This window comes from Humulus lupulus, chromosome 5, assembly GCF_963169125.1.
Source record: "Humulus lupulus chromosome 5, drHumLupu1.1, whole genome shotgun sequence".
In the NCBI taxonomy this organism is placed as follows: domain Eukaryota; kingdom Viridiplantae; phylum Streptophyta; class Magnoliopsida; order Rosales; family Cannabaceae; genus Humulus; species Humulus lupulus.
In genome coordinates, this window is record NC_084797.1 from 14260090 (window position 1) to 14332178 (window position 72089).

A 72089-nucleotide genomic window follows, 5' to 3' on the forward strand; every position below is an offset into this window, starting at 1 on the left:
GAGCACATGTGAGCTGGGGCCTTACTACCCCTAAGGGACTATTTCTGGAGCTTCATGGACTATGCTGGCATCCCCCCATTCTAGCTCTAGACCAATTCATACAAAGTATTGGCCACTCTGAGATCATTATACCACGAGATGAAGTGGGACAGGCCTTCGGCACAAAAGATTCTATATCTCTTCTGCCTCAAGAGCAACCCCTCTCGAGCCCATCGTGGAGACATGTTTTATTATCTGTCGAGCTACCCAAAAGAGAGACGGTTGTTCAAGGATATCCCTAACCATCCTCCCAACTTCAAGACCATCTTCTTCTGGACAGACAGTCTCGCTCCCTCCCAATTCTACTCGTTTCAATGGATTCGTAAGTATCATGCCATGGTTCTTTGATTTCTTTTTTCATTTCGAGCTCGAAAGGCTCATCCAATCTTTTATTATAGCCAATTGTCACCACCTGCAGCCTATAGAGGCCATGAAGGACCACAAGGAAGCAATCTTCAAACTCCCTTACGGTCAGTGATCCCTCAACTACCTCTTTCATGAGGATAAGCTCCTAATTTGTGGCCTTCTTGGTGAGGGCGAGTCCACAGATGACTCGAGAATTCACAAGTACTCGAGGTGGGAAGACGTCCCAGTCCCAACGACCAAGCTTCCGGCTAGAGGTACACATGTGGGTTTGAGCTCACGTGACCCTATACTTCGCCCCGTCGAACCCTCGTGCTTGGGTAATGAAGAATAAGACGAGGCCTCAATGAGCTCGTTTGAAGGAGGTAAAGTCGTGCTCGACCTATCCAAATGGTCCCCCACTCTGCTTAGACAGGAACCCAACGTCATAGTCCTATTTAACAACCCCCAAAACAATTTTATGATCTGGTCAGGGGTAGATCTTAAGGTACCTAGGTTTGATAGTTGGTTGGGGAAATACTAAACGATATATAGTCTAAACGAAGTTTGGGATGGGATAGCTATCCAATACGGGACCAATGACTATAGGGACCTTTCGAGGATGTCCCATACTTTTAGCGAGGGGACTCCCTTAGCCTCGTCAGAAGATAAGAGGATTTCCTGGTCCCCGAGCTCGAGCTCAAAGGATTCCTCCAGTTAGGTTCCTAATACTTAATTGTTTTCAATGTTAGACTTATGTAGCTTATCTTTTCTCAACATAATCGATCTTTTTTCTCTTTTTCAGGCGAGATGGATTCCGATCTGGACAACATCCTTGGGATGCCTCCCAAGGCCTGAGGCAACAAGCAGGGACGCGCCACCTCGAAGAAGGGCGCCCTTCCTTCAAAGGCCACGAGGGCTACTGAGGACCCTTTCTCGGAGACCTCAAAGGCTGCCCCCAACGAGCCCAAGGCCCAGAATCCTGTCGCTACGAAGGTGGCCAAGGAGGCCTCTCTCGGAACTTGAAAGGTAGCCACAGACGAGCCTCAAACTGTCGTGCCTTCTCCTCAGAGAAAGAAGACCCCTCCTCCTTCTCCCCGCCTAGTCCCCGTTGGGGACAAAGGCAAGAAGGACATAGACCTTTCGCCCCCAAAACCTGCGGGTGTCCCGACTCCGATCGTGGTCCATAAGTTTTGTGTCGTGTCGCATGCCGAAGTACCCCTTAGAAAATGTGGCTGGGAGCCTAGGGGCCGACCTATGCTTAGACTTTGTATCACGGGCAGGCCAATCATGCAGCAACCTTGATGTTAACATGTGGAGGTTTCTGAGGGGAGATAACACCACAGTTCTCTTTGACCAAACTATGGAGCTCAAGGTCTCTATAAGTCTACTTTACCTGATTTTTTATTTTCATGGTTGTTTCTTTATTCTCTAACTATTATTATTTTGTCTTTCAGACACTCCTTGGTTTCATACGCCAGTGCTCCCTCCTCTCCTCGAAAATAGTTGCTACTGAGACTTTGGTCAATGACGCCCACCAGGCTCGAATCTGAGCTGAGGATGACCTAAAGGAGGCCAAGGGAGTCAGGACCAAGGCCGAAGATTTTCTCAAAGAGGCCAAGGAGGCCCAAGCTAAAGCTGAAACCTCACTCCGAGAGACTAGGGAGGCCCAAGCCAAAGCTGAGGATGCCCTCAAAGCTTCCCAAGCTAAGTTCGCTTCTTTCGAGGTCGATGTTAATCATTTGAAGGTCGGGCTCGACACAAGGACGGCTGACTTCGACGCCGCTAAGGGTGAGATCGATCACCTAAAGGAGGAGAAGAGCGCCGCTTATGAGATCCTCGAGGATGAGAAGAAACGCATGCTCGAGGAATTCAAGGCTGAGAAGGAGTGGGCCACCAACCGAGCCATGTATAGGATGTGGTCGCTGAACCCTGAGATGGACACCTCATTCCTTTTGGACAAGGAAGAGGAGTTCTTAACGAAGTGGAAGGCTCGGTTGGCCGAGGAAGAGGTAAATGGCACTACCTTGGATGGTGGCAGTGAAGAAGAGAAGGGCGAAGAAGCTGCATCTGCTCTTGCTAGCCTGAAATGATCCATGTTTCTACAAGGGTTGTGTCCCTTATATTTTATTTTGTAATTAACTATTTTTTATGCCCCTTGGGCAAAGACAATTATAACTTGAAGTTTGAGTTATTTATATTTTAATGGTAGTTTATATTTTATGCTTAAATCTCTTTCTCGAAATCTTTATGCATACTATCTACCTTTATCATTTTTTCCTTTATCGCATACTTCATATTTCTAGCCTCGAAAAATTTCGAGCATATCATAAAGTACTTTTTATATTTGTTTATCTATACAAATAATGTTATGCTTAAGTTCAAATTTCCATATATTCATACATAGTTCATTCGATTGCACATTTTTGACTTCGTTATCTTCAAGTTCGAATATTACTTTTACCACGTATTTTCATTATGAAATACTTATTGGCATGTAACCTCGTTAGTCTAGTTATCCCTTGCTTAATTATAGCCACTTTTCATCATCCTTGAGTATGGTCTTCGAGGTTGCAAGGTCGAAACTTATTTGCAAAAAATTTCAACTCTGTCTCGACTTATAAATTTGGCTGGTTTATCTAGAATTCCAACTTATAATCATGTCAATTAGAGATTGTTGGTTCATTTCAGACTTGTTTAGTTTGTGTTTGGTTAATAATCCATACATTGTTATTATTTAATTCGTGCATGGTTCATAATCCATACACTTTGACTAATTTTATTTCATTTTTATTGATGCTATATTTTCCAAGCCTCTGGTATGGTTGTATACCACTTATGCCCCCTTAATATCTTATGATTGCAATCTTAGGTTATTGAATTTTGGGAGCTTGCAAAAAGTACAACAATAAAAATATACAAAATTTGAATAAAAATCATTGCTTTATTGATGAAAAGCATGAATTAAGTTCATGCTTGGTTACAACTGAATAAATATCATTCCTACATTACTGATAATAAGGCCATAGATGTTCACCATTCCAAGCTCGTGGTACCAATTATCCATTTAATATCACAAGTATACAGGCGAGACCTACTATTTTAAAAGAATAATGATATGTGCACCAAAATCATGCACAAAAACATTATACTAATTGGCATGCACTGTTTTTTAAAACAATGGTGTTGTCTGAAATAAAAATTGATTGGTTAAATAAAACTGTCACGTCAATTAGTGTAATATTTTAATGCATAATTTTGGTGCACAGATCGTTATTTGTTTTAAAAAAAATATCACATCAGTTAGTGTAGTATTTTAATCCACATGTCATTATTCTTTAAAAAAAAATCTCTTTCTTTTTTGTTAAGGGCTTTTCTATAAAGAGGCTAATAAATTAATTTGCATATACGTTTGCTAGACAATAACCAAATTAGATGGATTTGATCTCTCCATTTTTCTAATATCTCTACTTCATTTTATTTTACGGTGATTCAATTGCTTTTTTTTTTTTTTTTGCTTACAGTTCCTATGATTGATGTGTGAAAGTCTTGTCCTTTGACATGGTTTGCTAGTGGTCGTTTTTTTCTTCCTTTGGTTATTCTGATCGTGGTTACAAGTGTTAACATGGCGTCATCAAGTTCGAATATGGATTCCTTGGAGGCGAGATGGGACGAGTTGCAGATAGATGATGAAAACGAAAGGGGATTGGCTTTTGATGGAACAGTGGATAATGAAGAGGATATTGATACGAGGTGGTGTTTGGTGGGAAAGATACTGTATGAACGCTCAACAGATTATGACTCCTTCAGGAATGTCATGGCGTCTCCCTGGCGCCCCGTCAAAGGAATGTTCATAAAGGAACTTGAGCCTAACAAATATCTGTTCCAGTTTTTTTCACGAACTGGACGTCAAAAGGGTCATGGCAGGGTCGCCATGGACTTTCAATAGGACCCCTTTGATTTTGGAAAGGCTGAGTTTAGGAGGAAATCCCTGTATGGTGACGCTGAACATGCTGGAGATTTGGGTGCAAGTTTACGATCTTAAGCCAGGTTTTATGTCGGACCGAATGCTTAAGGCCTGTGGGACTTATGTGGGGCAGTTTGTGGAATCATGCCCAAAAAACTATACAGGTATTTGGTGAGAATACCTTAGAGTTCGGGTGAGGATTAATGTTGAGCTCCCGTTGAAGCGCTGAATGAAGATCTTCACTTCAAAGACCGACTATTTCTGGGCCACTTTTAAATATGAACGTCTCCCCACGTTTTGTTTTATTTGTGGCATTTTGGGACATTCTGAGAATTTTTGCCATAAGATGTTTGATGAAGGTGATGAGAACATGGGCAGACCATATGGTTTGTTTATGCGTGCCCCTGAGCGCAGGAATCACAAACATATCGGAGCCAGATGGCTGCGGGACAATATGGCAAGACCCCTAGAACAGTCGCCGGTGGTGAATAATCCAGTTAGAAACGATCATCAAGGTGGTGCGGCGAAAGGAGCAGGGGCTGAGATGGTGTCGCGTGATTTGAGGAAGGATGGAGGAAATCGTGGTCTGACTATGGAAAGGGATACGATAATAATGGGAGGAGATCGTGGATTGAATTCTGGAAGGGGTATGGGTTTAATGAGAGGAGATCGTGGTTATGAGGTGGTTGGGGATATGCACGTACTTAATGAATTTAATGCTGGAGATAGAGAAAATCGAGGTGTAATTGGGGATCTGGATCCGTTGACCACGGGATACCAGTATGTCGATCCCAAGCGTCGCAGGACCACTGAGCTGGAGGATATGGGCCACGATAATAACATTTCATTGGGCCAGGGAGTTTCGGGTTAGAAAAGCCGAGTGAATCAAGTGGATATAGGCCAGAAGGAGCTGTTTACTGGGGGCCTTACAGAGGAATTACCACTGGGCCGTGATAATGATATGCAGAGGGATTATAATATGGCAGAAAGTTCAGATGTGGGCCTCACTGATGCTCACAATTTGGGCCTTGTTAATTCAGTACCTGACTAGGAAGATGATGGTGTACATGCTAAGGTTCAAGAAAAGAATCTGACTGCTGAAATATCTCCAAAAAACGTTCATGGGGCGGGCTCCACCAGCTGGACCCGCCGAGCATTATGAGTATTATCTGCTGGAATTGCCGAGGGCTTGGGAACCCGCGGGTAATTCAATTCCTAAAAGACATGATTGGTCAAAAGCAGCCCAAAGTTGTGTTTCTTTGCGAAACGTTGTGTAAAAGGGAGAAAGTGGAAGCATTTAAAAGAGCTATTGGTTTTGAGGGGTGTTTTGTGGTGGATTGTATTGGGCATAGTGGCGGTGTGGCAATGTTATGGAAGCTTCAGGATGAGGCCTCGTTGATTAGTTTTGATAATAATCTTGTTGACATGGAGGTTCAGTTAGGAGGGCATCCCAAATTTCGTTTAACAGGTTTTTATGGGGAACCAAGTCGCAATTTAAGAAGAACCACTTGGGAGAAGATTCGTCACTTGGCTAGCACATCTACCCTACCGTGGTGCTTAATGGGGGACCTGAATAACGTCCTTTCTAATCGAGATAAGAGAGGGGGGCGCCCCTATCCTTCTTGGTTAATTAATGGTTTTCAGGAGGTGGTAGAGGATTGTAATCTGGTGGACATGGGCCTGGTTGGTCACCAATTTACCTGGGAGAGAGGGCGTGGGATAGATAATTGGGTCGAGGTCAGGTTGGACAGAGCGTTGGTCACTCATGGTTGGCTCTCTTTATTTGACAAGGCCCGTTTGCATAATCTAGGGGTCTCGGCGTCGGATCATAGTCCGCTATGGTTGGAGTTGGGTGTTAGGAGGAGCACTCCTTATACGTACCATTTTAGATATGAGAATGCTTGGGCCCAGGATCCATATTGTCGACAGATAGTGCAAGATTCTTGGGGAGCTCCTCACGCGAACTCACTTCTTCAGAAGATTAAATGTTGCAGTACTTTGCTGGCAGAATGGGGGCGAGACATTACAGGTCGGTTTAAGAATAGGATATCTCGTTGCAAAGCTATCCTAAAATACACTCAAGGGCGAAGCGATCCTAGCTCAGTTCACACACACAAAGATACCCAAGAGATGCTTTTCGAAGTGCTTTCCCAACAGGAAATTTACTGGCGTCAAAGGTCTAAGCAATTGTGGCTTAGAGCGGGAGACTTGAACACCAAATACTTTCATGCGGCGGCTAATACCAGGAAAAGGGGAAATCAGATTATAGCCTTGAAGGATGAGGACGGCATCCTTCGTGATTGGGATAATGGGTTGGGCTCGGTTATGCTAGATTATTTTAGGAGGCTCTTCTCAGCCTCTCAGACGAATTGGAGTGTTGTCGTAGAGTGTATACCGAGATCTATCTCTGAGGAGATCAATAGCGAACTTGTGGCCATCGTGGATGATGAAGAAGTTAAGCAAGCTCTATTCCAGATGCACCCAGACAAGGCGCCAGGTCCAGATGGATTCTCACCAGGTTTCTATCAAAGGTTCTGGGACATTGTTGGTGCCGATATTGTTCGCATGGTCCAGGATTTCTTCACAAATGGTGTGCTTCCAGATTATCTGTCTGAAACCAACATAGTGTTAATTCCGAAGAAGACTTCGCCAGAGTCTATGGGGGATTTAAGACCCATTGCGCTATGTAACGTGGCATACAAGGTTATCTCAAAAGTTATGGAAAACAGACTAAAGAAGGTACTTGATTTGGTCATTTCAGAAACTCAGAGCGCTTTTGTTCCTGGGAGACTCATCACTGACAATATTATGGTTGCTTTTGAGGTAATGCACTATTTGAAAAGAAAGAGTTCGGGAAGGGATGGGTTCATGGCTATAAAGTTAGATATGAGCAAGGCCTACGATAGAATTGAATGGAGTTTTCTTGAAGCAATGATGAGACAAATGGGTTTTGGGGAACGCTGGATATCTTTGGTTATGCAATGTGTCCGAAATGTCTCATACAAAATTACTATTGCAGGTCACCATTTGGAGCCGTTTGGCCCGTCAAGAGGGTTGAGGCAAGGGGACCCATTATCCCTTTATCTTTTTATTCTTTGTGCAGAAGGTTTTTCGGCGTTAATCTCGAAATTTGTCCATGAAGGGAGGCTCACTGGTTGCAGTGTTGCGAGAGGTGCTCCCGTGATATCTCATATGCTTTTCGCCGACGATAGTTATTTGTTCTGCAAAGCAACTAGGGAGGAAGCGTTTCAGATCAGAGAACTACTTCATTGCTATGAGTAGGCTTCGGGACAACAGATTAACCATTCTAAATCCTCAGTATTTTTTAGCACAAACACCCAAAGGGAGATGCGAGACACGGTTTGCTCCACTCTTGATATTCCAGAAGCTGGGTCATCTAGCCTTTATTTGGGCTTGCCGAACACCTTGGGGAGAAATAAATCTATTCTGCTTGGGTACATCAAGGATAAAATGAGGAAGAAAATCCAACAATGGGAGGGTCGTTTTCTGTCTAAGGCAGGCAAGGAAATTTTGCTAAAAACTGTGGCGCAGTCCTTACCATCCTACGCTATGAATGTTTTCCTGCTTCCTCTTAACATCTGTAATGATATGGAGAAACTTATGGCAAAGTACTGGTGGCACTCCTCTGCGAGTAAAGGCAGGGGCGTTCGTTGGAAAAAATGGGAGAAGTTGACTATGCATAAGGTTCAGGGAGGTATGGGATTTAGAGATTTACATGATTTTAACTTATCAATGCTATGTAAACAGGGGTGGAGGTTAATGAGCAATCCAAGTTCCCTGGTGGCCCGTGTGTTTAAAGCACGGTATTATAGGAATGGAAATTTCTTGGATGCCAGTCTGGGCTCAAATCCAAGCTTCATATGGCGAAGTATCATGGAGACGCAACTCATTATTAAATCGGGGATTAGATGCTGTGTGGGTAATGGGTGTAACATCAACATATGTTCTGAGCCATGGTTGCCCGACAACAACAATCCATGGATTACTACATCCCACCCATCGTTACAGTCGGCAAAGGTTACATCTTTGATGCATGTTGATTCTCTCAACTGGGATACAGATTTGGTGACCGACCTATTCAATGAGAGAGATGCAGGCTGTATTCTCAGCATTCCACTTAGTCCCAATCGTCTTCTTGATAGCTGGTTTTGGTCTTTTGAGGCATCGGGGCGCTTCACAGTCAAGAGTTGCTATAGGGCTATGCAGAAGCTCAAACATGGGGAGGCGTCTGAGTTAGAAAAGGAGTTCTGGAGTAGTCTGTGGAAGGTTCGTGTCCCTCCAAAAGTAAAGGACCTCATGTGGAGAGCTTTATCAGGTTGCCTACCCACAAATGTCCAACTCCGTACGCGTCATATCCCCATTGACATGGTTTGCCCTTTGTGCCAAGAAGAAAGTGAATCGGTTACCCACTGTCTTGCTGGGTGCCGACTTGTCTGGCCTGTTTGGGTGAGAATGGGTTTCGGCTTAAATTCCCCCAGGTCAGAAACCTTCTCGACTTGGGTTAGGAGCAGCTTATTCGGCCTGGATGTTGATCAGAAATGTAAGTTCTTCATGCTTTGCTGGGCAATATGGAGAAGGCGGAATGACTGGGTTTGGAGGAGGAAAAATGGGTCAACTCAAGGGATTCTCTATCTTGCTGAATCTACTCTCCAAAGTTGGTCCCAAGCTCAAGATAAGGAACTCGCCCCTCTGCCTTCGTTCCTCTCAAGCGAAGATGGCCTTTTGTCTTGGACGAAGCCTCCTATGGGAACGCTAAAGATCAATATAGATGCGGCAATTTTCCCAAACAATCACACATATAGCTGCGCCGGTTTAGCCAGGGATCACGAAGGGAATTTTTTCGAGGCTTTCTCCTGCTGTCGAGTTGGAGTTGTCACGCCTGAGCTAGCTGAAGCTTTCGGGATCCGTGAGGTTTTGAGCTGGGTGAAGAGGAAACAATGGGTGAACATAGTGATTGAAACTGATAGTCTCCTGGCTGTGCAAGCTTTGAGGAGCAATATTTCTATGGAATCCTATTTTGGGTGCCTCATTGATGAATGTAAACTTCTCTGGAAGGAGTTGGCTTCTGCTTCTATTTACTTTGTAAAACGCTCTGCCAATGGGGCAGCTCATGCTATTGCACGGGCTTCTTCTACAGTGGCTGATCGTGTCTTATTCATAGAGGATCTACCCTCTAATGTATTGGATGTACTATTTCAAGAAAGTTATTAATAAAGTCCAATACTTTATCTCAAAAAAAATTACTTTTTTTTTTAATATTCATTAAAAAGGTAACTCTAAAAACATAAAACGACATACAATTTTAGATTTACAAGACAAACGACAACTATATTCTTTTCATCAAGAGAACGACAAAAAGGGTATCGTTTTTTGTACTTAGTTGACAGAAAAACAAGCTCTAAAAAATGTCGTTTTTCTTGTCATAATTTTTTTTCGTCTTGTTATTTGTGCACTGAAACCAAATATCTACAAAAAAATCGAGTCTTCGTCTTCTTCCCCAAATCCAATTTATTTTCTTAAAAATTCTCTTAACCATACATGTAATATGATATTGTAGAAAAATCTAGGGCAAAATCAACCTTTAAATTTAACATCAAAATTTCTGCAAGCCAAAAAAAAAACAAAAAACCCTCTTTACATTTCCAAATTTTTACTCTATGAATTTAGAAATTATCCACTTTGGTTCCCTAAATTAACTTCTTTTTGCACTCCACTTCACCGCAAAGTATCAACAACCAAACCCATTTCAATGGCTGCCGTCCTCCGATCGAAAGCATCCAAGGAAACGGCGTCATTCACAGTCTCTCAGTTCCGATACTTTCTCTTCAACAACATGCATGCAGGAAGAATGGCGAGCTCTCACTGTACGCACCGTACCAAATTGGATGACCTGTATATGAATACTCCTTATAGCTTCACTTCTTTCAAACCCGTTTCGCTTCGCGGCGACTTTGTCGATAAGGGTACTCGATTATCCAATAATCTGAGAGTTTCCCATGAAGCTAGCAGGACTTGTGATGGGAGTTGGGACGAGAAGGTAGGCAGAAATAATGGGCGCCGATGTATTTCGAGCTCTTATGGGGACCCACCCGAGGTCTGGTCTGGAGATGGGCTCGTGGTTAGGTCCGGTTCGACCCCGAATTCGGTCCGCGGGGGCGGTGGTGGTGGTTCGAACTCTGGTTCGGCTGGTGGGTTTGGTGCCAATTCGAATGATGATTGTTGGGGAGGATCCAATTTGGGGAGTAATTTTCCAACGCCGAAGGAAATTTGCAAAGGGCTGGATAAGTTTGTAATTGGGCAAGAAAAGGCCAAGAAGGTGAACTTCATGTATTAAGTATTTTATATCATAATATTGGTTAAATTCAAGCGTGGTTTAGCATTGAAATTTTGGAACTTTTTTTCTTTTATAGGATGGTAATGTTTGGTTTTGCCAAGCAGTTTTAATGTTAGGAAGCTTGTGCAAATTAGTTCAGGATTTTTTTTAAAATAAGCTGCATTGTGAACTGATAGCAACTTGTACCACGAATCGTAATCTATAGTAACTTGGGTGATTGGTGTCCTTTGGTTTAGACTTCAGTTAAACTATCATGGCAGTGTTGTTATTCTGGTGTATGCCATAGTTTTAACTTTTAACTCTTTGCAATCTAATTGTATTGTAATTTCAGGTGCTTTCTGTGGCTGTTTACAATCATTATAAGAGGATTCATCATGAGTCCCAACAGAAATGGTCAGCGCCATACACAATATGTATACATATGATGAATCTATATGCTTCCGTCTTCTATTCACACACACACAATTATATATTTATATTATGTTTTAAGAAGAAATCTTTCGTTTATATTTGTTTATCAATGATGGGGAACTTAGGTCAGCTGGAGATTCAGCTAACCAAAAACCTGAAGGGATTGATGAAGATAGAGTGGAACTAGAGAAAAGTAACATTCTCCTGATGGGTCCAACAGGCTCAGGTAATATATTCCTTGGTTTAAACAATTGCGTAGCACTCTAATATCTCATCTTATATTAGTATGCTTCGCATTGTGCTTAAGAATGTTAAGTTCGTGTTAGATTTTCACTACGTATAAAGTTTTAGACACCCTTATATGAGTTGTTATGCTACTAAGATCCTAATCTTTTTTTTTGTTTTATATGTTTCCCTGGTAATTTTCTTGTTGTATTTAGTTACACTTCTCACTTCTTCTCCTTAATGCCGTTCAAGGACAGGGAAGACATTACTTGCCAAAACCTTGGCACGATTTGTGAATGTCCCCTTTGTTATTGCAGATGCGACAACACTGACTCAGGCAAGCCTCTTACTTGTCACTCTTTTCTTGTTATAGAAGTCCAATTTTTTCATGAGATTGCTTACCCCTTTTCTGAGTTTTTTTTTTGCAGGCAGGATATGTGGGGGAAGATGTAGAGTCTATATTGTACAAACTCCTTACGGTAAATTTTACAAGCATAAAAGAAGTTATAAGTTGTTTGCACAATATTCATCTACCTTTTTTGTGTTAGAAACTTGATTCATTTTTAACTTTTTTTTCTTTACCTCTAGAAGTGCATAAGATAATGGACTTTGTATGTCTACTTAAATTTATGATAGTTAGCACTAAAGCTTCTTCACTTCTTCACTCTTTTCTGGGAAAGTACTTGTTCCTGTTTATCATAAGTTGGTATGAATGTGAGACGATGACTATTATTTCCCTATTGGTTTGATTGCCGCAATGATGTAATTAGCTATTTAATAAGTTGGTATGAATGACACATGGCTGCTTACTCATTAATCTATAAATTAAATTTTTCTTTTTACATTTGAATGTATATCACAGGTTGCTGACTACAATGTGACAGCTGCACAGCAGGGTATTGTTTATATTGACGAAGTTGACAAGATAACAAAAAAGGTTCCATTTATTTTCCAATCTTGTTGCTATGTTTGTCTCTTTAGTCCTTGCACCCTGTTTCTCTCCATGGAGAAGAGTGCATGCTGCTAGTAATTTATTTTCTCAACTTGTACTTTTTCGCATTCCAGGCTGAAAGCCTCAATATTAGTAGAGATGTATCAGGAGAGGGTGTTCAACAGGCATTACTGAAGATGTTGGAAGGAACAGTAAGTGTTCCGTACTCTTTTACTGGAACAGATATAAATTAAGTAAGAGATTTAGTTGCAAACTTGTCTGGCAAAAAGTATTATGGCTGCTTGCTGCAGATGAGGTTTCCTCACTTCTTCATGGCTATTCCAGCCTTTTGTTATATATATATATATATGTATACGTATATATATATATGTATATGTATATATATATATGTATATATATATATCTAGATTAATTACTCATATATCTTTACTAATATATTTGGTTGGATGAATAGATTATTAACTTTATTCTGATATATGGACTTGTTATTGATCTAGGTAGTAAATGTTCCTGAGAAGGGAGCACGAAAGCACCCCAGAGGTGAAAATATACAGGTAGACATCCATTGATTTATGATATATCTATGCTTTGTTTAATACATCTGAGTCTGACTACTACTTTTATCCAAATGAGTTTATGATATGACGTGGATGCCCTCATAATTAGGTTTTAGATAAATTTGTCTGATGTTTGGTCAAGGCTTGTTAGTGTTTAAGTAAGACCATGGCTTCATGTGTGCTCTTGTTGGCTGTGGATCCTGCAAACCTTGCATTATTTTCCTGTTTTATTTGCAGATTGACACAAAAGATATTCTGTTTATTTGTGGGGGTGCCTTCATTGATCTAGAGAAAACAATTTCAGAAAGGTTATCCCAACACATATGTTGTTATTTTTCCCTATATTTTTTGTTGTCTCTTTTTTTCTCATCTAAACCTTGCAAGTTTTTTTGTTCCTTTCCAGACGTCAAGACTCTTCTATTGGATTTGGTGCTCCAGTACGTGCAAATATGAGGTCTGGTGTTGTTACTGATTCTGCAATTACTTCAACTTTATTAGAAACTGTAAGTGCACCCCAGTTATGATAAGCAAATAACATTCTTTCTTCATATGAATATTGTGGCATATCGCTTACTCACATCACATGGTTGTTGATTGTCTCAGGTTGAAAGTAGCGATCTCATTTCATATGGCTTAATACCTGAATTTGTTGGGCGATTTCCCGTTCTTGTCAGTCTGTCGGCACTTACAGAAGATCAACTTGTCCAGGTGAGTACTTTCTTTTGCAGTTTGGAACAACCATTTTGCATCCAGGAATGCCACTTTTACTAGCTCCCAGTCTAATTAGTATCTTTTAATTGATATCCATATGCAATTATATATACAGTAAGTTTTGGTTTATTTTTCCGGACAACTGAATGCCTACACAACCCTTTACTTTTAGTTGAAATGTGTCCAGAATCCGGACATGTGCTTGGAAATATGATTCATCCCATTTCTGCCCTTCTCAATCAATTTTACTCCTTAAAAATGCATTATTCTAAGCCAAACTGTTTATACTCTATGTTTTCCTGTGTTCTTAGTAACAAATCTGTTTTACAGGTTCTAACAGAGCCTAAGAATGCATTGGGAAAGCAATACAGGAAAATGTTTCAGATGAATGGTGTAAGTAATAAATCTTCTAACCCTCCTCTTTTTGCTTCACCAAATCAAGAAAGATTTTGATAGTTTCTTATAATGTATCTCATGCATGTTTAATTGTAGCACCTCTTATCCAAGGGGGCTTCTTGCATTTCTCATCCTCACTAAAGTATTCTTGGTCTGTATCTGTGATCCTCTCAGGTCAAATTGCATTTCACGGAAAGAGCCTTGAGATTAATTTCTAAAAAAGCAATATCCAAAAACACCGGTGCTCGGGGCCTGAGGTCAATACTAGAGAATATATTGATGGACGCCATGTATGAGGTTTGCTATTTCTTCTTTTCTGTCTATCTAACTTCCATTCATAAACTGAGCTTGTATATCCCAGAAAATCAAAATTGATAGAAAGGGGTCATTTGATCTTATTGCTCTCCGATGTCCCCCGTACAGTTTATGAACACATTTGAAACTGGAATGTCATGGATGATCACGATCGTTAGTTACTGGTGTTAGAGGAGTCATTATCTAATAATCTTTCTTTGCAACAAAAATTTACAGATACCCGATGTTAGAACTGGCAATGACATAATCGATGCAGTTGTGGTTGATGAAGAGGCAGTTGAGTTGGCGGGCCAAGGTTGTGGGGCTAAAATCCTGTATGGAAAGGGTGCATTGGACAGTTATCTTTCACAACAAAAATTAAAGGTTGTAGAGGTTAGTGTTTGTAATTACTTGGATTAGCAGCAGTTAATATGGAATATGTAAATAATAATAATTATAATAATAAGGCTTTTGTTCATTCATGTGTGTTTTGCAGTCTGTATCTACAACAGAGGGGTCAGATGTAGAACCTGAAGAGCTTCCATCTGTTGTTGCCAGCATGTGATTCTATGCCATATTTGTTTGTTTTCTTCACTAATAGATTTGTACATAATAAATTTTTATATTATTTCATAGTAATGTGCATGTATCATAATTTAATATACAAATCTCATAATAGATTTGGACTTGATTTACTTACACTTGAGCTATAGCAGCTGCATTCATTTATGGTTTTATCAAGACCAAATAAAAAATAAAAGAAGTTTTTTAGTGGAGTTCCAAATCTTGGATTTTGAGTTTAATTTTGTTCAAAGGGATCTTTTTTTTTTCTTCTGTTGATTTTGTTCAAAGCTAACCCGGAAGAAAAAGTGTTAAAGGTAAATGTAATTTTATGTGGGACCTATATATGATTACAGTAGTTTTTTTTTTTGTTTTTTGTTTTTGTTTTTAAGGATGACAACTCAAATCTCCACTTTGTTTTTTTGATTAATGTATTGAAAATGACAAAAATTCCTATTCAGATCTAGTTTATACCTACATCAGCATACGTCAAAATTAAACTCAAACAATCAAATGACAAATGTCATAGATTCTTATATGAAACTTTGGGATTTTTTTTTCAAGTCTTAATGGATTTTATTTAATTAATATTTTTAAAATATCATAAAAAAATTTAGGTTGCGAATTTACTGTTTTTATGATAAAGTAGATACATTTTTAATTAGGGGTAGACAATTTCATAATTTTCAAAAACCAAGGTTGATTGTGTTTTTGGTCAAAATTAGTAAGTTTTTGAAAGTATTCATTCATCCTAAAGCCACTGTAATCATGTAAAGCAAACAACCACGTGGCGTCACTAGTGGTGTCCATTTGGGTTTATAATTGGCTTTTTTTTATTTTTATATTTATTCTTTAATAATATGATATACATGTTTAACTGCCTTAAAACCTGATAATACACTCCTGCTTATCATAATTAGTTCTCTCCCACTTTATTTTTGGGATATGGTATGCCTTAAACAGAAAGGGACAACACTAAAAATCATTATGGAAGTAGCAGCAGAAAAAAAAAAAAAGCATTATGGAAAACCCATCTTGGGTCTAAAGAGATCTAATAGATAAAGCTTGATTACAACTTCATTGGCAATACATTTAAAGGCCACAAAAGAATTTCATCAACACATTTCACAATCTAATTCATTGATCCGATACATTTTGGTTCAATTTTTTTTTTATTAATCGATCTGTGGATCCATTCATTTAATTCCAACTTGGTCAAAATGTCTGAGAATACAGTGTCTAAGCACCAAAAGCTGTAGAATAATATAGTGAATTTCAGCAATAGATTATTCCACAACTAAGAAAGACGAAGAAGAGACAGGAGCTTTGACGACCAGCCATCTCCAAAGCCTCCTAAATATTATTATTGGGAGGGACACAACAAGACAAAGACAAATGAAATAAAGAAATTCATGGGTTTAGAGTTTTTAGATAACCAGAAAACGTGAAATTATCGTTTTCCACTCTTTAGGCAGAAGATTAAGATTGTAATTGAGATTTTGCCTTAAAAAGAACAAGTCAATCACTTATTCTTGTGGGTCATCAGCTTTTTAGTTTTTGAATTTATAAAATTGGATTAAAATAAGAAACCATTCATGCCCTAAATTATTCTTCAAATTAGGAATTTAACAAAATTGTGTTATATTGAAGAGCTATTTAGGATTTTTGTCCCCTGAACGATGACATATACATTATCATGTCTCCTGATTTTTTTGCGACGTTAAAAATTCTCCATGAACTATTCACCGTATTGTAAAGTGGGACTTCCGTCCAATTTCGTCCCATGTGGCTAACAGAATGTCATCGTGGCTTTTTACTCGATGATGTGTATTGGCCACACCAATACCACGTGTGTAATTTAAAATTTGAAAATCTATTTTCTTATTAAAAATTAATAAATTAATTAAAAAAATAATAATTTAAAGCTTTTAAAAAAATTGAAAATATATTTCAATTAAAAATAAAAAAATATATTATCTTAATCTTTCGTATTATTATCTTAATTTAAACCTTTAGTAAAAATTTAGAAATAATTTAGAAATGTGAATGATTTAATAAGGAAGATTAAGATAATAATTTTTTATTATTTTTAATTGAAATTTAAATATATTTCCAAATTTTTTTAAAAGGTTTAAATGTTTTTTTTGAATTAATTTATTAATTTTTAATTAAAAAAAATAGATTTTTCAATTATTTTTAATTTTGAATTACACACGTGGTGTTGATGTGAAGAATACACATTAGCGAGTAGAAAGTCATGCCAGTATTCTGTTAGCTACATATGATGAAATTAGACGGAAGTCAAACTTTACAACACGATGAATAAGTCATAGGGAATTTTTAACAGCCCGAAAAAATTAGGAGGCATAATAATGTATAAGTCATAATTCGGGGGCAAAAATCCTAAATAACCTAATTTAGATAACCCTTTTTTAGTTAAATTTATTCCATGGATTATAAAACAAATAAAATAAAAAAAAGGACGTTATTATCTTCAAAGAATAAAGTACTTGTGAGGATTTATCTACTATAGTACTCATAAGTGGCTTCATATTTATCATATAATACTATTGCTTTAATACTATGATATTCCTTACAAGCACATTATTTATTATTATAATCTTTTAATAAATTTTTAACTGTAAATGGTTAAGTAAAGAGATCCCACAATAATTTTTTTTGTAAAAAAATCCCAATACTGTGTTGTAATTATTAATATCAGAATGGAATTTGTATGCTTTTCCTAGGCACTAAACAAGTAGGTAAGTAATTTTAATAAAAAAAATTATTACAAAATCTAATAAAAAATATTAATAACAAGATGAGAGTTAGGATACCAAAAAAAAATGATAAAACTTGGGGATTAACCACGTGGCTAGTTAGAAGTCAAAAAAAAAAATCGGTCATTGTTTTTTAATTTATTAAAAATTAGAATGATAAAATTAAATATTATTTATTATCTAAAATATTATTCTTACAATCAAATCAAAATATGTTATTTTATCTATTATGATAATGGGATTGTAAAAATTCCCACTTGGGCCTGAAATAATTTAAATCTAGACTTCATGTCATAAGTTTTATTTTTTTTTGGAAAAACAAAAGCTTTTTTTTTTTTTGTCTTCAAAACAAATTAACAAAAAATGATCTAACCAAAATCAATATTAAAAAACAGTTTTTTTTTAATCCGAATATTAAACAAACAGTTGAAAGTTTCAACCGTTAGATCTTAATCTTCCTCCTTAAACCAACGGTCATCCTAATCTCTCTCTCTCTGTCTTTCGCAACTGGCACAACCGAGAGAGAGAGAGAGAGAGAGGAGAGAGAAGAAGAAGAGGAGGAGGAGAGAGAAAGGGCCAAGAAAAGAACCTCTTTTTTGTAGGAGAAGAGGGGGTTGGTTCGGTTCCTGGGAATCCGATCATACCATCTTCTCCTTCCTTCGTTTTTTTGTTCATCTGAAGTTCTCGTTAGCAAAGGAAGATATAGAAGGCAATTTTCCGAGAAACCCAGGAAAAAACTTTATTTTTTCTGATTTGGGTTTTGGTTTTTTATTAGGAATTTTTTAGAAAGAGTTTTAGTTTTGGGCGGTGGGTGGGTTGGGTTTGATTTCTTTTGGAAATGATGGACATGGATAGCATTGAATGTGTTTCATCCTCAGATGGTCTTGACGAGGATGAGATCCATCAACACCATACTACCCTGCATCCCCATCCTCATCCCCATCCCCATCCTCATCAGCATCATCCTGAGTTTTCTTCCTCAAAATCTCGGAACAATGGCACTAACAATACCTCTATTGCTGGTCCAAACGCCATTGCCCCGGCCACCAGCGTCCACGAGTTGCTCGAGTGCCCGGTCTGCACCAATTCAATGTACCCGCCAATTCATCAGGTTTATATTCTCTCTCTCTCTCTCTCTCTGGGAAAAAGTCCATTACTTTGCACTCGATTGGGTCTCGTTTTGTTTGAGTATGATTTGGGTGTTTAGGTTTGATTATGGGTAATTTACATTTTTTGCTCTTTCAGTTCCAATTTAGATGAGTTTGCGTTGTTTTGAGTGGATTTGCCAAATTGTGTTTTTGAAGAATTTGATGACTTCGACACGTTTGGGGCTTGCTTTTTTTTTTTTTGCAATTTATCCTCTTCAGTTGCCTTAATTTGTGGAACTGGGTTTATTTTAAGTTAAAGGATTTGAGGAATTTTGGTTGTATGGTTGGTTTGGTCACCTGCTGAATATGTTCATGTGATTTATGGGTGAGCATTGCTTGATTAGTCACAAATCTATATGGGTCTGAGGTGAATAAAAAATATGATACAAGCAATGCTGATGTAAGGGTAATGCTTCTCTTTGTAAAAATTTACTTTCTTTTGTGTGATGATAGCCACGTGATCACTTTTGTCGTTGGATGTGTAGCTTCTCCATTCTATATAGATTTGATTTGAATCTTATTTTGAATTTTAGTTCTATCCTAGGTTACTTATGTGGACTTATCTGTCATGTGTCTTTTTTTGAACTAAAGTTGTGTTTTGGTTGTTATGGATATGAATTTCTTATCTTTCATAGTTTTATGATTTTTGTTTTTGCTCAAAGTTGGCATCATGGATCGACAAAAGCTCTGACCATTATATTGCCCCCAAGAAACTTAGACTGTATCAGGAGCCTCTATTGGTTGTTTGCGTCTACCTCTGTTGGTACAGATGTTGTGTTTTGTATTCAAATATCCGATCCCTTTGTTCACAGCCTTTTGAATTAGAGTGAGGTTGTGGTAAATTCAATGTGGATTTGATTTCAAGTGTGAACATTGCACCATTGTATGTGCTGGTTTAAAAAATTATGCAATATCTTGTCTTCAAAGTAATAATATTTTGCAAGATTCACAACAGCATTTATAAATCTTAATTTGTTTCCTTCTAAGATAGTAATTTGATTTTGCAGTGCCACAATGGACATACATTGTGTTCCACCTGTAAAACAAGGGTACACAACCGATGCCCAACATGTAGACAAGAGCTTGGAGATATTAGGTGTTTAGCCCTCGAGAAGGTAGCTGAGTCACTTGAATTGCCCTGCAAGTATTACAACCTTGGATGCCCTGAAATATTTCCCTACTACAGCAAACTTAAACACGAATCTGTGTGCGACTTTAGACCGTATAATTGCCCGTATGCTGGCTCAGAGTGTGCTATTGTTGGGGACATTCCTTTCCTAGTTGCCCATCTGAGAGATGATCACAAGGTAGACATGCATACAGGTTGCACATTCAACCATCGATATGTCAAGTCAAATCCCCGGGAAGTAGAGAATGCCACATGGATGCTAACAGTAAGTTTTTCATTGGATACTTTGCAAGAAGCTATATTGATGTGTGATGTGTCTAGTCTTGATATTGATCCATCGTATTCGTAGAGTTTGTGCTAAGTTGTTATCAGCTCTGATATGTGTTTAGATAAATAATGATTTTGGGCTCACTGAAACTGTCAGTGTAGGTAAACAAGAAATTTGATAAAACGCCTAGTTACTATATAACAAAAGCAGATTTTTTATCCTATAAATAAAGACTTCAGTCTGGTGTTTAGCTATCCTTTTCTGAACTACCTGATGTCCTCCATTTGCATTCCTCTTCACCCAGTTTACTGATGCAAGTTTGTGCTTTTTGCCAAATACCTGATACCAAATCCCAACGTTAGTTAACCCTTGATAGTGTTTAGTTGTTTTCTCCTTGTCTCTATCACTTGGGAATCAATTCAGCTTTACATATGCATGCTCATGCACTTACACATACTACTTGACTGTTAACATATGTACACATACACATCTACTCCATATATTGGTCAAAGTGAAATGCCCATATGTTGGTTTTCTTAAATGGTTGCTATTGGAAAGTTTTGTATTCAGTTGATAATCATCCCTTGATCGTTTGTGGCCAATTGAAGATAAGGCTGGATCTATTATAACCCAGTTCTGATTGAAACAATGTCGTTTATTCAAGAGATACTGTTTTCTGGATGAGCCAAAAGTCTGGTTCCTGGATGTCTGTTATAATCCTGAATTTGTTGTATTTCCCATGTCAGGTTTTCAACTGTTTTGGACAATACTTTTGCCTCCATTTTGAAGCCTTCCAGCTGGGAATGGCCCCTGTTTACATGGCCTTTCTACGATTCATGGGTGACGAGAATGAAGCACGAAACTACAGCTATAGCCTAGAGGTTGGAGCAAATGGCAGGAAACTTATATGGGAGGGTACCCCGCGAAGTATTCGTGATAGCCACCGAAAGGTGAGAGATAGCCATGATGGTCTGATTATCCAGCGAAATATGGCTCTTTTCTTCTCTGGCGGTGATAGGAAGGAGTTAAAGTTACGAGTTACTGGCAGAATATGGAAGGAACAACAGAATCCAGATGGAGTGTGCATACCAAACCTATGTAGCTGAGATGATATGATTTTTGAAGGCATTTTTACAGTTTGTGTGATAAGGACACTGCTGTGTGTGTTCTATACCTCTGTTCCTAGCTTTTTTCTGGATTGTAGCGAAAGAACCAAACTGTTGAGGCTTGGAAGTCTAATGATTAATAAATTGTATAATAAGCAGGCTTTCTTCCTTCATCATTTGCCGCTAGGTAACCGAACAACTAACATACTTACATGCCACACCATCTCGAGTTGAGACTTTTTTGTCTTAAAAATGGAATCTTTTAAGTCACGATGAAGCGCCTATCTTTAGGTGTCATGCTTTGTCAAATGGCAGCCTTGACAAGTTATTCCATTAGGTAATAAAGATGGCTTTGCAAGAAATTATTTAGGCTTGGAAACATCAAGAATCAATCAGCTCTGGACTATCACCCTTGTTTGTCTTTTATTACCATGTCAATTCATACTAGAATTAAGTCAAAATCAAACCATATGAATCTATCATCAATTGCTAAATGCCATCGTTTTTATACGTGCATCCATATAAGGTAAAAAATATGGTTTCTTTGAGGTACGAATATCGTCTTAATAAAAACGAATCAAACTTTATATCTTGAAGGAAATATATATTGATTGTAACACAGATTCTCGGGTGCCTCACAGGTTGAGTTCAATAAAAGAGAGAAACCTGCCTAGTCTCGTTGACTCTCAAACCCAAAAAACTCACTAATATTAAGGGGATACAAAATCAGCTAACCATCATTTTTCCAAACAACTTTTACGTACTCGTTCTTGACTATGGAGGAGATGACATCAGGTTCATGCTTCGCATTTCAATTCAAGGTAACATTTTGACCCAGCAAGTTATCATTTTGACATCAGGTTCTTGGCTGGATGCACCATCATGTCTGGCTTCTGTGTCCACCGTATCACCTTTCTTCTCCCGAGTCTGAAGTAGAGTCTGAAGTAGAATCTGAAGAAGAAGCTTCTTTGGTGCTCTCTTCATGATCAGCCTGAGTTTCTCCATTTACTACGGAAGCCTCAGCTGTATTTCCATTGGCCTCCGAAGATTCCAACTCAGATTCTTTATTTCCAAACAACTTAGATGGAAGTAAAGAGGACACAGCAATTCTCGCACTTCTCTTTGCTGCTTCAGCTGCTTCTGCTTCCTTGGCCTTAGCTTCAGCTTTTTGCCTTTCCTTCTCTTCCATAAGCTTCGCTAAGTCATCCTCTCTCCCTTCCTTCCTAAGCTCCCCCTTCACGAACTCCTGCAACTCCTCGCTAAATTCAACTCCATCATCGTCCAGCATTGTATCAACCACATTAAGCACCTCATCCAATTTCCCTGACTCACTCAACGCCTTCATTATAAACTCATAGCTCGGAATGTCCATCTTGAGTTTATTCACCATCAGATCAAAAAACGATTTTGCTTCATCAACCTTCCCCACCATAACCAACCCACCAACCAACTTATTATAAACGGCTAAATTTGGCCTCAACTTGGAATCAACCATCTTCCTGAAATACTCAGCTGCATCATCAGGCCTGTTCTCCTTTAAACAAGTATCCATCAACATAACAAATGTAAACTCATCTGGGTTCACTCCCTTGTCTCCCATTTCTCCATAAAGTTCCTCAGCTTCTGTCAACATTCCATTATTACACAATTGCTCGATCAAAACATTGAATGATAAGGTATCCGGACTACATCTATAATCACCCATCTTCCTAAAGACCTCAATGGCATCCTTATATCTTCCCTGCAAACAATAACCTTCTGCCATCACATTAAAGCTACCCAAATTCACTGCTAGACGCATTGGAGGATTATGCTCCTCTATCATTCTATCAAATAACTTCAAGGCCTCATCAAACTTACCATTCTTGCTCAAAGAATCCAATACAGAATTATAGGCTGCAGCATTCATCTTCACTTTTGAATTCGCTCCAATAGCCTCTTCATAACACTCCATGGCCTCCTTCTCCATTCCCCTCATGAAATACCCTTTCATCAAGCTCCCATACACAATCCCATCTTCCAAAACCCCTCCCAACTTCTCCTTCAACTCTTCATATAACTTAAAAACCCCATCCACATCCGAGTTCCTAACACAACCCACCATCAAATGGTTGTAAACAATGGGATCAGGCTCGAACCCTTTGACATCCATTTCCATTTTCAACTCCAAAGCCCGCTCCAACCTGTTATTATCCACCAACCCTTTGACAAGAATCCGATACGTAGTAGGGGAAGGGTTGAAAGGCGCATCATTAATCAACTGCTTGTAATGTTCCATGGCGGTATCGGGCTTCCGACAATCCAAATAAGTCTGAAAAATCAAATTATGGGTTATGATATTCGGGGCAACACCGGCCTGTGTGATGAACCGGTGAAGAGAAAGAAGGTCCGCGTATTTGGACTGACGTAACAGAGCATTGAGCACCGAGTTGACAGTAAAAATGGTGGGACGACAGTTAGAATAAATAGAGTGTCGAGTGTATAGAGCAGCTTCCTCGAGATCATTCTGGCGAATAAGAGTGAGAATTCGATTATGAAGATTAAGGCGATTACCTGTGAGCGCAGAAACGTGTTCTGGGAGTTTTGGGGCATTGGGGTTTTGAGATTTTTGTGGCTGAGATTGTTGCTGTTGCTGTTGTTGCTGGGAGCGTCGGAGGGAAGAGAGAGGTGGTTCGATACGGAGGCGGCGCTTACGGCGGCGGCGCTCAGCGGAAGCTTCTTCCGGGGTGGCGAAGGAGAGGAATCGAATGGAGAGAAATGAGGGCTGGGGAGAAAGGCGGTGGTGGTGGTGGGGTTTAGCTAGGGTTTTAAGGTGGGTTAAGAATGTGGATTTGGACAGAGCCATTTTGATAGATTTAGGGGATTTCGGGATTGAATTTGGGAATGGGATTTAGAAGAAGAAGAAGAAAGAAATTTTGTTTAGGGTTTGGATTTGAATGAGTAGAGATTGAAGGATTGCGTTCTAGAAAGATAGGGTTCTGAGAGGGTTTACAAAGATAGCCATTGACACAGAAGAGAGAGAGGGACTTGGTTTGGTTTAGAATGATATGAAAAGTGGATAATCCTCTGCTCTTTCCTAGCCCAATTAACAATGAGCCGAAAGATTGTCCATTTGGGCTTGGACCTGGGCCTTTAGCTATCTCAGACGGAATTAGAGGAAATTACCATATTTTTCGTAAAAAAGTACAAGATTTGACATCAATCTTCTTCTCTTTTTTTTGTTTTTTTAAAAAATATGGTTGGAAGAAACAAGTGTGTTTGGTTGAAATAAACTGACATGTGACCGTGTCTAATGCACCAAAACATTACACACAATGACCGATGTGACACTGATTTTTATAATAGTAGGTCTCATCTGAAACAAATGTGACTGGTTAGAAGAAACTGACATTTCACTATGTGTAATATTTTTATGCATAATTTAGGTGCATAGATCATTACCCTTTTCCTAAGACATCAACTATTTCCTGATAAAATGCAACATCAAATGTTTTTTTTTACTTGAAAAATTGAAACTCTAAATATGTTGAAGAGAAAACTTTATTTTTTGAGATAAAACAATGGTGGATGACATAATTTTGAAAAAAAAAAGTTGATATCACAAAAAATATATATCTAAATTTGATATATTAAAAAATAACCCAAATATGGGTAGATGTGAAAAAATCCCATCAAATTATTCTTCATGATTGATATCACTACCTTGAACCTTCTAGTAGATTTATATAATTTTATTTTGATGGTTTACTGGTAAATTATAAAACAGTTGTTATTAGTATGTACAAATTTATACATACCAATAATTCTAATAGTGTGTTACAATAGTAGAGTAGTAAATCACATAAAGTTGTAAATATTTGTAATTCTAAATATGGTTCTATAGTTCATTACTCACACACAAAAAAAAAAGGTGGCATTTGTGAAGTTCTCTTATATCTAATCCATTCTTATACAAATAAGCTATTTTTGGTTGTTTAATGAAAATATAAAATATAAACCCAAGATTTTCCATTGAATTATTTTGATTAGGTTCAATAAACTAAAATATAATTAAAAATCAAATAAAAGTTATCTAATGTTTAAAATGTTTGGTTAATGTTCATTCATGGTCTTAAAAGTATATTTGACAATTTTGAGAGCGCAGTGAAATTTGAAATATTTATTTGTTTGTGTTGGGATGGCAGTTGAAATTTTGGGCTGCAGGCCAACTATTTCAATCAATTAAAGTATTTCAATTAGAGTTAAAACCCATATGTTTAGACTAATTTTTCTTTATCTCTATTCTCTAACCCGATTAAGTATATGAAATTGATTATTTACTACTTAATAATTTCCTCTCATAAAATAATCTTTTTTGGACATTAGATCTTTATTTAATAATCTTTGTTAGGGTATCAAGGGTTAATTGAAATGTTTTTAATTAAGTTTTCCTACTCATGTTTTTTTATTAATTTTTAGTTCACATATATTAACATATTTTTACGAAATACAAAATTACACTTGTGCATGAAGCATGAGTAATTAGAAAACAGGCCATATTATTTAAGACAATTTTCATGTGTGAATATTTTTAATTACATTTAAAAGAAAATATTTTTTTTTTCTAATTTCTTTTGTTGTGATCCACGTGCTAGTCAAAACCACCCAAAGAAACCCTAGTATGCTTGTTTTCAAACAAAAAAGATATATGATTGACAACATCTTATATTTGATAGGGAAATTTGCGGCATTAATCTTTATAGGGTTATTACCGGCGAAAATACCCAATGTTTACATGTTGTTCCACTTATACACCCAATATTTATTTTTCGCGGTGAATATACTCAAACCCACATGAACTGTGTCTCAGTCACTACTTTACCCCTAACAGCGTTAAAAACGCTTACGTGGCCAATTGCGTGTACAAAACCAGACACATCATTTAGCCCAGGTAAGTTTTTAATTATTGATTGAAAAAAAAAAGCTTTAAATCCTTAAATACCATATGCACGAGAGATCTCCATTGTAGAAGAAGAAGAAGAAGAGAGAAGAGATGAAAGGGGAAGACCCAAGTGTGTCTTGGGGCGAATCAATAAACCGAGGTGGAGCCAAAATGAGGTCGTCGAGATCTAGGGCACAAGGTGTATATCAAGCTTGTCGTAAGCATTGTGATTGTGGGGCAGAAACAGTGGAGAGGACATCATGGACCGATGATAATCCAGGGAGACGGTTCAAATCTTGCTATAGGATGAAAGTGAGCCTATTTATATTTTTTGTCTTCTTTTTCCTTTATATATTATTAGCTTGGAAATAAATTAATTCAAGAAAACTATTTGTGAACAGTGGAATGGGGGTTGTAACTATTTCCAATGGATTGACCCCCCTATGTGTGAAAGGTCAAAGATGGTGATACCTGATTTGCTAAGAAGAGTACGTGAGTTTGATGGTGATCTGGGCAGATATTATGAATATGAAGATAGATATGAGTCTTGCTTTGAACCTAGTGTGGAGTCTTTTCAATGTCAAAATTGTGGCTATATGAATGGGAGTTTGGATGGAAGAGTTCATGCAAGTTCCTGGTTGGTAAAGGGAAATGTGAGGAAGATGATGTTGTTTTTTTTTTTTTTTGTAATTGTGTATTGGCTGAAAAAAATTATGTAATGTTCGACTTCCCTGTTTATTGTATTTAGTGTTGCTTTCAAGCATAATAAAAATTATGTATTTTATTTAGTGTTCGACCCTTCTCTGAAAAAAAAATCACGGCTTCATTGAATGTAAAAGAAATATATTTATTTAGTGTTGCTTTCAAGCATAATAGAATGATGCACCAAACCAGATATTTTGTCATTGATTAATATTTTCAACTTTACAGAGCAAACATATGACATATTAAGTAGCATAATGTCTACATGTCAAAAGTATTCCTAATGGCCAAGATGTCCCAAAATATTGATAAAGTCAGACTGAATATGTACATGTCAAAAGTATGGTAATGCCTATATTGTATGGCGACTACACCAAAAAGAAAACAAGTTTTCTACATCAAAAGGGTTTAAGATTAAAGAGCAGCTTCTTAGTTGGTCTGAGATGTGGAACCACCATTCCTTTGCTTCTGTCTCTTAGCTCGCTCCTTCCTTTTAATAGTTTCAGTAGTAGGATTCTGAGATGGTGGTCTTCCTCTCTTTTTTTGCCTTGCAGGCTGTAATTAAACCAAAAACATAACTCATCATACTTAAGCAAATCACATTCATTTTAACTACAAATGAATACAAGTCTGGCATACCGTGTACCAAGATTACCTCCATAGTTGCATTCTTGCATGTTACTCGTGAATGGCCTGTTTGCTTACAATTGCTGCAGTGATTAACTTGGCCAACTCTCCTAGCCTTTGTTGCAGTAGTAGGTGGTGGTTCATCTGCCTCTTTGTTTCTAGACTTTTTAGGCCTTCCAGGTAAAATTGTCTCTGTTGGAGGATGTATCGGATTCAGACCAGTGTCAGGCCACTTATCTGGGCTAGGCATTGGTTCGATTGGTGTCGCATAAGTTTCTTCATATGCTTGCCTCTTGTAGTAGTCATCTATGAATCCCACTGGATCTAGGTTTGAAAACCAGATAGCAGCTAAAGCATGCCCACATGGTATGCCAGACAATTGGAATAGCCTACATGTGCATGTTTTCGTTTCCAAGTTCACAACAAATGACTGAGCATTGATGCTTTGCAATAAATTTACCTGGAACTTACCACCTCCAGCAAGCATAGGGAAACAATGCTTAGCAACATTCTTGTTTTTCTCAATGATGTCCATAATTCTTTTGGAAACAGGATGCACCCACTTAGAGACACTCATTCTTCTATTGCAAAACAAACTCATCATCTGGCATCAAGGATGGCATTGTTGATAATAGACACTCATTAATGCCTAATATTTTCTAGCAAAGTGATAATAGATTTATCTCTGGCATCAAGGATGGCATTGTTGAAACTTTCACAGAGGTTATTAATAAGAAGGTTACATTTCACATGCTCCCTGAAATGAGACTTGGTCCATTCTTCTGGGTTTTTTTTCATCAGCCATTCATACGCCTTGAAATTCTCTTGCTTAATTTCATTCATCCTATTTTTCCATTCCACTTTAGTTGTTGCCCTTGCAGCGGCCCACATCATTTGCTTAAGTAAGAGTCCAGGGAATTGCTTCTTGAAATTGGCATGCATATGTCTCACACAGAATCTCACTTCCGAACCTTGAAATACAATACTTAATGCTATTTCTAAGCCCTTTTGCCTATCTGAAATCATTGTTAATCTCTCTGGTTCATCAATCTTCAAATCCTCCTTCAATAAATTTAAAAACCATGTCCAGCTACCTGTGTACTCCTTCTCCACTACAGCATAAGCCACTGGAAACATGGCATTTGCTGCATCAATGCCAATTGCAGCTAATAACATTCCTTTGCAATATCCTTTTAAAAAACAACCATCCAAGCAGATAAGGGGCCTACAACCATTGACGAATCCATCTTTACAAGCTTTAAGACATATATACACCCTTTCAAATAACCTCTTTCCATCCTGCATTCTGGTTTTCAATATTGATGTGCTCCCAGGATTTGTCTCTAACAGTTGCTTGCAATAATCTTCCTGTATGGCATATTGTTCCCTTATAGTTCCTTCTAACATCACTCTTGCACAATTCTTTGCTCTGTAGAAAGTTGACATTGTTGTTCTTGAAAACTGAGTACGTGTTGTTAGCTGCATGAAACCAGAGTAAGTTAAGTTTGGGTTTATTTTGAACTGTTCAAGATAATGCTTTGCAAGCCAATTGGAGGTTGCATGTTTGTTGTTGAAAACCAATCCACACGTGTGCCTATCCACCAATGTATTTACCCTGAATGAGCGCTTGTCTGACAGTTGGACTCTTGCATAAATGACCCAATTGCAGCCTGCACTCTTGCATTTTGCCCTTACCCGACTTTGGTCATTGGCCAGCCAAACATACTCCCTGTTAATCTTAATAAAATGCTCCTTCAATGCAGTTCTGAATTGGTCCACGGTAGCAAAAAGCATGCCTAATTTAAATCTGAAGTTATCCATGTTTGTTGCATGATTGAATTGGTTGTTGGATCTTTTTCTCCTCCTGGCATTACCATCCTCATCTGAACTAGACAAACTTTGTAGGTCTTCCTCACTAACATAAGCACCTTCATCATCATTTGGATCAGCTTGGCTACAACCGTCTGTAACTGAATGCCACCATGTTGCAGGATTAGCATTAGCAAACATCTCTTCAGCCTCACCCTCATCCTGCATGTACTCCTCCTCCTCCATAACAAATTCAGACTCTTCATTACCTTCACCTTCATTTTGCCCATTCTCATTAACAGCAGCTTCACCTTCATTTTGCCCATTCTCATTAACAGCAGCTTCATCATGCTGACTCTCTAGACCCCTTTCACCAACATCACTTTCACTCTGAATATTCTCACCAACATCAGCTTCATCATTTTGACTTGGGCCAAAATCATTATACTCATACTCATATTCGACCTCTTCTCCAACTTGGGCCTCTTCTGCAGCACAATTGAGTTTTGGATTGACAACCACATCGACAACTACATCTGCATCATCAGGCAAGTCTTCAATGACACAACTAGATTGTGTCCATTCCTCTGGCATATTGACAACAAAAAATGGGTCCTCATCTTCAGAGTTCACAGAGTCAATGTCTACAACTTCAGGACCATCCTCATATCTAATTTCATTGTGATCAAACCAAGGATCTTCATCATCTGATAATGGGTTGACCACTACATCTGCTGGGATAGTTGTATCATCAGGCAACTCTTCTATAGTGCACACCGTCTTCTTAGAAAGTTCTGGGATATAAGGAATTGCATCTTTCTCCTTACTCCATTCCAACTCCAAAGTTCTTTCTGGTTGGACCACAAAAATATCCACTTGTCTATACTTTCTCCTCATCATATCTTCAACCATTTCAATAACTTGTTTATCACCAATTACCATTTCAGCCAAATTCAAATGCTTCTCCTTAGGCTTCCACAAAAAACCCACAGGCAATTTATACCCTAAGCATTGCACCATCCAATCCAACTCATATCTACTGAAGTAATCAGTGTGATTCCAGTCAAAAAAAGAAACTTGACCTCCATGATACCTTTTGTTGCCAAATGGAGTGAAGAAATTTCCTCCATGGTGCATTGCCACAGTAAAATGGCCCCCACACAGATCTAGCATATCAGATAATAAAAAAATACAAAGAAAGTTAGTGGGAAAATGGACAAACTCATGTGATATACGACAAAGCACATTATCCAAACAAAACAAAGAATATCCCACAAAAGTACATGCACAACACAGTCAGGGGCTTACCATATCCAGGGGGTTCTTCGTCCTCAGTCCGAAGTATGGGCATTTTGTTCCAGTTCCTCCTCCTGCTTCGTCGTCGTCCTCAATCCGAAACGGTAAAAAGCAGGGGGTTCTTCGTCCTCAGTCTTCGTCGTCCTCCTCAATTCGAAATGGTAAAAAGCAGGGGGTTCTTTGTCCTCAGTCTTCGTCGTCGTCCTCTGTGATCTTTGTAGTCTCAAGAAATTAGTTTCAGAAAAAACTTTGAATGTGGGTTTGCCTTTTCTACATGAAATGTGGGTATAAAGAAATCATTCCCTGTTCAAGCCGTTGGAAATTTTTTTTTTGATTTGCAGTTAATATTTTAAAGCACATGTGTCTGGTTTTGTACACGCAATTGGCCACGTAAGCGTTTTTAACGCTGTTAGGGGTAAAGTAGTGACGGAGACACAGTTCATGTGGGTTTGAGTATATTCACCGCGAAAAATAAAGATTGGGTGTATAAGTGGAACAACATGTAAACATTGGGTATTTTCGCCGGTAATAACCCATCTTTATATATAGTTTATTTTGTTGCACTTAAATTATTATGTAAATTTTTTGGCGGCAAAAATCTATGTTGTTACGCATTTGGTGCGGACGTTAGTCCCTCAATCATTAAGTATGTCAAGCGCTACACGTGGCAGCACTCGATTAGTGGCAAAATTTTCTTTTGAGAAATTTATAGTATAAATATCTATGTATCTCATTTTGTTACACTTTAGTGCTTATGTAACAATTTATTCACCTCAAACAATTATTTAAATATAATTAACAACTTATTGAAATGTTAATTAAAACAATAAACAATTGTTCTAAACAAAACTAAGAATTTAATAACTTTTTAAGATGAAATTTTTATTATTATTTTTAATTAACATTTCAATAATTTGATAATTAGATTTTAGTAATTTTCTAAATGTTATATTTTAATTAACAACTTATTGAAATGTAGTTAAAACAAAAATAATAAAAATATTATCTTAAAAAATTAAGAATTTAATCAATTTTTAAGATGAATTTAAATTTTTTTTAAGATCAATAATTTGTTAATTAGATTTTTGTAATTTTTTGAGGTGAATAAATTATTTTATTTAATTTTTGGCAACAAAAAATTTATTTAGAAATTAAAGTGTAACAAAATGAATTGCATAGGTATTAATGCCGCAAATTTCTCAAAAGTGAATTTTACCATTAATCGGGTGCAGTCACGTGTACCGCTTGACACACTTAACGGTTGAGGGATCAATGTCTGCACCAAACGTGTAACGTTGAGATTTTTACCATCAAAAAATTTACATAGAAATTTAAGTGCAATAAAATGAACTACATAGGAAATAATGCCGCAAATTTCCCTATTTCATATAGTATTAAACTCTTCTTTCACTTTCCCACTAAACTTAATCAAATAAATTTCCTCAATAGGCCAGGCAACCAACCTTTTAATTTCTATGCTTAAACTTAATCATAACACAGATTTCTGTTAATTCCCATTTAGGACTACAATTTTTTAATTTCTAAAAATTGTGGTTTGTTTGTTTATTGTGAAGAGTAATCTAGAAAGTGATATTTTGTTTGGAAAAATCATGTTCTTTCTAGTGATAAACTCCAGTCCAAACGCCCTAGAACAAGACAAAATAAATAGTGTTATCTAACAATTAATATATAATCAACTTGTACTAGTCGATGTTGAATTCACATTATTTAATACCATTTCCCTTGTGACAAAATTGTCAACACTAATACCTAATTATAAATTTATAATAGGTCTTCCAAAAATATAAATAATTATAGAGTATTGCTATGGTGTATACCTAAAAAGGTATACACTGGTGCATATCTTTTGTGATATTTTGTGTTTTTTGGCTCGTGAACAGTTTTCGGCGAGATTTTTTTTATGACTGTGCTTATTGTAGTTATTTAGAGCATCCTGCAAATTTTCAAAAAATTCTGAATAATTTACAATGCTGAAAACTAGATTCAAACAGGTTGTTGCACGCGTGATTAATTTTTTTTATACTAGTGGAAAGCAATCTTGTTTGAGCATAGTTTTCGACATTGTAAATTATTCGGAATTTCCTAAAAATTTGCAGGATGCTCTAAATAATTACAATAAACAGTCATAAAAAAAATTCGCGCCAAAAAATATTCACAAGTCGAGAAACACAAAAAATCACAAAAGATATGCACCATAAAATTACCCAATAATTATATACCTCCTCTCTATTACATCCTTTTCAAAAGAATTTCGTCCCTCTATTATTATATATACATGCAACCAACCAATTCTACATAATTTAATTTCACAAATGAATCGGCAAGAGAAAATAACTATTTGTTTTTTTCTTATTAAAAAAAAATTATAGTTGACAAAGTATGTGGCGATCAGGTACCATAGAGATTAAGCTTAGTTATATCTTATATGTATTTTACCGAAAACATTTACAAATTAATATTTATATGTATAAATATCTTATACTAAAATAAAACAATATATAGTTAGTTATATATTTAAAAACATCGATTAGTGATTTAATATACAAAATTTCTCAAGATTACAATCATTAAATAAAAATCTATCATCTAAAGCCTATAAAATCATTCATATTTTTTAGTTTACTATTTTGGGTCTTTATATTTTAGTTAATTCCACCAGGGATACTCTATTTTAAAAAAAAATATTTTTTGACTATATATTTTATAAAATAATTAAAAATTGACTCCTGAATCTAAATTCAGTCAAAATGTTTTCAAATATAACCTCATAAAAATTTATGCATATTACAAATTCATACATTTTTTAAGTCGATGATCCTATAAATAAAATTTAAGGGCAAAAATATTTTTAACAAATTTGTATTAAGGGCACCATTTTTAACCATTTGATAAAAATTAAATCAAATTATTAGTTTTATTAAATTAAAGCTTTTTGTCAAATTATTTTCTTTGTTTTCTCTATAGTATCATAATTAGCGCCATTCGTTTTTGATACGGTGAAATTAAAAAAATTCTAATTAAGAGAGAAGTTAAAGAGATAATAACAAGAATATAGTTTATTGGTGTATTATTGGTTATATGTATTCAGTTGTTACCTTTAGTTGTTAGTTGTTTAATTACAGTACTGATTAGTTATTTGGGTTGTTAAGAATATCGGTTAAGTCTGTTAACCGACTTCTACTGTGCTATATATATCGTACTCTGTTCTATAATTCATTTTCATTCACAATCAATAAAATTCTTCCTTTGACTTCTTCATTTCCGCAATATGGTATCAGAGCGGGAAAGAAAAGCTTTCCCCCGATCTTGAGACTTCACCTCCATCATCGCTGTGTCTCCTTCTTCTCCAGCGATCTCTTCACCAGAGTTGGCGATCTTCCCAGCTCTGTGTTCTCTGCTTTCTGATCAAGTGTTCTCCACCTGATCTTTCTTCATTCCAAGATGTCAAATGACAATCAACCAAGTCTAGTTGCGATCGGAGACAACTCTACTCAAACCACTATCAGGGAATCAGTGACTCCGATCGTACAAAGAAATCAACCTCAATAGATGGTTCAACAAAGGAATACCCTGGAAGATCCATCAGATCCTTATTATCTTCACCATGCCGACAATCCAGGTAATGTACTGGTTTCTCAACTACTCACGGGACAAGATAATTACATGTCGTGGAGTAGAGCAATGCAATTGGCGATTTCAGTCAAGAACAAACTCGGGTTCTTGGATGGTTCGATTTCTAAACCTTCTCCTACTGATCCTATTTTGTGTAATGCCCGGACTAGAAATAACAATATTGTCATCTCTTGGATCTTGAATTCTGTGTCTAAAAAAATTTCCTCTAGTATCTTGTATGACGAATCTACTGCAGCTATATGGAATGATCTGAAGGTTCGGTTTCATCAAAAGAATGGGCCACACATAGACAATTTAAGAAAAAGCTTGATGAATCTAAAACAAGATACCCAAGGAATTAGCATGTATTTCACCAAACTTAAAACTATTTGGGAACAATTATCTCAATATCGGCCCTCTTGCATTTGCAATAGCTGCACCTGCGGTGGAGTCAAGAAGCTCCAAGAACACTACCACATGGAATATATCATGTCATTCCTAATGGGTTTATCAGATTCTTACTCACAAGTTAGGAGCAGCATTCTCCTCATGGACCCTCTGCCCGAAGTTAATAGAGTGTTCCATCTGGTTACTCAAGAAGAAAACCAGAGAGAAAACTCGAATGCTGCAGTTGATCAAAACCCGAGTATGGCCTTTGCCTTCCAAGGTGACAAGAACAATTCGAGCAAATCAGATTCGAATGGAAACAGGTCATATCCATAGAAGAGGAATAGACCTTTCTGCACTCACTGCAATATTCATGGTCACACCATCAAAAAGTGTTACAAAGTACATGGATACCCTCCTGGTTACAACAATAACAATAAAGGGAAAGATGCAATGGCAAATCAAATTCAAACCAGCAGTGAAACTGGAGCTGCTGCTAGTGACAGTCAAACACTTCTCCCTCAACTCACCTCAACACAATATCAGCAACTCCTGAACTTACTTGCTGTGCAACAATCTGGTATGGCCACATCAGACCCTAACACTTCAACAGGTAACACAGGTATCATACTCTCCAATATATCTTCTTTTCCTGTCAATGGATCCTGGATCTTAGATTCAGGAGCAACAAGACACATCTGTTCTAATATCAAGCTCTTTCAATTTATCTGCAATGTCACTCCCACTAGACTCCTGCTGCCTAATAATGAAAAATTATTGGTCAATAAAAGTGGTTCAGTTGCTGTCTCACCCCATATAACACTAAATGATGTTTTATATGTGCCAACTTTTAAATACAATATCATATCAGTAAGTTGTCTGACTGATCAAAATGCCCTTTATGTCAAATTCTTTACTAATTATTTCATCATACAGGACACCATCCACAAGAGGATGATTGGAAAAGGTGAATCCAAGAATGGCCTCTACATACTGGATTCCACAACTAATGATTCTACTATTCTCTCTATAAGTGCTGATGTTTTGCATTCTAGGCTCGGACATCTTTCTAATAAGTACTTACATTTACTTAGAAATAAACTGAATTGTAACACTGCTATTTTACACAAAGATTCCCCTTGCTATGTGTGTCCCTTGGCAAAAAAGAAAAGACTTCCTTTTCCTAACAACAATAACTTTGCTTATAATGTCTTTGATCTAATACATTGTGATATTTGGGGACCATACCACATTACTTCACATTCTGGACATAGATTTTTTCTTACCTTAGTTGATGATCAATCAAGATTCACTTGGACTTATCTCTTGAAACATAAATCTGATGCTTTGAATATTATTCCTCAGTTTGTATCTTATGTACATAATCAATTTAACTGTATGATTAAGAAATTCAGATCAGATAATGCTCCTGAACTTGTTTTCAAAGAATTGTTCCAGAAACATGGTATTCTACATGATTTTTCTTGTGTTGAAACTCCTGAGCAAAATGCCGTTGCTGAAAGAAAGCATCAGCATTGACTGAATGTGGCCAGGGCTCTTTGCTTTCAAGCTCATATCCCTATTCGATTCTGGACAGAATGTATAATGACTGATGCCTTTCTCATCAATAGAACCCCCACACTTAACCTGAAAAATCGATCTCCTTTTGAGCTGCTGTTTAAAAAGGAACCCGACTACAGTTATTTGAGAAAGTTTGGTTGTTTAGTTTTTGCTTCCACTCTCACAGCACATAGAACTAAATTTGCTCCCAGAGCTCGCACTTGTGTCTTTATGGGATATCCACAGGGAGTAAAAGGTTACAAACTTTATGACATCAACTCTAAACAGTTTTTCACATCTAGAAATGTTGTTTTTCATGAAAACATTTATCCTTTTCATAAACTAAATGATGATGTCACTAACATTGATCCTTTTGCAGAACTTGTTATACCTTCTTCTGTTATAACTAATACTCCTATAAATGATTACCCTACACAACAAGCTAACCCTGCAGAACTAAGCTTACAGTCTCCAAGTGATAATGCTTCAGCTTCTACTGCACCAAGCATACAACCAACTCCCACTGCTCCTATCAACAGCCCACTTGGGGAACCTGCTGCACCTCCCAGAAGAACAAACAGACTCACTAGACCACCAAGCTATCTCAAAGATTTTGAATGTTACTCTTCCATTCAAGATCAATCTTCTACTCCACATCCTCTTAATAAATTTCTTTCTTACACTCGTTTAGCCAATTCTTACAAGGCTTTTCTCCTTGCAGTTACTTCTCAAAAGGAACCACAGACATACCAACAAGCAATACAATTCAGACAATGGCTAGATGCCATGAACACAGAACTCACTGCCCTTAGGAACAACAAGACTTGGTCTGTTGTTCCACTCCCACCAGGAAAAAGAGCAATTGGTTGCCGTTGGGTATACAAGATCAAATTTAACAGTGATGGATCCGTTGAAAGGCACAAAGCTCGACTTGTAGCTCAAGGATACACGCAACAAGAAGGACTTGACTTCTTTAATACGTTTTCCCCAGTGGCCAAAATGGTCACATTCAAGTTACTCCTTGCTGTTTCCACTGTGAAACAATGGCATATGTTGCAACTCGACATTAACAATGCCTTCTTAAATGGTGACCTCAATGAAGAGGTCTATATGCAATTGCCACCAGGACTAACTTTGCCATCTTCTTTGTCTATAGACTCGAACCTGGTTTGCAAGCTTCACAAATAAATTTATGGACTTCGACAATCATCCAGACAATGGTACAAAAAGTTATCCGAGGCTTTACTCCAAGAAGGGTTCAAACAATCCCAGGCAGATTATACTCTTTTCACACGAGGCACAAATGATCAGTTCATTGATCTTCTCGTTTATGCCGATGACATAGTTCTAACTGGACCAAATCTTGCTACTTTACACCAGCTCCAAGCTTCTCTACATCAGAAATTTAAGCTCAAGGCTCTCGGACCCTTACGATATTTTCTTGGCTTTGAAATAGCCAAAGGAAAAGATGGTCTGTTTCTTTCTCAACGCAAGTATACGATTCAATTACTCGAAGACACGGGTTATGCAGGCTGCAAACCAGCAAAAACACCCATGGATCCGCGAATGAAACTGGATGATCAACAGGGGGAACCTCTTACTAATCCTTCCTCATACCGTCAACTGATTGGAAAACTTCTATACTTGACCCTATCGAGACCGGACATCACATATGCAGTGAATTGTCTAAGCCAATTCATGACAAACCCACGAAGCACACATTTATAGGCATTAAAACATCTGCTTCGATACCTCAAAGGATGTCCCGGACAAGGTCTACTTTACTCACCAAATTCTTCCTTACATCTCAGAGGTTTCTCCGACTCTGATTGGGCTTCCTATCCTATCACACGACGCTCCACAACCGGTTTTTGTATCTTCATAGGAGATTGCCTAATATCCTGGAAGACCAAGAAACAACCTACTATTTCTAAAAGCTCTGCAGAAGCAGAATGCAGGGCCCTAGCAGCAACTACGAGCGAGATCACCTGGCTTCAATACCTCCTCAACGACTTGCAACTACAACAAACTAAGCCAGCTTTCATTTATTGTGACAATCAGTCAGCAATACACATTGCCAACAATCCCACATTTCATGAGCGAACTAAACATATAGAACTTGATTGTCACTTCATTCGTGACAAAATTAACAACTCAACTATTCGCCTTATCCCTGTTTCAAGCAACCTACAACTTGCAGATGCCTTTACTAAACCTTTACCATCTACCACTTGTTTAACGCCCAAAATGTGACTACACTAAGCGGTAGTTGTAGTAAGATCGGGCGGTCGATCCACAAGGAGGTAACCTAAAATCAAAAGATTAGTAGAAAATAACACAAAAAGTTAGTAACAAGAAGTAAATAAAATTGTAAATGGAAAGAGGTTTGAGATTTTGGTATTATGTTTTTGATAAAGTGATGAAATGAGAAAAATAAAATAAATGTAAGATGTAATCAAGAGTTTGAGAAAAAGAAAGGCTTCAAGAATCATCCATATGCTTGTTTAGTTACTTGGTTACTTGATTTACAAAAAATACACAAGTAAATAGTTCACATCCCAACATTTACTTGGAAAATCTAACATTAAAGTCCATAGTTTTTCTAACAAAAGTTCATTTGAGTTATAAAGTTCTTTACTTTAAAAGCACAATGTTAATCTTATGAAAAATCTAAAAATGACAAAATACCCAAGGGCAATAATGCAATAGAAGATTAGACATAAAATTATGTATCAATATTACTTTTACTATTTAGAAGCACATAGAAAGAGCATGACTAATCCTATATACTATTAGCATAAGTAAATAAAGATAACAAAATAAAAATAGAGATGAACATAAATAACTCAAATATATTACACTAAGAACATAGTAAATCAAAGTAGCAAAATAACATCACTTGCATATGGAATCATCCCTAACCTTCCTAGGAAGATTAGACCATTATGCTCATGATTCTCACAAAATTCTAAGAAGAAAATATGAGAAGAAAGTGAGTGGAAATTTTGCTATAGTTTCTCTACTCTAAAAATTACATACCAAATGTGAAGAAAGTATCCCTATTTATAGATGGAGAAAAGGACTAAAAAGAAATTAAACAACAAAATGGGGTTTACAAAATAAATATGAAATATTAATAATAAAATATGATTTTGAAAAATCAAATCTTATTATTAATAAAACCCTAGCTATTTTTGTGTATAGTCAAAATGCTCTTTTTCAAAAACACCAAAAAAAAGATAAGTTTTAAGCTCAAAATAAGAGGTCCAAGGCCCAAAGAGCACACAAAATGGGCTGGTGGCAGCTGGTCCATTGACCCAGCCGCAACCAATAAGAGGCGGACACCTGGCGTGGCTAGCTGGGCATGTAGACAAAACTGGCAGCTGGTCCATTGACGACGTGGCGGGGCGTGGTTGGCTGGCAGGGAGGCTAGCAGGCGGCTGTCAGGCGGGTGGCAGGCGGTGGCTCAGCAGCTCGGCTCGCGTGGCTCAGTGGCTCGGCTCACGTGGCTTGAGCTAGCTGCAGTGGCTGAAGAGGACAACGGGCCTGGGCCAAATTCTGGGCCTAATTCCTCAAAATTGCCACTTTCTTCATTTTCTTTTTCAGTTTTAACCATTCTTTGTCCTCTCTTTTTATTAATGTCCAAATGCAATTTATTTCCTGAAAATTAAACACAAATTAAATTTAAAATTAATATTTTCAATTGTAAAATATATTACAATAAATTTATGAAAATATTAATTAAAAGTTAATTTATTTTACACTTTAAAACCAATAAATTTGTATTTTTGAGCACTAATCACCACTCTCAATTCCCACATCATCAAGATGTCTGTATATAATCTATACAGTCCACCTTGAGGGGAGGCTAACAAGAATATAGTTTATTGGTGTATTATTGGTTATATGTATTCAGTTGTTACCTTTAGTTGTTAGTTGTTTAATTACAGTACTGATTAATTATTTGGGTTGTTAAGAATATCGATTAAATCTGTTAACCGACTTCTACTGTGCTATATATATTGTACTCTGTTCTGTAATTCATTTTCATTCACAATCAATAAAATTCTTCCTTTGATTTCTTCATTTCCGCAATAGATAATAACTTGATTGAGCATTTGGTTTGTATATAAAATTTCTGTATTAGATTTATGAAAATGTTAGATAACAATATTGGGTTGCATATGAGAATGTTATAATATGTTTTATTCTATTATATGTAAGTTCTTTAAGTTTATAATAGAAGAAAATATAAGACTCATCTGTTTAGACATAATTATAGATAAAATAATATCTTGAAATTCTCATTCATATACTAAGAATACTCAGTATCGAATGATCTCTTTGTACATTGTTTTGATGATAAAACTATATTGGTAGAAACTTATTTTAGATTTGTATTTTTTTGATAAAAAAAATTATATTACCTAAAAATAAATGTTTTATTTTTAAATACCTATAACAGTAAATGTTGGATCTAAAATGGAGATCTGTAGATATTTTTTTTAAAAAAAAAATTCCCCATCATAAATGAATTAATTAATCTAGTTTTATTATCTTCAAAAGTTTGATAGAAGAGATCTGAACCTCTTATTTCCTTGACCTGATTTTTTAGTACTTTTATTTATACGATGTGTCACATTTATTTGATCCTAATTTTTATTTTATTTATTTATTATTATTATTACGTATTATACTTCTTCTTCTATGTATTATATTTTATTAATGTTGGTAAGATTTGAGAATCCAAATGAGTTTGACACACACAGAAAAACAAGGCTCTATAATTGTAGAATAAATAGTAATATTAATATATAATAGATGATAAATTTGTACGTATTAAATCTTAAATATTGTCTTACAACCACTATCAAAAGGCTTATTTGTAGTTAAAATCCCTAACCTCTTCTAGCTTTGGCACTTAAGTCCCTAACTTCATATTTTTGGCATTTAAATCCCTAACGTGGCTAATCGTTTGCATCGTTCTTCCTTCGTCTAATTATTCTGTTTAAAACGAATGCGATTGACTTTTCTCCCTGACTTCTTTTTTTTCGATCTCTTTCCCCGACTGTAACTTCGTTCTCTTTATCTCCTTGGACGCTGACAACCAGAGTCAGCCATGAGCTAAGACTGACTTTGCTCATGCCTAGGCCATCCTTAGCCCAAGAATTATTTTGAAAAATATCATAAACATTTAGAAACTTTGTAAAAAAAATATTTCTTAGGACCAATCGTATTTAGGCCTCCTACCTAAAACCATGAAAGTTGACCATAAAACTTCCACCAGACTTCGTTAGCTATATATAGGAAGAAATAAAAAACTTTAAGTGCCATATGAGAACGACTGCGATTGTGGAGGACGTTAATGTGAAGAAAATAGAATCAGAGCAACCAGAGGAATAGAGGGTATTGGTGTCAATTTTGTTTTTGTGGTCCTTCAGTCGTACAGGTTGCTTTCCATGTAATGATGAGGGAATAATTTCTGTTAGGAATTTGTTATAGAATCTGTTATTCCCTTTTGTACCATTTGTACCATTTTGTTTTCACGTGTGTATTCTAGAATGCTCTGTACATTGGCTATATAATGAAATTCCTTTGCCTCAGCAACATTTGAGCTGAGCACTTGCAATATTGTGCATTTCCTTTTATTTTCTCTTGGTATCGGAGCTAGCTCAGACGTTTGTCTTCATGGCTGCTCCTGGAGAACGAACACCACAGGCCTCATCTGGAGGAGAAGATGGAGGTCAGAAAGAAACTGCATCTGCTGTACAACAGCTTGTGTCAAATGCGGCTACTGTCAACAGCCAAGCTCAAACTCAGAATATAGTTGTGCCTCACTTTGGGAGCACATTGAATCAGCCTTTTGCACTGAAATTAGATCGTAACAACTTTACACTATGGCGAACCATGGTTTCGGCAATAGTTCGAGGACATCGACTGGATGGCTATCTCAAAGGTACCATTCCTAGACCACAGGAGTTTATTTACACTAATGTTGATGGCACTGAAGTTTCTACAGGTGACATTAATCCCATTTTTGAGCAATGGATCGTCAACAATCAACTATTACTTGGGTGGCTCTACGGCTCTATGACAGAAGGAATAGCCTCGGAGGTCATGGGAGGCGATTCTGCTGCTGCTTTGTGGACGGCATTAGAGGCACTGTACTCATTCCAAGTCCAAGATGGACGAATACCGAACAAAAATACAAACAGCCAGGAAGGGAGCCCTCAGCATGCCAGATTATCTTCGACAAAAGAGACAGTGGGCCGATGCTCTCGCACTCGCAGGAGACCCGTATCCTGAAAAACTCCTTGTTGGGAATATCCTCTCTGGCCTGGACATCGACTATCTGCCAATAGTCGTTCTCATTGAAGCGAGACAGTCAACCACTTGGTAGGAGCTTCAAGACATGTTGCTCAGCTTCGATAGTAAAATGGAGAGACTCACTGCTGACTCCAATACCAGCAAGCTTGGAAACAATGCTGGAGGAAACCCATCAGCAAATATGGCCAATAGAGGAAATCATAATGGCGGAGGAGGCAGAAGCGCACCAAATTTCAGCCGAGGAAGTGGCTCTTTCAGTCGTGGAAACAGTAGTGGTCGGTTTCGAGGCAGAGGAGGAAGAAATAACAATGGATCCAAGCCCACTTGCCAAGTGTGTGGCAAGTATGGCCATTCGGCTGCCCATTGCTATAATAGGTATGATGAAAACTATATGGGAAATGCACCTGGCAGTAGTTCGAATGTGAACAGAGGCGTACAGGGAGCTCAAGCGTTTGTTGCCTCACCTGACACTCTTGATCATGAAGCTTGGTTTGCAGATAGTGGAGCAACCAGCCATATAACAGCAGATCTCACAAAAATGCAACAAAAAGAGGAGTATAATGGTAAGGAGACTTTTATGATTGGTGATGGAAGTTAGCTTGAAATTAAACATGTTGGATCTGGTACATTACCCACCTATATAAACTCAAATTTGTCTCTGCATGAGCTTTTACATGTGCCAAATATAACCAAAAATTTGATTAGCATTTCAAAATTAACTACTGACAATGATGTGTTTGTGGAATTCTTTTCTGATTTGTGTTATGTCAAGGACAAGGTGACAAGGCAGGTGTTGCTCCAAGGGAAACTTAGAGATGATTTATATCAATTTGAAGTACCTGTCAAAGATCAGCTCAGTCGAAGTTCTTTTCCACACCAAAAGTCTAGTCTGTTTTCTGGTTTGTCTGTAGGTTCAAAACAAAGTGTACACCAGTCAAAAACTGGTTCTGTTTCTGCTTCAATCAAAGATGTGTGGCATAATCGTTTAGGTCACCCATCATCTAGGATTTTGAATTCTGTTCTAGAACAGTTAAATGTAAACCATGCCAAAATGAATGAAAGTTTTGTGATGCATGTCAACTTGGAAAGTCTCACTATCTTCCTTTTAAAATAAATCATTTTCATGCCAAACAGCCTCTTGAAATGGTGCATTCTGACATTTGGGGTCCTGCCCCAATCATGTCAAATACAAATTTTAGATTTTACATTCATTTCATAGACGATTACAGCCGCTATACTTGGATATATCCACTTAGAGCCAAATCAGAAGCCCTTCAAGCCTTTATTCAGTTTAAAAATCTGGCAGAAAATTTGTTTGAAAAGAAAATCAAAACTCTCCACACAGATGGAGGTGGAGAGTATCAAGCCTTCACCAAATTTGTCACAGATAGTGGCATTGCTTTTGATCGTTCTTGTCCACATACCTCAGCCCAAAATGGTCGGGCAGAGCGCAAGCATAGACACATTGTGGAAATGGGTCTTACATTGCTTGCTCAGGCCGGTGTTCCCCAAAAATATTGGTGGGATGCCTTCCAAACTGCTGTCTATCTTATAAATAGACTACCTACACCAGTATTGGCAAACCAAACCCCTTTTGAACGTGTTTATGGCAAAAAACCAGATTACAAATTCTTGAAAGTTTTTGGTTCAGCATGCTTCCCTTGTCTTAGGCCATACCAAACTCACAAGTTTCAATATCATTCCACTAAATGCGTAAATCTCGGTTATAGTGATAGTCACAAGGGGTACAAGTGCCTTAATAGTACTGGTCGTCTGTATATCTCCCGACATGTGGTCTTTAACGAACAAGAATTCCCTTTTAAACATGGTTTTTTAAACACTCATCAACCAGAATCCACTGTGTCAGTGTTTGTTCCCACATGGTTTACTCCAATTCATCATTCAGTAGCCTCACCTGTTGCACACAAAAACTCTCCTGCAAAAAGCCATCATAACAATTCATCATTCTCACCTTCTTCCACAGCCACTTGTTCTGAAGACACTGCTTGTAATTCTGCCTTGTCACCATCTCCTAGCCATAACATGGATCAGGTAAGTGACCATGAGCACATTGTTGATCATTTTGAAATGACTAATCTGTCTGCTGATTCCTCCACTAGTCCAGACCATATTGCAGAAGCTGACAACATTCAGACTCCAGCCGATCCATCCATTTCGAATACAGTTATTGCAGCTGGTGAAAAATTTGTTCAACCTTCGCATCCCATGGTGACCCGAGCTAAAGCAGGCATCTTCAAGCCCAAAACGTATATGAGCAAGTCTGAATGGAAGCCAATTAATGAAGAACCACAGTCACTTGAAGAAGCTCTAAGTCATGAAGGATGGAGGACAGCAATGAATGATGAAATTGTTGCATTAACTCGAAATGGCACATATAAGCTGGTCCCTCGTACACCAGCTATGAATGTGATTGATAACAGGTGGGTTTACAGAGTCAAGAGAAACGCAGATGGCTCCTTTCAGAGATTCAAGGCGCGCTTGGTAGCAAAAGGATTTACTCAAAGGCCTGGTGTTGATTTTGGAGAGACGTTTAGTCCAGTCATAAAGGCTTCCACAGTTCGCATTGTCCTAACTATAGCAGTGGCAAAATCATGGGAAGTAAGGCAGCTGGACATAAACAACGCATTCTTGAATGGTCATCTTGAAGAGGAAGTGTTTATGGCTCAACCGAAGGGCTTTGAGGACAGAGAACACCCTGATTACGTTTGCAAGTTAAGTAAATCTCTGTATGGTCTTCGACAGGCTCCGAGAGCCTGGTTTGACAGGCTGAAAACGACACTTCTGAGCTGGAATTTTAAAAACTCAAGGGCGGATTCATCACTGTTCTTCTACCGATCATCATCACTTGTTATATTGGTCCTTATCTATGTGGACGATATAATTATTACAGGAAACAACACAGAGAAACTTAAGCAATTTATCGCAAAAATGCACCAGATTTTTTCTCTCAAGGACCTTGGCCCTTTGCATTATTTTTTAGGCATAGAAGTGCATAGAGATGAGACTGGGATGTTCCTAAGTCAGCCTAAATATGTGGAAGAATTGCTTAAAAGAGCCAACATGTTACATCTGAAGCCATGCACAACTCCAATGGCTGTTGGAAAAATGTTATCCATAAATGATGGTACATTGCTGCAGAATCCAACAGAGTACAGAAGCCTCATAGGAGGGTTGCAGTATTTAACATACACCAGGCCAGATATTAGTTATGCTACAAATAAGTTGAGCCAATTCCTCAAAGCACCAACTAATGTGCATCTCAGTGCAGCCAAACGAGTATTAAGATATATTAAAGGAACACCACATTATGGGCTGCATATTCCTCACTGTGATAGGCTGGTTCTAACTGGCTTTTCGGATGCCGATTGGGCGTGTTGCCCGGATGATCGTAAATCAGTGGCTGGATATTGTGTTTATCTTGGTGATGCTTTGGTTTCTTGGTCGTCGAAGAAGCAGTCTGTCGTGTCTCGGTCAAGCACGGAATCGGAATACCGAGCTCTTGCAAATGTTGTCGCTGAAATTTCATGGATCCAAGCATTGTTACAGGAACTGAAGTTTTCATTAAGTGCAATACCAGTCACATGGTGCGATAATATGGGTGCAAGTGCGTTAGCAGCAAATCCCGTGTATCACGCGAGAACGAAGCATATTAAGTTAGATGTGCATTTTATTCGGGATAAAGTTTTAGCTAAGGAGTTGGAAGTTGGATATATCCCATCAATGGAGCAAGTAGCCGACTGCCTTACAAAAAGTCTATCACACAGTCAGTTTCGATCTCTAGTCACCAAACTTGGTGTGGTTAACACCTCACAAAGTTTGAGAGGGGATGTGAAGAAAATAGAATCAGAGCAACCAGAGGAATAGAGGGTATTGGTGTCAATTTTGTTTTTGTGGTCCTTCAGTCGTACAGGTTGCTTTCCATGTAATGATGAGGGAATAATTTCTGTTAGGAATTTGTTATAGAATCTGTTATTCCCTTTTGTACCATTTGTACCATTTTGTTTTCACGTGTGTATTCTAGAATGTTCTGTACATTGGCTATATAATGAAATTCCTTTGCCTCGGCAACATTTGAGCTGAGCACTTGCAATATTGTGCATTTCCTTTGATTTTCTGTGTTAATGGTGATATTAATATATATATATATATTTATGTGACCTGTTGATCATTGTCTTCCCTATTCCTGTTCAACTTTTCAACACATCATATAAAGATTTGCTTGGAAAGATAGTAGAGATCAGGTTGTTTCACACTTTAACTAACAAATACTGTTTTTTTTTGTTTTTAAAAGTTAAAAACTGCTTTTTGAAAATAAGTTAAAGTATTTGTCATTGTTTTCAATAAATAATTTTTAAAAATAAAGTTATAAAAACAAAAAATTTTGATAACATTTATGTTATTCTCAAATTTTGTTTATCTATCTTTTTTTTATCGCATCACTTTTTTAATTATTATTATTTAACATTATTTATTGTCACATCATTTTCTCTGTCATTAGTTTCTATCTCTTCACTTTCTCTCACATCACTTTCTCTCTCATCATTTTCTCTCTCATCATTTTTTCTCTCTTCCCATTTCCTCCCATTTCCTCTCTCATCATTTTCTCTCTACTTACTTCTCTCTCTCTACTTTCTTTCTCATCACATTTTCTCTTATTTTTTCTTGGATCAATTTCTCTCTCAATTTTTATTTCTTCAAATTTTATCTCCTTACTTTCTCACTTCTTATTTTTCATCATTTTTTTTCAAATTATTTTATCTCATTATTTATTACAAACTTTTAAAATATTTTTCTCTTTGTAAATATATTTATTAATTTTTTATTTAAAATTTAAAAAAAAAAAAAACTAAAAAATTGTTTTTAGAAAATATTAACCAAATACCTTTTATTTTTTGAAAACTACAAAAATAATTTTTTGTTCTCAATTCTTAGAACACAATTTTGAAAACAATACCAAACAGATATTTGTCATTTTGTTTCTTTTATGCAAATCACATGGTCACGTGTGACATGTTGAATTAATTTAAAAATCGACCAAGTCATGATAATTTTTTTTTTTGCTGGATAGTCATAATAATATGATTAAAACGCATATGCCATCAGGCCGGCTCTGAAAAAAAGTGGGTCTAAGACGGTTTTAATAAATTTGAAAAAAATGGATCCTTTTATATATGTAATTTTTTTATGTAATTTTAAATAAAATTAAACTAATTTTAAATAAAATAGACCCTGGGTAGGGGTGGGCCCTAGGCACGGACCTAGCCCGCCTATGCCCAGAGTCGGCCCTGTATGCCATTATATATATATATATAAATTTTTGCCTGAGTTTTCTGGGCTTTTCTCGGGCCATGAAGAAGGCTCCATTGCTGGTATGTGTGGTCGGCAGACAGCCATAGGAGACGGTCACAGGCCAAAATGAAAAATATATATATATGACATAATACTATTAGTATAATTTAATATTGTGTCTCATTCGTTTAAATTTAATAAATATTATGATATATAACTAATAAATATAGGGTATGATCTCATATGGTGTTGTACACCTTAAAATATCAAATAAAAAGATACAAACAATTAGTCATGTCAGGGATTTAAATACCAAAAATATGAAGTTGGGGACTTAAGTGTGAATCAAAGGTAGAAGAGATTGGGGATTTTAACTGCAAATAAGCCTTATCAAAATGTTGGAACCGAGTCAGTGATGATCGAAGTGTCAACTAAATATAGACTCTTAAATATGTATGATTATAAATTAATTACTGGTTGATGAAGAATTAGACAAAGCTAGTAGCTACTATATTTATTCAACTATGTAAATATATAGGGTAATTCTTTGGTAGGGCTTTCAAAAAGAGCCCTACTGTAGGGCTTTCAAAAAGAGCCCTACTGTAGGGCTTTTTTGTGTTTTTTAATTCGTGAACAGTTTTCGGCGCGATTTTTTTTTATGATCATGTATATTGTAGTTATTTAGAGCATCCTGCAAATTTTCAGAAAATTCCGAATAATTTACAGTGCCGAAAACAGATTATTGCATGCCGAAACACAAAAGAGCCTTACCGTAGGGCTCTTTTGTGTTTCGGCACTGTAAATTATTTAGAATTTTCTGAAAATTTGCAGGATGCTCTAAATAACTACAATATACACGGTCATTAAAAAAAAATCGCACCGAAAACTGTTCAAAAATGGAGAAACACAAAAGAGCCCTACGATAGGGCTCTTTTTGAAAGCCCTACCAAAGAAACCCCCTAAATATATATATGTATAGTATATAATAGGATCATTGTGATCTGTAGCTGATGCATATAGCTTTAAATTATAGTTAAGTGCATTCGGAATATCCAGCTAACGTATATATGCATACATATTTTATACGTATATCTGCATAAATATTTTATAAGTCATTTTTAACATTAATTTTAATAATTTCAATTAATAGATCAATTTCATATACTCATAACAATATATGTACGTTTTGCTTATCTTTATATTTTATGATTGTTATATAAATTTTAAATATATAAAAAATATTAAATATAAATATATTAAAAAAAAAATTAAACCAAAGCATTCTTCGTGATTTTTTTTAAAAAAAAAATACGATAACACTATAATGACAATATTTATAACATTTGAATTGATATTTAAGTATTCTATGGTAGGGTTTCAAAAAGAGCTACATATTTCTGACCCGTGAATAATTTTCGGTGCAAATTTTTTTTATGGTTGTGTATATTGTAGTTATTTAGAGCTTCCTACAAATTTTCAGAAAATTCCAAATAATTTACAGTTCTGAAAACTAAGTTTAAACATATTATTTTCCAGGCACATAAAAAAATCAGTCACTCGTGCAACAACCTGTTTTTAAACTAGTTTTCGGCACTGTAAATTATTCAAAAATTTCTAAAAATTTGCAGGATGCTTTAAATAACTACAATATACATGGTCATAAAAAAAATAACGCTGAAAACTGTTCACGAGTGGAGGACACAAAAGAGCCCCACTGTGTGACCCTTTCGTATTTCCGACCTATGAACAATTTTTAGTGCAATTTTTTTTATAATTGTGTATATTGTAGTTATTTAGAATTTAGAACATCCTGCAAATTTTCACAAAATTCTGAATAATTTATAGTGCCGAAAACTAGGTTCAAACATGCTATTTTCCACGCGCATAAAAAAAATTAGTCACGCATGCAACAACTTGTTTAAACTAGTTTTCGGCACTGTAAATTATTATGAATTTTCTGAAAATTTACAAGATGCTCTAAATAACTACAATATACACGGTCATAAAAAAAATCGCGTCGAAAACTGTTCACGGATTGAGAACACAAAAGATCCCCACCAGTAGGGCTCTCTTTGAAGCCCCTACTGTTATCCCAAAAATCAGAAGTGGATGACATGGCAGGAATTAATTGCACGTGACTGACACCTAGCAAAACCTGTGTTCGACTATCAACCAGGAAGATATTCGGCATTGTGCGATCGGTCTCTTCATACGACCAGTCTAGTCGTAGGCACGTAACACGCGGAGGAAATCTTAGGCAGTTATGATGGAATCCGAAATTCTCTCCCATGATTTCCTGAGTATCCGATTATTTAGGAAATAATATCTGTAACAAATCAATGTAAATCTTCCATGAGCTTATAAATAGAAGAAGAGGGCTCAGGGAAGCGGATCCGATCCTTCTTTTTCTTTTCTGACTTCTAAATCGCTTGAGGTCAGAGTTATCATATCACTCATATTATATTGTTCTGCAAAGGTTATCAAACTCATTGAACCCTAGTTCTTTGATCACTCCTTTGAATCTCACATCAATAACAATCTAAGTAGACGTAGATTATTACCAGATCCTGGGGCCGAACCACTATAAAATATCGTGTTCTTATTCTTTTCGTCATTACGTTCTTTTCAATGCATTCATCCACGTCAAGCGTATTTTGACTCCGTGTCAGTTGCCCAAAATCAGGGTCAACATTCTGGTGCTTTCATTTAGAGCTTGACATATCACCGTTGAGAAAACCAATGACGAAAACTACAAGGAAAACTGGACAGGCGGCCGCCGCTGCACCATCAAACCCGCCTCCTCCTCCTCCTGCAAGCGTGGCTGAGGATGAGCCACATTTGGACTTTGAGGAGGAAGAAATGGATGACGCAACGCTGAAGAGTACTCTGGGGGCGTTGCATGAAGAGCTAGCCAATCTGAGGGCCAGCCAAGAAAGTGCTGCCGAAATCATGGCGCGGCAGCAGCACGAAATTGAAAGGCAGCGCGTGGAGTTGAACGAGAGGCAGGCGGAGATGGACTGTCGCCAGAGCGAAGCCATGACAGCCCTTGAGGCAGCCTTGCAATTAGCTAGGAATTAGGCTGCACCTGCCTCGCAACCTGATCAGCCTGTGAATGGGCCACCGCACAGGGGTCCCAATCTTAGCCCGCCTATCCAACCCTCGAGCCCGCAAAGGCCCGAGCAGCCTTAGGTGCCTCATGACGATGTCCCACTGGACCTTGAGGCACAGCCTCCATTCCAAGTTGGTCGCGGCAATCCCCCGCATCAGAGGCAGAATAGGACCGAGCATCAGCCTCGTAGTCCTAGACGCCATAGGGGCGACGAGCCGAACCTCCCAAACAGAGGACAGCATCCTCCTGGTAACAGGAGGAACTCAGAGTTGGGCTCTGCAGTCCGAGGTCCCCCACGACATGATGATGCACGGGTACCCAACGACCAACGCAGGCCACCCTCTAACGCTCGGGACGTTTTAGCTCGGGAAGGAAATCGAGGAAACAGTCGATCCCGTCATAGCCAATCGCGATTCAGAGATGGCAATGGTTATGATGAGGTCGATTCCGGCAGAGGAAATGTCGGTCAGAGGAATGACGAAAGAGGTGGAAACAGGAATCAACCACCTCAGGATGACCAACCCGGCAGACGCGACGCTGGGGGGCAATCCAGGCAGAATAACGTCTTCAACCAGCTCGGAGCTAGCGAGTAGCGGAGAAGAGACGAGGACTTGAGTGATGTGCTCAACGATCGCCACGAGCGGCATGGCGAGAACATCCCCCAGCAACAGAGGCCACAGCGATTCCTATCGCTGTGCAAGCCCAGATAGATGCCCTCAACCAGGCTGTGCAACAGCTGGTCGGGGGAAGAACATCTCATATCGACCACGACAGGAGGAAAGGCACTCCTTTCGTCCAGAGGATAGCTATAGTAGAGACTCCTAGCAAGTTTAAAATGCCTACGCTTCCGAACTTTGATGGGTACGGTGACCAGGTATCTCACGTCAATAAGTTTGAGATACAGATGGACATTCAAAAAGTGTCCGAAGATGCTCGGTGCAGGGTCTTCCCTGCAACATTTTCTGATGCCGCACAGAAGTGGTTTTTTAAGTTCCCTCCTGGAAGCATAGTTTCCTGGGAGATGTTCGTAAGGGAGTTTTACGGACAGTTCTACGCAGGACGTGTGAAATTCGCCAGCAGGATGGAGAATCGCTGAAGGACTACATCCAGCGCTTTATGTGAGCAGCAGCTGGAGCAAAAACCGTGGGGGACGAAGGCAAAATGATGGCCATAACCGCAGGGGTTAGGCGTCGCTCCCCCCTTTGGAAAAGCCTCCGGAAGGATGGGGTTAGAACTACCCAGGAATTCTTGGACCGGGCTGATCGTTACATCAAGCTTGAAGATACCATAGCCGACGATGGAAAGCCGCCAATGGGTCTAAACCTAACGGCAACGGGAACGGTAACGGTAATGGCAAGAATGGTGGAAAACGGCCACACAATGAGCCTTCCACCTCCGACAATAAACGAGCCAAGGGTAACCGTTATGAACCTCGGTTCACTAACTACACTGCCCTTGTTGAGTCTCGGGGAGAGGTTTATCAGGCCACAAGTTCCAGTGTGCCTTATAAGAAGCTTGCCCCCATTCGAAAGGATATTTCGAAGAGAGACACTACCAAGTTCTGTCGTTATCATAACGACTACCGACATGACACCAATGAATGCAACTAGCTGAAGGATGAAATCGAGTTCCTTATTAGAAAAGGACACTTGAGAAGATACGTACGGGCCTCGGGAAATTCCCAACGAGAAGCTCCAAGTGGCAACGAGCAAGCGCCCACACGCCAACGCTCGCCACCTTTGCAGCCTGCCCCCGTGACTGGCACACTGTTAACCATTTGTGGAGGCCCGCACCTCACGGGAAATAGCGGAAAGGCCAGGGAATGATACGCTTGGACTCTGTGCCACGACCAGGACATCGAGATGATGACTGTGGAGGACCGTGCGCCAAAAAAGGCTCGTTCAGAAGAGGGCGAAATAACATTCTCTGATAGCGATGCCCAACACGTCCGGTTCCCACATTCCGATCTGCTGGTCGTGGATATCCAAATGGCCAACATGATGGTGAAGAGAGTGCTAGTCGATACAGGAAGTTCGGTGAATATCCTGTATAAGTCCTCACTGGAACGCATGAAACTGTCCATTAAGGACCTGGAGCCCTGCAACCAAACAATATACGACTTCTCTGGTGAGGGACTCGCCCCCGCCGGATCAATCAAACTGCAAGTGACGACAGGTACAGCGCCTGCTACCAAGACATTACTCGCTACTTTTATAGTGGCCGATTGTCCTTCGGCGTACAATGCCGTCATTGGGAGGCCCATACTGGTTGATCTACGGGCCGTCACCTCCATGTGGCACTTGGCCATGAAATTCCTGACAGACGCAGGGGTAGGACGCGTGTTGGGAAACCAGAGGGAGGCCAGAGAGTGCTATAACGCCTCAGTTACGAAGGCGAAAAAGGGAACATCGAAGAGCACTACCTCAGATAGGTTGCAGATGGCAATTGATACACAAGCTCAATCCGGTGATGAGGTCACCAAATAGGGTGTTGCCCAAAGTGAGGATAGAGATCTAGATCCTCGCTTTGGGGATTTTGAAGAGAACGTTGGACCCGTCGAGGACCTGGAAGAGGTCCAACTCGACGAAAAAGACCCGACCAGAGTCGTAAAGGTCGGGAAAAACCTAGCACCAACCACGAAGCATACACTGGTGGAATTTTTGCAGAGAAACCAGGAAGTCTTTGCCTGGTCGCACAAAGACATGGCTGAGATAGACCCTGTAGTTATCAGCCATGTCCTGAATATAGACAAGACTTTTCCACCCGTGTAGCAAAAAAGAAGGCTGCTCGATAAAGATCGGTCGAGAGCCTTAAAAGAAGAAGTCGAAAGATTAAAGGAGAATGGGTTCATCAGGGTAGCGTATTATCCATCGTGGGTCTCCAATCCAGTGCTGGTTCCCAAGCCTAACGGAAAATGGCGAACCTGTGTGGATTTTACAGACCTCAATAAAGCCTGCCCAAAAGACTGCTTCCCACTCCCAAGAATCGACCAGTTGGTCGATGCTACTGCAGGACACGAGATCCTCTCGTTCATGGATGCATATTCGGGCTACAATCAGATCAGCATGCATCCCCCTGACGAGGATCACACCAGCTTGCGGACCGATACGGGCTTATACTGTTATAAAGTAATGCCCTTCGGACTAAAAAACGCAGGTGCGACTTACCAGCGACTAGTCAACCACATGTTTAAAGAGTTGATCGGAGTAAACATGGAGGTATACGTGGATGACATGCTGGTAAAGTCTAAAAAGGCAGAAGGAAATGTGAAGGATTTACAGGAATGTTTCGCGTATTGAACAAATACCAGATGAAACTAAATCCTCTCAAATGTTCCTTCGGAGTTGGGTCAGGGAAGTTTTTGGGGTTCATTGTAAATTCAAGAGGAATCGAGGCCAACCCCGACAAGATAAAAGCCCTAATCGATATGAAATCGCCAGAGAAGATCAAAGATGTACAAATTTTAACCGGGAGAATCGCAGCCCTGAGTAGATTTATTTCAAAGTCAACGGACAAATGCGTCCCTTTTTTCAATCTACTTAGGGGCAATAAGAAGTTTGAATGGACAGGAGACTGTGAGCAAGCCTTTCAGGCCTTGAAGACACATATGGCACAGCCTCCCGTTTTATCCAAGCCAATCGAAGGAGAAACTTTGTTCATTTACCTAGCGATCACTGAAGTTGCTGCTAGTGCGGTACTAGTACGAGAGGAAGAAGGCGTACAAAAAGCGGTTTACTATGTAAGCAAGAGGCTTGAAGACACCAAAGGAGCATGGCCAGAACAGCTGCCTGAAGTCCTCTGGTCGTATAGAACGTCTCACCGAACAGCGACAGGTCATACCCCATTTTCCTTAGCCTACGAATATGAGGCTATGTTACCCGTCGAGTTAGATCCCCCCTCACATTGACGCTTAACATACGACCAGGACCAGAACAACCAACTAATGATGGAGTCCTTAGACTCAATTGATGAAATACGAGAAAGAGCCCAACTCCGAGTAGCTGCATATCAACAAAAGGTCGCCCGGTACTTTAATTCAAAAGTAAAAGAAAGAAAATTCAACGTCGGTGACTTGGTGCTACGACGAGTTTTCTTGAATACCCGCGACCCTACTGCTGGAGTACTCGGACCTAATTGGGAAGGACCTTACCAGATTGAAGAAGTCCTTCACTCGGGCACCTACAAACTTGCATGCCTAAACGGAGATCTCGTTCCACGCTATTGGAATGGAGAACACCTGCGCAAGTATTATCAATGAACAGTCCTTTTTAAAGGACTGGCTTGTATTAAATTTTACTTTTTACAAGTTTAGCAAAAAGGGTTAGCCACGTTGTATGGCTAATCGCTTATAAATGTAAGATCTTTTTTAAGATCACTCGTAAAGACACGTTTAGTCCATTTTTAATACGAGATTATAAGGGACTGTGCGCAGCCAGTCATTCTTGCCAACTTTTGTAAATTTATTTTTACAAGTATTTGTTCATTACGTGTGTTGTTTTGCTGTATTACAAGTGTTAAATTTTGCAACAAGCAGTAATGTTCGCACAGGTCGTGGTCAAGGCAAGTGACCAAGGACCTAAAACTCCTCGATCACTTGGGGGGCATATAAGGTACATCGATAGCAAAGCATATAACGAGGTATGTAAACACATAAACAAAATAAGTGAAAGCATGCTACGGTACTTAGAGTATTTTTCAAAATTTATGATTTTGTTAAATCAAACCAAAGTACTATGCTAAGTTCGGTCATGCGAACAGGTATTATAATAGAAAGATTATAATATCAGAGGCAAATGTTTACACCGTGAGCATTAGTGCTCGGATGTAAATATGAAATTAAAAGGAAAAACCTTTACACCGCGAGCAGCACTGCTCGGATGTAATTGTTCAAGTATAAGCAAAAGAGCTGCCCTCGCAACAATAAAAGAAAAAAGATTGTCTTTACAAAAAGACCCGTGGGCTATAAAAGCTAAAAAAAGTAAATAAATATTAATTTTGCTGGGGGGCAGGAGGGTCTTCTGGATTAGGAGCGTTTTGATCAGCCGGAGTTTTAGCCACAGCAGCAGCAGCAGGAGTTTGGGCCTTGGCTTTCTCTTCTGTCTCCAGTCGAGCAACACACTGCGCCATCAGCGTCTTTTGCAACTGCTCGGAGATATAGCTAATGTTTGCCTCCCGATTGTGCTTCCAGAAGTCATAGAAGCAGAGGAAGGTGGCTTCCTTATACTTCTTCAGAGTTTTAACTCTGTCCTCCTCGAGCTCGCGCACCCGTTCCTCAAGCTTCTTTACCTCATCCCTGCTGGCGGTCAGATCGAGCGTGAGCTGTTTACACTCTTGGGTGTTGAGTTTGCAGTTCTCCTTCCATTTGTGCCGCTCATCGATGGCTTTATTCCGGGTCGCTTCACTCTCCTGAAGCTCTCGGGTAAGAGTGGATTGGTCCTCGCATAGCTGCTCGGTCAGCTTAGCCATCTCCTTGTTCTCCTCGAGCATCTTGGTCTTCTCGTCCTCAAGCGCTTGTGTAGCTTGGGCAAGCCTGGAGTCAAAGTTCCTCTCTCGAGAGACCATTGCCCCAGCTCGGCGCCAGCTAGCAGTCATGGACAAAAACCCCTAAAGAAAAAATGAGTTAAGAAAGGAAGTTTAGCATAAATGACAAAGCAGCAAAATACGACTTACACTGGCTATCTCGTTCAACCCTCTGTTAATGATTTCGTTGATATCCATTGTGGCAGTGTTAGTGATGGCGACCTGGGAGCGCTTATGCTTGGAGAGCCGATATAATCTCTCCCTAACCATGCCAACTATGTGGCTGGGCAGGGAGCCTTCAGACAAGTGGTTCGTGGTCTCTTTGTCTACGGCCTTTGAGGAAGATCGAGGATCGGCAGGCGTGGGAGTTTGTTGCTCGGGGACAGGCAGATGTGTTAAGTCCTCTTTGGAGGGGGCGTCGGTGGGAGCATCTTCTGTTCGGGCCTTCTTCGAAGGGGTCTAGCTACTTTCCGCACGAGCTCTTTTGCTATCCTTCTTCGGGACAGAAGCTTCGGCAGCAACTTGGTAGTGTGCAAAGAAGTCCCCAGAGTCCATGCCTGCACAAAGAATGACATTTCAAACGATGAGATTAAAGGGTCGCAGAGAAACAGAGGTTAGAGTATAAGAATTGCAAAAGTAAGGTACCCGAGCTACACCTACTGGTCGGAACATTATCTACTGAACTACCTAGTTCCTGGAAGAAATCTGAATTTAAAGAAGGAGCGTTCCTAAAGTTGCCGTCCCCATCAAATAGGTGGATGGGAATTGGCAAGTTATTTAAAAACGAGAATGGTGTACCGTATACATCCGACGAGTCGTCAGACTGTTCGGAAGGCTCAACAGCCTTTTGTTTCCCCTTGCCCTTGGGGACCGACGGTTCTGCTGCTCGCTGGGGAACAGTAGGCTCCTTGATTGTAACCCCAGTTGGCCTCCTCCTAGGAGGAGGTTCCTGAGGTTGCTGCTCGGGACCCTGCTCTTTCCCACGCCAGCATGGACACCACCCGTCGTAGGTTCGCTGGACGCAGAAGGGGAGCCCTTAAGGCCAGCCAACCTAAGGTTAGCCTCAGTGATCAAGTTTTTCACACTCTTAGTAGCATTGGACATGCTGGCTAAAAGTGTTGCCTCGACTCCATTCCTAGAGTGGGGGTCGGGCGCAACCATGGACCTGGAGTACAGTGGAACAGTAGAGCATTATGACAAGAAAAATTTAAAGGGCAAGAACTACTGGTTTAAGGCTCGCTATTCCCCTTACCTCCTCGGGTGAATGCCAGGTTGTCCGCAACAATGTCAAGCGTGAGAAAGTACTCCAGATGATACTTCCCCATATTGGAGATATGGGTGGTCTCGGACAGGAAGGTGCATCCGGTCTCCTGATGGCAAAAATGGAAGAACCCCGTACCGTCTTGGTTGGGGTTGGACTTGAGGTCAAATAGATAATTGACCTCATGAGGGGAGGGGGCTGGCCATTTCTTGAGTTTGTAAAGGATATAGAGAGCGGTCAGCATCCTATATCTGTTCGGAGTATTTTGAAAAGGGGCCACCCCGAAGTAATTAACCACCCCTTAGAAAAATGAATGCAGAGGCAAGGTTGCACCCGCCTCAATGTGATATCTCGACCAGGCGCTATAAGCCCCCCCTGGCAGGTTGGCTCGCTGGTCGATAGAAGGTCTGACTAGAGTTATCCCCGTCAAATTGTACTTATTTAAATAGTTGGAGACCATGCGAATGGTCACCGTGCTCGGAGATACCACGTGCCACTCGACAGCCGGCTGGTTGGCATGACGAGGACGGGCACGTGCCTGGACTTCAGTCTCAGGAGGGAATTCTCCTCGACCACTGGTCGAGGGGGCATCAGCAGGAGGCTGACTTGGAGAAGGGTTGCGTCTTTTTCTGGCCTTGGTTTTTTTTCTGGCCATTTTCTGGGTAGGAGCTGGCGGAGGATTTGGGTTAGAACGTGAAAATGGAAATTCTGGAATCAACGTGGATGGATTATCTTCGCCTTCGAGCAGTTGGGCTAAGAGTTCGTCTTCGATAGGTCTTTCTCCCCCCCAAGGGTCTTGCATATGAACTGCAAACAGACAATGGAGGAGATAAGACACAATCCGCGATGTAGTGTGGGGAAGCTGGGATAACGTTGCTCGTGCCTAAATAGCTAGTAGCATCCTAATCCTACGCTAACTTCAACGTGGTAAACAAAAAAAAAGGCAAAGAAGAACGTTTTCTGAAAAGAACTTTTTTCAACTCCTAAAGGGCGGGAAAAAATTTCAGTTTTTTCGTCTAGCTTAAAGGTTAAATCTTTCGACAACCTAACGTCCCAAATCAGAAACTCTATCTATCAAAGTACTGATCTAACCCATACAAGGTATAAAGATGCACTTCTACAGAATATTATGCAATTTATACCAAAAACCCTAAAAACCCTATTCAAGAACGCAGACATATCAGAACACAAAAATAGCATGCATGGCGTAATACAAAGCTTAAAGAATGGATTCCTTACCTGAGAGGAGGAGGAGATTCGGAAGAAATGAAAACTTGAGACGGAAGACCTGCGGCACGATGTCGGACTGGTTTTCGAAGCTCTGTACACTAGCGCGAGTTCTTGAAGATTTTAGCAAAGTTGATGGGTAAAAATTTCTTGAAAGAGAAGAAAGGCCTACTTATTAGGGTTGAGCATTGGGCGGGTTGGTCGGGTTACAAGACATTTTTACCCGTCCAATGTCATAATCGGGTTAGCAAAAGTGACTCGTAACTTGCCTAATTAAGAATTTTTTTTAACCCGTCCAATAATTTGGACGGGTTGGTCGGGTTAACCCGCCCAAACCGAAATTGTATTTTTTTTTGGGCGGGTTGGTCGGGTTGGGCGGGTCAACCCGCCCAAACAAAAGTGGTATTTTTTTTTTTACATTTTTGTAATTTTTTTCTTTTAAATACTAGTACTAATAATGTGAAGTTTATCTTTTTAAGCTTAAAACAATATTTTAAATTTATAGTAAAAAAATTAAAACAAAACTTAATTAATTTATATATTTATTTGAATATATTAAAAATAATAAATTATTAATTGGGCGGGTTGGGTTATATTGGGCGGGTTGATAATTATTTTCAACCCGCCCAATGTAACAATTGGGCGGTTTAAATTTTGGTCGGTTTATTCGGGTTGCGTTTTTTGGCGGTTTTTTCGGGTTGGTTTGGGCGGGTTGTAAAAATTTCTGCACAGCCCTACTACTTATAGAGATCGAAGGGACAGCCAAAAGTCGGTAATCATCACTTCCCACTTTCGAAACGTGGGGAAGTGGACAAGCCGTCAGATTGCCTTTTTGGAAACCGAAAAGGCTTGATTAGACATAATTATGACATGGTTTTCGAAAATGCACGGGGACTCTAACAGACGTGGGAAGACGAACGGTTGTTCCCTTAAGTTTCTTTATTACTGGTCGCACTAAACAAACTTGGGCGGCAAATATTATCCCAAAAATCAGAAGTGGATGACATGGCAGGAATTAATTGCACGTGATTGACACCTGGCAAAACCTGTGTTCGACTATCGACCAGAAAAGATATTCGGCATTTTGCGATCGGTCTCTTCATACGACCAGTCTGGTCGTAGGCATGTAACACGCGGAGGAAATCTTAGGCAGTTATGATGGAATCCGAAATTCTCTCCCATGATTTCCTGAGTATCCGATTATTTAGGAAATAATATCTGTAACAAATCAATGTAAATCTTCCCTAAGCTTGTAAATAGAAGAAGAGGGCTCAAGGAAGCGGATCCGATCCTTCTTTTTCTTTTCTGACTTCTAAATCGCTTGAGGTCAGAGTTATCATATCACTCATATTGTATTGTTCTGCAAAGGTTAGTCAAACTCATTGAACCCTAGTTCTTTGATCACTCCTTTGAATCTCACATCAATAACAATCTAAGTGGACGTAGGTTATTACCAGATCCTGGGGCCGAACCACTATAAAATATCGTGTTCTTATTCTTTTCGTCATTACGTTCTTTTCAACGCATTCATCCACGTCAAGCGTATTTTGACTCCGTGTCAGTTGCCCAAAATCAGGGTCGACACCTACCATAGAAATTTCCTATATATTATTATAATAAGGATATTTTATAATATTTAAATTTATATTAATATAATTAATAAATATCTAGTATGGTATTAAATATTATTATAATAATTATATTTTATAATATTTAAATTTATATTAATATAATTAATAAATATCTAGTTGTAATAATAATATTTTATAATATTTGAATTTATATTAATATAATTAATAAATATATTTTTCTTAATTTTTTTAAAAAGTATATTCCATTAAATATTTAGAATATTCTATTAAAGTTAACAAATGATTCCGTTGAAACCAATAATTTCTGTTATCTATACACTTTTTATATATAGTAGTACAAGTAATGTGCAATGCACGTCAACTTAGTTTTATTTATAAAATTAATTAATTATTTTTATTAAATTTGTATGATTGCTATATAAATTTCAAATAAATAAAAGATATTATATATATATATATATATATAAAAGAATGAGATAGACATATTAAAAGAAAAATTAAACCAAAACATTGTTTATGATTTTAAAAAAAAAATATATATATAATATGATTATATTTTAGATCACAAACTACCATACTTAAGGTACAAAACATTCATTATATTATTTTAAAACAAAATATTGTTTATGATTTTTTAAAATATATATAATATAATATCCTTTTAGATCACAAACTACCCTATTAAGGTACAAAACATTCATGATATTATTCAAATTACACCTTAATGATTGGAAAATAAGCTTGTTTATTTTTTTTTATAGAAGATAACTGTTATTATAAATTCTTATATAGTTAGACATTCATACTATTTATATACACATGACACATATATATATAATATATTTATTGTTATTTAATATAAGTTAGATTAAATAAAAAAAAATAACATGTTTTCTTTTTAAATATAAATGATATTTTTTTAAATAAAAATTAAGATTATATATTATATATTATTATTATAATAATATTTTGTAATATTTAAATTTATATTAATACAAGTATTAAATATATAATCATATTAATATAATTAGTAAAAAATTAGAATTATATTATCATAATAATATTTTATAACTTTTGAATTTATATTAATATAATTATTAAATATATTGTCTTGTATTATATATTACAATAATAATGATATTTTATAACATTTTGATTTGAATTTATATTAGTATAATTATTAAATATGTAGTCTTATATTAAATATTATTATAATAATAATATTTTATAATAGTTGAATTTATATTACTATAATTAATAATTATTAGAAATAATATAGTAAAGAATGAGGAAATATACATATTAATATAGCAAAAATACAATAGAAAGAATAAACCAAAGTCGAACACGCAATACGCACTTTTCTTAAAGCAGATTTGCCCCTTCTACCTAAACAGTGGTAGAGGATTCGTGAGCAACCACTTCCAAGATACAATAGCTATCAAGTAGGACGAAAGTACTACTGTGTCTGCTTAGGCGAACTTGAAACAAACCTTCCTTTTATCACCAGAAAATACTACAAAGACTGAAGAGAGAAAAAGACCAAGACTATTGTGTGTGATAATTTGTATATGTGTGTCCTAGAATGAGAGGAGAAGCCTCCTTTTATAAGCTTCATGGAGAGTTGAAAATGTGTGTGAATCAAGTGCATTAATGCCCAAATATCCAACAAATCTAGAATCTTAATTTCTAAAAATCAATCAGAATTAATCACACTTATTATGGTAATATCAGCACTTACCCAAAGTGATTTTATGAAAATCAATCAGAATTAATTACACAATAATCTGATATCTCATTTTTTTACCAAAGTGATTTGCTAAAATCAATAATAATAAATCACACAATATTTTGATAATCTCATCTTTAATCAAAGTGATTTGCTGAATTATTACCATTTTAGACATCAATTTCTCATTCACTCAATATATGAGTTAGCTAGCTTATTCGTTTTTCATTAGTTATATTTTAGTGATTTTTTCTTATTTTAATTTTGTATATTAATTAAATGACTGCGTAAACATTAGTGATATATCCCATAAAAAAATTAGTGATATATTTTATATATTATAAATGTGAGTTTAACGGAAATTGTTGGTTTCTGTTAGATTTAACACTTTTTTTATTATTGTTTTAACACCGTTAGTTTTAAAGTAATCTAAATAAGGTAATGTTTACCCAAAAAAGATTTACTTGCTGACATGGCCGATTTAGTACGCACGTGGGATGCGCGTGACTATTTAGGTGGTTACATTCTGGTCGACCATCGACCAGAGGAGAATTCATACAGCAGAGGACATGTTTCATAGGCGATCATGGCTGATTGTAGATATTTTCTAAAGGTATTTGATCTTGTATTTACGTAAAATTTGTAATTTCCATTATTCAGATATGTTTGTATTAAAAATGGACAAGGCCCATCGGCCCATAGAAAGATCATTGAGCCTATAAATAAGACTCAAAAGGCTCATGTGAGGGATATGGGGACTAAGAAAGAAAATTAGTGTTTGTGCACAAGTTTTTGTATCTATTTTTGGAACTTGTGAGACTCAGACCATCGTTTAGTGATCACAAGTTCTCATCACACATTAATAAGAACACTAAGTGGATGTAGGTCATTACCATCATTTGGGGTTGGACCACTATAAATCCTTGTGTCATTTCTTTTCTTGAGTTGAGTTCACCTTATTTCAATCATTTTTATTGAATCTGTGTCATTGACCAAATCAAGGGTCAACATTTTGGTGCATTCATTGAGAGTTGAATTCAGGACCTTCAGAAGATCAAATGGCGAAAACAACTAGGAAAACTTGGCAAACCTCTGGGAATGTGCCAAATCAACCTCCTCCACAAGGTGTAGCTGAGGATGAGCCACATGTGGAATTGAAAGAGGAGGAGATGGATTCTGAGACTTTACGAACGACTTTGATTGTGTTGCAAGGGAATTAGCTAATTTGAGAGCTAATCAAGAAAATGTGGTTGAAACAATGGTGTTGCAGCAAAGGGAAATTGACTAGCAACGCTAAGAACTGAATGAGTGGCAAGCTGACATGGACCGTCGATAAAGGGATGCCACTACAGCCTTGGAAGCATCCATTCAATTGGCATGAGGACATCCCACACTTGCTTACCAACCGGATCAGCCACCCATTACTCACCCTCAACAAAATCCACATTCAGAACATCCCCAACATCACCATAATCCTCTACAACCAGGGGATCCTCAAAGGCCAGAACAACCCCCCGCTGCTCAATAGGAGAGGCCGGTCCAGGATCCTGAGCAACAACCACCCTCTCTCACTGGTCGAGATAATGCCCAGCAGCAGAGGTAGAATAGGGTCGAGCAGTATCCCAGAAGCCCTAGACGCCAGACAGCTGGGGAACAGAGCCCTCCCAGTAGAGGAACACGTCCCTCGGGAGGTAGAAGATAGATGGAGTCGGGCTCTGCGGTCAGAGGTCCCCCACGACATATCAATGTCAGGGGACCTACCGACCAACACAGGCCTCCCCCTGCCTATCAGGACATACCAGCAGGGAGAGAAGGAAATAGTGCAAACAGCAAGTCACACCATCATAGGTCACAATTTAGAGATGGCCATGATTATAACGAAGCAGACTTTGGCAGGAGGAATGCTGATCGACGGCAAGGGGAGAGGGGTGAAGGACAAAACCCTCCACCAATGGAGAACTGACCAATAAGCCAGAATGCTAGGGGCAACCTAAACTGCCCAATGTCTTTGACCGATTAGGGGTAAGTGAGCAAAGGCATAGGGAAGAAGATCTGAGAAATATACTTAATGATCAAAGGGAAAAGCACGACAAGTACTTCCCCCCAGCACCGGTCGCTCTAACAAGAACAGATGCTGCATGGGCACAAATAGATGCCTTAAATCAGGTCGTCCAACAACTGGTTGGGAACAGGGCATCCCGTATAGAATTTGATCGGATAAAGGGCACGCCATTCATGCATAGAATTGCTGTGGTAGAAACTCCAAGAAAATTTAAAATGCCGACTTTGCCCAACTTTACAGGATTGGAAGATTCTGTATCTCACGTTAATAATTTTGAGATACAGATGGACATCCAAAAGATGTCAGATGATGCTTGGTGCATAATTTTTCTTGCCACTTTATCTGAACCTGCTCAAGAGTGGTATTTCAAATTCCCTTCGGCCAGTATACTTTCTTGGGAGATGCTCATTAAGGAGTTTTATGGAAAATTCTATGCTGGTCGAATACATCTGACCGAGGCCAATCAGCTGATCGAAATTCGTCAGAAGGATGGAGAAACCCTAAAGGGGTACATCCAATAATTCATGCGAGCAGCTGCTGGGGCCAAGACAGTGGGGGACGAGGGAAAGATGATGGCTCTCACTGCTGGAGTACGACGCCATTCACCCCTCTGGAGTAGTTTGCAAAAGAATGGAGTCAAGAGTACACATGAATTTCTGGATCGAGCAGACAAGTATATTAAACTCGAGGAGGCTATCACTAATGAAGGAAAATCTCCTACAGACGACCAGGGCCAGAAGAGGACCCCACCAAAGTTGCCAATGGACCTGGGAAAACCAATGGCAACAGCAAAAATAATGGAAAAAATGGGGGGAAAAGGGCGAGCAACAAGCCGACAACATCTTATGGCAAGTGCCAAAAGCAGAATAGGTACGGACAAGGTTCACCAATTACACAGCTCCGGTCGATAGCCAAGCGGAAGTATACCAAGCCAATCACACTACTATTCCCTTTAGATGGCCAACTCCTATTAGGAAAGATATATCCAAAAAGGATACTACCAAGTTCTGTCATTTTCATAACGACTATGGCCATGACACCAACGAGTGTAACCAGCTCAAGGACGAGAGTGAGTTCCTTATCTAGCAAGGACATCTGAGGAGATATGTGCGAGCAGCTGGAGGTTCTCAGAAAGAGGCTCACGGAGGCAACGATCAGGCACCCGTACGCCAACGCTCCCCTCCTTTACAGCCAACTCCGGTTGCTAGTACATTGTTGACCATTTATGGGGGGCCGCACATTGCAGGTGATAGTGGAAAGGCAAGAGAAAGATATGCCAGAACCCTACGTCATGATCAAGATATTGAAATGATGAATGTTGAGGAGTGAACTCCCAAAAAAGCTCGAACAAAGGAAGAATCAATAACTTTCTTTGAGTTAGAAGCTCAGCATGTTCGATTTCCCCACTTAGATCCGCTAGTCGTGGATGTTCAGATCGCCAACATGATGGTAAAACGAGTGTTGGTGGATACAGGAAGCTCGGTCAACATTTTGTATAAATCTTCACTAGAAAGAATGAAATTATCAGTGCAAGATTTGGAGCCATGCAACCAAACCATTTATGGTTTTTCTAGCGAGGGGCTTGTGCCAGTAGGGTCAATTAGACTCCCAGTCACAGCGCACCTGCGAACAGGACATTACTCGCTACTTTTATAGTAGTTGATTGTAAATCCGCGTATAAGGTTGTGATTAGAAGGCCCATTCTCATCGATCTGCAGGCCGTGACCTCAATATGGCATTTGGCCATGAAGTTTCCAACCGACGCAAGAATTGGATGCATGTTGGGAAACCAGTGAGAAGCACAGGAGTGTTATAATTCCTCAATCACAAAGGCAAAAAGAGGCGGATCGGGAGAAAGAGACAGAAAACGGTTGCTGGTAATAAGTGAAACACAAGCCCAATCAGGTGAACAAGTCTCCAAATAGGGTGTTGCCCAAAGTGAGGATAGAGATTTAGATCCTCGTTTTGGGAATTTTGAAGAGGACGTTGGACCCGTGGAAGACCTCGAGGAGGTCCAATTAGAAGAGACAGATTCGACCAGGGTTGTGATAGTCAGTAAAAACTTAGAGACAACAACGAAACACAAACTGGTGGAATTTTTGAAGAAGCACCAGGAGGTCTTTGCCTGATCGCATAAAGATATGGTTGGGATAAACCCAGCGGTGATCAACCATGTCTTGAATATAGCAAAAAACTTTCCACCTATACAACAAAAAAGAAGACTGCTCGACAAAGATAGATCTAAGGCCCTAAAAGAAGAAGTCAAGAAGCTGAAGGAAAATAGGTTCATCAAGGAAGCATTTTATCCATCTTGGGTCTCTAATCCCGTACTACTTCCCAAGACGAATGGCAAGTACAGGATGTGCATGGATTTCACAGACCTTAATAAAGCCTGCCCGAATGATTGTTTCCCACTTCCAAGAAGCGACCAGCTGGTCGATGCTACATTAGGGCATGAAATTTTATCGTTCATGGATGCATACTCTGGATATAATCAAATTAGTATGCACCCACATGATGAAGATCACACTAGCTTTCAAACAGATACGGGGCTTTACGGCTATAAAGTAATGCCCTTCGGTTTGAAAAACGCTGGTGCCACTTACCAGCGACTAGTCAACCATATGTTCAAAGAGCTGATTGGTGTTAACATAGAAGTATATGTCAACGACATGTTGGTCAAATCAACAAAAGAAAATGAACATATCAAGGACCTGCAAGAGTGCTTCAACATTTTAAACAAATATCAGATGAAGCTGAACCCTCTTAAGTGTTCCTTTGGCGTTGGATCAGGGAATTTTTTGGGATTCATAGTAAATTCACGAGTAATCGAAGCTAATCCCAAAAAAATTTAGGCACTGATTGAGATGCAGTCTCTTGCCAAGATTAAAGATGTTCAAAGCCTAACCGGAAGAATTGCTGGCCTGAGTAGATTCATATCTAAGTCAACAGACAAGTGTGTTCTATTTTTTAATCTACTCAGGGGCAATAAGAAGTTTGAATGGACAGAAGAGTGCGAGTTGGCCTTTCAAGAGCTAAAATCCCACATAAACCGGTCGAAAAAGAAACTTTGTTCATCTACTTGGCAATCACAGAGTATGCTGCTAGCGCTGTTTTGATCAGAGAAGAAGACAACATTCAGAAAGTAGTATACCATGTAACCAAGGGGCTAGTGGGAGCAGAATTACAGTATCCGCCCATAGAAAAGTTGGCCTATTGCTTGATTTTGGCCTGTAAGAAGCTGCGACCCTACTTTCAAGCTCACCCCATCACAGTGCTCACCGACCAGCCATTACAGCAAGTCTTACAAAAACCAGAAGCCACTGGCTAGTTATTAAAATGGGCAGTCGAACTAGGGCAGTTCAAAATTTCTTATTCTCCACGAGCGGCTGTGAAAGGACAAGCTCTAGTAGATTTCATCGCAGAATTCACCAGACTCCCTGTTAGCAAACCGATAGTAGAAACTGAAAGTCAAAATCAATCTCCTGCCTGGAAGTTGTTTGTAGACGACTCTTCCAACTAGCACAACGTAGTAGCAGGTTTGATCCTAATTACACCTGAAGGACATCGGTTCCACTGTGAAATCAGATTTAACTTTACAACGTCTAACAATGAAGCTGAGTACGAAGCTTTGCTCGCAGGATTAAGAATAGCTAAGGATATGGGTATAAAATCACTAGAAATATATAGTGATTCCCAGTTAGTAGTTAATTAAATCATGGGAGAGTATCAATCTAGGAGTCTTGGGATGGTTGCTTATTTGAACAAAGCAAAGGACTTATTGGGACAATTTGAAAAGTATACTCTCCAACAAGTGCCCTGCGATCAGAACGTGAATGCTGATGCCTTGGCCAAGCTGTCAAGTGCTAAAGAGGCCGACGCCTTGAGCATAATACCAGTAGAACATTTTTTTGCACCAAGCATTTAAATGGAAGAATTCTCACTAATGATCCAGGCATCAGACACAAGGATGACACCCATCATTGAATATCTTGAACGAGGAGTGTTGCCATCAGAAAGGAACAAAGTGAGGATGCTTCAAAGACAATCGACTTGATTTATTCTGGTCGATGGGATTTTGTATAGAAGAGGTTATTCAATGCCTTTGTTGCGGTGTGTTTTTAAGGAGAAGGCTAGGGAACTGATGTAAGAGGTTTACGAAGGTTTCTGTGGAGATCACGCCGGAGGGCAGAGTTTGTCGAGAAAGATTCTAAGGCAAGGGTATCTCTGGCCTACCATGAATGAGGACTCTATGGACTTCATTAAAAAATGTGACAAGTGCCAAAGGTTTTCCAAGATACCGCGAACAACCCCAAATGAGCTCAGATAGATGCAAATCCCATGGCCATTCGTGGTATGGGGAATTGATCTGATTGGGTCTTTACCTGTAGGAAAAGGGAATGTCAAGTATGCAATAGTTGTTGTTGACTACTTTACTAAGTGGGTCGAAGTTGAGCCACTCGCAACAATAACGACCAAGAAAGTATTGGACTTCATTGTCAAAAACATCATATGTCGGTATGGGTTGCCCAGGAAAATTGTCTCAGATAATGGCACACAGTTTGACTGTGATCTTTTCACTGATTTCTACGAAAGGCATGGAATTATAAAGAGTTTTCATTGGTGACTCATCCACAGGAAATTGGACAAGTTGAAGCCGTTAACAAAACTCTAAAGGACACGCTGAAGAAAAGGCTCGAAGAAGTAAAAGGGACGTGGCCAGAACAATTACCAAAAGTACTCTTGTAACGCCCCAACTCCAGGGACCGTTACGGTGTGCCTTGTAAACAGTGCTAAACTCGCTAATCGAGTCTTTTGGCCAAAATCGTGAACTAAGTATGATTAGCGGTTTAGGGATTAAAATTTTTGGTTAAGATGTAACGTTTCACTAGAACGTTTAATATATACATTGGGATCCCAAAAATATAGTTTCATAGTCTATTACAGAAAATATTTACAACAGGCCGTTCTAAGCGACAAAACAGGGTTCAACCCTAGTTCCTCTTTAAACCTCGGCCGTGGCGGACGAGCAGCTGCATATGTACACATCATCACCTAAGCTCTCCAACTCAAGGATGGTCCAACTTCCTTTTGCCTTTACCTGCACCACATAGCACCCGTGAGCCGAAGCCCATCAAGAAAACACATTATAACATGATACAATATCAACAGTGATTGTATTGATTATTCAGGACCAACAGTTCAGCAAATAGGTGACTAACACAAGAGTCACAAATGTGGGGACAACACCCTTTAGCCATGTGACTATAGGGTCACCAGGGCTTAACTGGTAGGTTGTCTTTTCATAAGTTCGATCAGGATAGGTGCATGGTGATTGGTCACCAACATAACCTTCCTCCCGACTCTAGAGTCGTAACTATGGACAGCGTCCCCTAGCCATGTGACAAACAGTCACCGGGGCCATATGCCCTGGCTATGAACATCTGGTCCTAAACCAGGCAAGCGCTTATAGTTTTCATTGACCTTCCGGTCGGTCTAGCATTAATACCCCATATGAGTCATTCAATGCTGACATCGATTAGATCTAATCTTCATTTGGCCCGGCGTTCACAACGCTCTGCCATTTCTGACTCTTGGGTCAGTGAAGCACGACCAGTGCTCAGCCCGTTCTGAACTTAGCTAATAAGTCACAGCTTCACAGACGGATATTACACCATTGCCGATTCTGACTAATAAGTCAGCGCCATACATAGGTAAGCCATGCCACCAAACATATATCACATGTCCAATATCCATAAACAAGGCATTCAGCATGCTTACTTAACGGGTACTAGTACAATTAGGACTATGCACAACACAGAGGCTCAAGCTCTGAACGATATCATACCCAGTATATAAAGCATGTCCTAATCACATGTTTCTCGTCCATCACATGCATCATACTTAACAATCCAACATGCATCAATAGCAGCCATGCATGTCACGTTTAATAATCAACCAACATGCATCAAGAATAACCATGCATGTCACATATACACAGGGTGCAGTTTTCTTACCTCAAAGTCGAGCTAGAATGATTTAAAGAACGACCCTTGAGAACGATCAACTTTTAGTCCTTTAGCGGTCACCTAGTCATAACCAAATATAGGATACCATCAATAAAAATGATCAACAAAAGGTTCCCAAACCAAAATCTAGCCTCCGAGACATTAAACATTACTCAACCGGGTACTAGGTTCGACCCCGAGGCCTAAGGCTTGAATCCCCAAGCTAAAAACGCATTTCTGGCCAAAAAGCCACTAAAGGCCGCGGCCCTTCCCAGCTGCGCCACAGCGCGCCCCTCAAACAGAGGCAGCCTTCTCTGTCACACGCCAAGGGCCGCGGCGCACCACAGCCATGTCGCAGCGCTTAACCCAGACCAGCCAAAAACTCAGCACGCACCAGCTCGACTTCCCCTGCGTTTTCCCTAGAAACCAGCCCTTCAAACCTCAACCTAACACCCAATTCAACCACCAAACGTCATCTACAACTCACCCTCATCATAACCTAAGTTAAACATCAACCAAACTTCTATTAATCCAAACTTTCTACAAGAAATTCACAAGCTGAAAACTAAAGCCCAAAATAGAGCACACCATAAAATTCATGACTGGAACTCACCTCAAACTCAATTTTGAATCCCCTTTAATGGCTGAATCAAGTTCCCAAGCTCCCACCTTTGATCTCCTAACTTAACTCCTCAAGATGGCTCTCAAAATTTGAAAGGACGATGAAGGAGAAATGGTGTACGGGTGAGGGAGAAGGTTGAGGATAATGATGCTCTGTTTTTAACTATTCCATGGCCTTCTAAAACTCTAAGGCTGATACAAATCCTTAAGGTCAAAAGACCATAATGCCCCTAGGCCAATTAAATCCCTCTAAAGACTTCCGAGGGTAAAACCGTCCTTTCCCGCCTATCACGTTAATTATAATTAACACTCTCCAATTCCCATTATTCACAACATTCTCAAATACCAATAAATCATATCCCATTACCCTTTTATTCGCAGTAATGCTCTAATCATCAAAATGACCCCGAGACTCACCCCGAGCCCCGAACTTAAACCCGTTATGACTAGACCGAACACTTACATTTCATGATCATCTCATGTCGAATAGCTCGAACCAATCCACCTTATAATATGGCTATATTAATTAATCACCACCATGCACCCAAAATACACAATTACGCCCACAGCGACCAAATTACCAAATTATCCTTATAATTATAAACACACCCATATGCATGCATTTACCATCATATAATAATATAATTCACATAAACATGCATATGATCATTAAATAGCATCATAATTCAATTATGGCCCTCCCGGCGTCCTAATAAAGGTTCTAACCCTTATTAGGAAATTCGAGGCATTACAACTCTGGTCGTATAGAACATCCCACAGATAGCAACAGGCCATACACCATTTTCCTTGGCTTATGGGTATGAGGCCATGTTTCCTGTTGAGCTAAATCCACCATCACATAGATGGCTAACATACGACCAGAGCACTAATGATCATTTATTGATGGAGTCTTTGGACTTAGTCAATGAAAGGCGCGAGCAAGCTCAACTTCGGGTAGCAGCTTACCAGCAAAATGTCACTCGGTCAGGTTGTTGGAGTACTCGGACTAAATTGGGGGATTCAGTACTTAGAAGAGTTTTTCTCAACACTCACGATCAGGCTACTGGAGTACTCGGACTAAACTAGGAAGGGCCAAATCAGATTGAAGAGATCCTTCAACCAAGCACATATAAGCTTGCTCTCTTAA

At 38.6% G+C, this 72089-nt stretch overlaps 4 protein-coding genes and 1 long non-coding RNA gene across 7 annotated transcripts; 3 read left to right on the forward strand and 2 right to left on the reverse strand.

Moving 5' to 3' along the window:
* The first annotated feature begins 9810 nt into the window (after positions 1-9810).
* On the forward strand, positions 9811-15025 carry LOC133834496 (CLP protease regulatory subunit CLPX1, mitochondrial). 2 transcript variants are annotated; one of them, XM_062264129.1, is made up of 15 exons: positions 9811-10685; positions 11035-11096; positions 11240-11340; positions 11597-11676; positions 11768-11818; positions 12202-12276; positions 12405-12482; positions 12789-12845; positions 13086-13156; positions 13252-13351; positions 13452-13556; positions 13890-13952; positions 14130-14252; positions 14487-14633; positions 14746-15025. In XM_062264129.1, exons 1-15 carry the CDS (start codon positions 10119-10121, stop codon positions 14812-14814), a joined length of 1749 nt encoding a protein of 582 aa, XP_062120113.1. In that variant the 5' UTR covers positions 9811-10118; the 3' UTR covers positions 14815-15025. The 2 variants fall into 2 exon arrangements, with proteins under 2 accessions (XP_062120113.1, XP_062120112.1); XM_062264128.1 differs by having other exon boundaries at positions 9813-10685; positions 14487-14642.
* A 3053-nt stretch (positions 15026-18078) lies between these two features.
* Positions 18079-21414, forward strand: LOC133834498 (E3 ubiquitin-protein ligase SINAT5-like). The gene is made up of 3 exons (XM_062264131.1): positions 18079-18701; positions 19746-20132; positions 20882-21414. Exons 1-3 carry the CDS (start codon positions 18429-18431, stop codon positions 21239-21241), a joined length of 1020 nt encoding a protein of 339 aa, XP_062120115.1. The 5' UTR covers positions 18079-18428; the 3' UTR covers positions 21242-21414.
* A 390-nt stretch (positions 21415-21804) lies between these two features.
* On the reverse strand, positions 21805-24269 carry LOC133834497 (pentatricopeptide repeat-containing protein At3g49240, mitochondrial). The gene has a single exon (XM_062264130.1). The coding sequence runs from the start codon at positions 24084-24086 to the stop codon at positions 22149-22151; it is 1938 nt and encodes a 645-aa protein (XP_062120114.1). The 5' UTR covers positions 24087-24269; the 3' UTR covers positions 21805-22148.
* Positions 24270-26121: 1852 nt separating this feature from the next.
* LOC133780276 (uncharacterized) lies at positions 26122-26950 on the forward strand. The gene is made up of 2 exons (XR_009869202.1): positions 26122-26474; positions 26564-26950. It is a non-coding gene; the product is annotated as an uncharacterized LOC133780276 (long non-coding RNA).
* Positions 26951-27043: 93 nt separating this feature from the next.
* Positions 27044-28027, reverse strand: LOC133780277 (uncharacterized). 2 transcript variants are annotated; one of them, XM_062220109.1, is made up of 2 exons: positions 27520-28027; positions 27044-27419 (listed from the first exon to the last, which is right to left on the reverse strand). In XM_062220109.1, exons 1-2 carry the CDS (start codon positions 28024-28026, stop codon positions 27294-27296), a joined length of 633 nt encoding a protein of 210 aa, XP_062076093.1. In that variant the 5' UTR covers position 28027; the 3' UTR covers positions 27044-27293. The 2 variants fall into 2 exon arrangements, with proteins under 2 accessions (XP_062076093.1, XP_062076094.1); XM_062220110.1 differs by having other exon boundaries at positions 27504-28027.
* Positions 28028-72089: the final 44062 nt, after the last annotated feature.

Coding starts and splice junctions, on each gene's coding strand:
- LOC133834497 (XM_062264130.1), bottom strand. CDS start 24,086: ATGGCTCTGTCCAAATCCACATTCTTAACCCACCTTAAAACCCTAGCT.
- LOC133780277 (XM_062220109.1), bottom strand. CDS start 28,026: ATGGACATCATTGAGAAAAACAAGAATGTTGCTAAGCATTGTTTCCCT. Junction 27,420..27,519: donor GCAAGAATGCAACTATGGAG/GTAATCTTGGTA, acceptor GTTTAATTACAG/CCTGCAAGGCAAAAAAAGAG.
- LOC133834498 (XM_062264131.1), top strand. CDS start 18,429: ATGATGGACATGGATAGCATTGAATGTGTTTCATCCTCAGATGGTCTT. Junction 18,702..19,745: donor TGTACCCGCCAATTCATCAG/GTTTATATTCTC, acceptor TTGATTTTGCAG/TGCCACAATGGACATACATT. Junction 20,133..20,881: donor ATGCCACATGGATGCTAACA/GTAAGTTTTTCA, acceptor TTCCCATGTCAG/GTTTTCAACTGTTTTGGACA.
- LOC133834496 (XM_062264128.1), top strand. CDS start 10,119: ATGGCTGCCGTCCTCCGATCGAAAGCATCCAAGGAAACGGCGTCATTC. Junction 12,277..12,404: donor TTGACAAGATAACAAAAAAG/GTTCCATTTATT, acceptor TTCGCATTCCAG/GCTGAAAGCCTCAATATTAG. Junction 13,352..13,451: donor CTTCAACTTTATTAGAAACT/GTAAGTGCACCC, acceptor TGATTGTCTCAG/GTTGAAAGTAGCGATCTCAT.